The sequence below is a fragment of the Cavia porcellus genome, unplaced genomic scaffold (genome assembly GCF_034190915.1).
Source record: "Cavia porcellus strain 051 isolate PalLab524CR breed Dunkin Hartley unplaced genomic scaffold, mCavPor4.1 scaffold_24, whole genome shotgun sequence".
Lineage (NCBI taxonomy): Eukaryota > Metazoa > Chordata > Mammalia > Rodentia > Caviidae > Cavia > Cavia porcellus.
Genome location: NW_026947507.1, coordinates 25,202,262 through 25,274,350, shown reverse-complemented (window position 1 = coordinate 25,274,350; position 72,089 = coordinate 25,202,262). Strand labels below are relative to the sequence as shown.

General features: G+C 37.9%; 1 protein-coding gene across 1 annotated transcript; it reads right to left on the bottom strand.

Annotated features, from left to right (window-relative positions):
* Positions 1 to 29,956: 29,956 nt before the first annotated feature.
* Positions 29,957 to 54,826, bottom strand: LOC100727941 (kynurenine/alpha-aminoadipate aminotransferase, mitochondrial). The gene is made up of 13 exons (XM_003469132.5): positions 54,639 to 54,826; positions 53,441 to 53,609; positions 52,368 to 52,500; positions 45,410 to 45,484; positions 44,056 to 44,265; positions 42,115 to 42,180; positions 40,903 to 40,985; positions 40,218 to 40,314; positions 38,677 to 38,738; positions 37,396 to 37,460; positions 35,997 to 36,100; positions 33,557 to 33,658; positions 29,957 to 32,037 (listed from the first exon to the last, which is right to left on the bottom strand). The coding sequence occupies exons 1-13, from the start codon at positions 54,703 to 54,705 to the stop codon at positions 31,996 to 31,998; spliced, it is 1,275 nt and encodes a 424-aa protein (XP_003469180.1). The 5' UTR covers positions 54,706 to 54,826; the 3' UTR covers positions 29,957 to 31,995.
* Between the last annotated feature and the right edge of the window lie 17,263 nt (positions 54,827 to 72,089).

Sequence of the window (72,089 nt, the reverse complement as noted above, 5' to 3'; positions counted from 1 at the left end):
GGGAGATATGCCCTGCCGACCCAGGAATCAACTAGGCTGAGAGAAACCAAGTGGAAACACAATCCCGGTGCTATAACAGGAACAGATATGATCTCAATGCAGAAGCTGGAGCCCACACCACTGGAAGCCGTGATTTGAATTTCCTGCAGCCGCTGCTGTGTCCCAATCAGCACGGCAAGGAGAGAGGTGCAAAAGCTCCGAGAGGGGGAAATGGTGAATGGAGTTGAGAACAGGACTGGCCGGGGGCCCTGCATCGACCTGCAGTGAGTGAGTGGATCGGGGACCCTTCCATAGAGTAGGAGGCTTCAGCAAAGGACATCCTGGGACTGGGGAGACTAACTGGAACAGGATGCTGCAGTGTCCCTAGCCACATATTCCCCTCTCAAGCAGGATTGGTGGGGAGTGTCTGGCCTGGGTGTTGCCACTGACTTAAGACCCAGTAGGCTTGCCCAAACCAGGTCCCAGTGCCTGCCGGTGTACCCTAGCAGTGAAGCCTTCGGTAGGTTGACCTGGAGGATCAGGCCAAGCATAGGCTGCCCAGGACTGTGTCTCCCTAGTACACTGTGGCAGGGGGAACACCTAGCCAGCACAATTTAAACAAACTGTAACGGACAAAGAAAGAAACTGGGCCTCCTGTATATGCTTGTATGGAAGGAACAAAAAATATGGGAAAAGGGAGCAACAAGAAAGGGTCCTCGGCCCCCAATCCTGAGAAACATGCAATATCAGACATGGCACCAATAGACATAAAGCAATATCTCCAGAGCCTCATAGACCAGTTCAAAAATGAAGTTATTAATGACCTAAAGCAAGATATAAGTAGAATAGTTAGAGAAATGCTAAGCACCACCCAAGAAAAAACAGATGGTGGAATGGAAGAACAGAAAAAAAGGGGAGGATTGTTTGATGGAGAAAATAGAGAAAACATAGAATACATGAAGCAGATTCAAAGAGATTACCAGGAAACTAAAAACTCTATTGAAAACTGGCATAACAGCTTGAAAGAAACTAAGGATAGATTATCAGAACTGGAGGATAGATTTGTAATGTGGGAGCACGAAATGAAAAACGTCTTAAAAATAACAAGAAAACAATAATACAAAGGCTAGAAGATGATAAGAGGATCTATAACTTAAGAATTAAGAACATGAAAGAAGAAGTAGGGGCACAAACAAATGGACTACAAAAGCTATTCACAGAAATAATCCAAGAGAATTGCCCTAATTTAGCAAAAGGTAAAGATACTCAGATGTATGAGGCATACAGGACCCCAGCCACCTACAACCCAAACAGAGCTACACCCAAGCATATAATAATCAAAATTCCAGAAATCCAATATAAGAACAGAATATTAAAAGCCGTCAGAGACAAGAAACAGATCACTTACAAAGGAACACCCATCAGAATTACAGCAGACTTCGTGGCACAAACCATCAAATCACGAAGACTGTGGGGGGAAATAATTCAAGCTTTGAAAGATAATAACCTCCAACCAAGACTGATATATCCTGCACAATGGTCTCTGAAAATTGATGGAAAAACAAAGTGCTTCCAGGATAAAGAGGAACTAGGTGAATTTGCAACCACCAATTCAACTCTTCAGAGAATACTGCAGGATATTCTAAAAAAGGAAAAATACCAAGATTCCAGAAAGAGTGGCAGAGAGGCCACAATGAATGGAGCAGAAATAGAAATGAAGAAGACAAACTGACAACAAACAGAAAACGAGCTCAACAGAAATGAGGCAGAGAAGATTGGATGGTAGGAACAGCTATTTTGGAGAAAACAAGACATCATAATAGCTAGTGCTGATTTAGTATCATCTTGTTTTGAAGTCCCATCAAGCTTTTATTCTTCTGTCTCCATTGGTCTTAACAGGTTGTATCTTATTGGATTTTATTATATGTGATAATATAAGCAAAAACTTTTATAGACAAAGAGATTATACAGAAACCATTGTTCATTTTCTGTTAGTTGGCTGTAAATAACCTGTAATAATGTCATTCTCTTGAATGGTTTTACATTGTCTGGATATGTTTGGTGCTACAGTATACGAAGTTATACTCAAAAGATTTCAAGGAAAGAGACACTGTGGTAACTACTATTATGTCAGGATATCTTGTGGTGAAACACTATTTTGCTTAAATGGTTACGTTTTGACGTGCACTGTTTTGATGTTATGCCCTCTTTTATCTCAATCTCCTTTTTAAAAAAACTTTTATTTAAAAGGAAAAAGAGAAAAACACAAAACAAAACAAAATGGTGTAAGGGTACAAGTAATACAGAGCTACAAAAAAAAACAGTAAGAAATCAGTTAATAGATTACATATTATCATCTTAGAAATAGTTGCTCAAATCACAGTATCAAAGAATATAAAGTGGACATTCAAACAGTGAGACCGCAAGCAGTTGTGTTCAATGATCCAACCAAAAACATTAATATGGTCAGCTATTTAACACCCCTAAACACACTTGCTGTTGTATCCTTTAGAGCTCTTTTCTTTCCCTCTCTTTTTTACAACAAAATTTACACATTTTGGGTTTTATTACTCCTTAGTTCTTATTACTTTTTGGGGGGAGAGAATAAAGTCAAATATGGCAAAACTCAATCTCCTTTTTAAATTATTTTTTAGTTTTACCTTTTTAATTAAGGGAAAAGTAAAAAATAGCAGGATACATTATAGTAACCTACTTTGATTTTCTATTAACATGATTTGAAACCCTGTATAGCCCTCACCATCTTGTTTTGACTGATTTTCCCCTATTCTGCTTAGCTTGATAGTACCAAGTTAGAAAGTATAGGCAAAACTGTGAAGACAATAAGATTCATTATGACGCCCATTCTGGTTGACTATTATCTTCTTTTAAAGTCCTGTAATGTCTCCAATGTTTTGGTTTTATTCTTTGCTGTTTTGTTCAATTTTATTGTAACTGATGATATAAGCAATTTTTCTTAAAATAGCAAGAGGCAGTATAGTAACCATTGTTGATCACCTGGTATTTTGTTTTTACATTATCTATTATGTCCATCCTTTTGATTTGACTGACTCTGTTCTGATATGTTGCATTTGGTTTTACTTTCTTCAAAAAAAGTAATAAGAACTGTGGGAGAAATAAAACCCAAAATGTGTAATTGTCATTGTACAAAAGAAAAGAAAAGAAAGTGCTCTAAAGTTTATAACTGCATATATGTTTAAATGTATAAGATAGATAACCATATTACTGAGGTTTGGATCATTGAACAGAACTGTTTGCAGTCTCACTGTTTGAAAGTCCACTTTATATGCTTTAATTTTGTAACTTGAACAACTATTTCTAAGATAAGAATATGTAGTCTACTAACTAGTGATTTCTTACTGTTTATTTTTTAAATTTTGTATTACTTGTACCCCTTTTCTGTTTTTTTTCTTTTTCTCCTTAAATAAAATTTAAAAAAACAATGGGATATGACAGGAAAGTCAAAAACATAGAACTCATGTGATTCCCTAATATCTAGTGTTTGGACTACTATTGAAAACAGCTTTTTGTACATGCGAATGCTATTTACAGAATGCATCGATCTGTGAAGAAACTGTGGTCAGAAAACAGTACTTCTGATTTCAAAGAGACTGTGTTACACAGTGAACCCTTGAAGTTTATGGGGTTTGTGTTCCTAGAGCACTCAGGCATTGTGAAAAACCACAAATTTCAGATATGGTCAGAAAATGCCTATAAATACCTATTTTTATAGTTTAAAGCCTACAGCTATTTAATAAAGTACTGTACTAATAAAGCCTTAGAAAGTGCAGGGGTTTTTAGTGGCATCTTAGGGATCTTAGGGCTTTAAGAAAAACAAAACCGAGAACACTGAAGATAGCTACACTGGTACTGCAAGCTGTTAAGATGGAGCAAAGCTGGTGCCTCTGCCTGGATGGCTACAGGGCAGCAGCCAATCAGCACCAAGGAGAACCAAATCATGCCCTGAAATTTTACTTGCAACTGCCCTTTCCCCCCCAAAAAAGCCAGAACAAAAACAAATAAACAGGCAAAACAACTGAAAGGACATTTACCTTTCAGTGAGCAATTATTAGTTAGGTTCTAAGGAAAAATCCCTGAACTCTGCACTGAAACTTTATGGGCGTATTCTGTAGTCTCCCTTTTGAGGCATCCCTCGCCCACCCTGCTGGTTTTCTCTAATGTGACACCCTGGCTCCAGCAGGGTGTCACGTCCTCTAGGAGATGGCAGTGGTCCAAGTGTCCCTTTCTGTAGGCAGGGTCTACAGACCAGAGGCTGCAGCTAAAATGCTCTCTCTGCCCTCTCATCACCCAGCCTTCACATGCACGGGTTGAAGACCCACCCGCTAGTTTCTAGTACTGAGGCATGGACACACACCCCTAGTCCTATTCAGATCCTTTGGGTCCTGTGGATGACCCCTAGGGATGGCATCTGAGTTCCTCGAAGTCCCACCAGCCTTTCAGAGTGGCAGCTCTGTCTGGAAGTGTTCTTCTTGCAGGAGCGATGACTTCCATGAGAATGGCTCAGGATGGGAGCATGAAAAGGCAGGAAACAGGAGTCTGAGAAAGGGGAATACAGCCAAGGTGATTAGCGAAATGGTGAATTATTAGGCCACATTGCCATTAAGTCCCCTAAAAATACTCCCTCTTGCTTGAAACACACTGTCCCCCATCATTTTTTCCTCTTTCTGACGCAGCTCTGAAAGTTCATTTTCATAAAGATCAGTAGTTACACTGTTGTGGCTGTCTTGATGTCTTGATCTAGTCAAACATTTACTTTCTGTGGTCATTTTGACTTCGGGGAAGAGCCAAAGATTCAGTGAGTAAGGTTGGTGAGGACACACCGCAGTGCTCCTGCCAGCCTGCCCTTCCCACTGGATGGCACTTGGTGGCAGCATTCACTGTATATATACTTTTCCCTGTCACGTCTCAAAAAGACACTCCAAAAACAAGAGTTGCAGACTTGCTGCAGAAAGTGGCAAGAATGATGGGACGTGTGTGTTCAAAGTAAGGGGAGTGTTTCTTGGGAGGGGAATTAATGGCAATGTGTCTTGTAGTCTAATACATTTTTAAAATTTAAACTCTCCCTGTGTATTCTTATCAGCCCTTACAGATCTTCATTTCAAGCTCTTATCATTGGAGTCAATTTTTTAATGGCATCATTATCTTTGATATGTATAAATGCACATCGATAGTTTGAGGAGAGAACATTTTCTCATTTGTTGCATTAACTGTCAGACCAAACATGAGAATGAGTAGAGATGATCATGCCTATCATCTCTAGTGGCAAATTGAGCAATAGTATGTGAACTTTACATATTAGTATCACACTTAATTAGCCATATAATTCATGAATTTCAGAATGGATTAGATACAAGATTTGGGCCAGTGAAACTAATCTTATCAATAAGTAGAAAGATCAAGCTTAGTACATACCTGTTAATTTGTTATAAAATAAATGTATCAGATTTGCCTAACAGTTTAGAAACACTGCGTAATGTATAATGACAGTTCATTTATAAAAGAACTAGCACGTCTTTTTTAAAAGCCATAAAACAAATTGGAAAATGATTCTTATCCCATGATTTATTTATGCTAAAAGGTTAATAAAAATATTAAGCATGATGAATAAATTTTCAAAGACAGGATTGCAGCTAGGAAAAACACCAGTGACCATAAAAATGAAGTGAATTTTACATCCTTAATCCATGTAAGAATTTTGCTAAACAGCAAATTGAATGATTTATTTGGTATCTGTTTTAATCTGTATAACATTAAAATTTGTTACACAGGTTATACTTACCATAATTGTCCGCTTTCCTCACCTAGGGTTAAAGCCCCTTGAAGACAGAGGTGATGTCTATTTGTAACCAGAAGGAGGTACTGGATAATGACCACTGATGACTACGCACTTGCTAGTGATTTACACAGTTTTCCAATAAAATAATCTAGATCAGGAAAAGAATAATATGAAAAAGTCAGTGACTTCATTTTGAATAGCTTTTCATCTAGAAAAAGTAGAGTAATTATTTGGTTAGTGGGTTGCTATTTAGGGAAGAGCCTTCTCATGTAGTTATAAGGGTAAAAATCTAGACAATCTCTTAAATTGAGTACAAAATGTTACATACCTGTTAAGTGTATAATTCGTAAGGTAATTTTTCTGCATATGAAAATTTCCAAAGCGGGGAAGGAAAGATGTCAGAGTGGCAGTCAGCTCCTTCTCCTTTGAAAGTGCCTACCAGATTCTTAGGTGAACAGAGGCCAGGGAGGAATCCCAGGGCATTGTGTGTACGTAGGAGTCACGCCTGTCTTAATAGTAAGCGTCACAACTTAATATATCTCCCTATGAGGACTCAGCATGACGAGGAGTCACATTTTCTGTGTTTAGTAGAAAAGGGTAAGTTGCTGCTAAGTTTCAAAAAAGAAAAGATTTTGCCATTCATAGCACACATCTCTAATTCCAGCACGAGTGAGGCCAAGGCAGGAGGATTGCATTCAAGGCCGGCTGGACAATTTGTCCCAAAAGAAACAAAAAATAAAAAAATTCTGAAGTAATTAATGGAAAGTAATTTTCCAGAATGATTAAACTGTTTCAGGGTTTCTATGGCTCTGTACTTTCTCAGAGAGGTTTTGATCCAGTAAAGAATTTCTGTATGAAGTCTGTTCAGTTGATTTTTGCTCTTGGATCAAAGTACACTCTTGGATGACCGTAAGACCAAGATATCCTTTCTGTTTAAAATTAATTTCAGTTTATTCTGAGTCTTAGGAAGGCTCTCTAACCATCTGAAGACCGCTAAAAGGATATTATATAAGACACAGTGTACTAGCACAATAATTATAATAAAAAACATGCAAAATCTAATGGACAGTCTGAAGTTATTTTTGTATCGGAAATTCATTCATCCTTAACAGTATTTTTGCACAAACAGTGTTTTTCTTCCATTGGTATGAATGTAGTCTGTATTTCTCAACCTTCTTTTTAATACAGTAATTACTACTTAACTGCTAAAACACGTACGGTATGTAACCTATATGAGGAATCTTGATAGCCTAAGCATGTACACAACTTATCTTGAAGCCACTTAATGGTTTACATGTCAGGAATGCTGACCTGAGCTTACACTACAAATACCAGTGGCTATAATGGCCAAAGGATTCATTACTCAAAATCCTATATAGGGTGTCAGGTTCAGTTTTTTTTGCAAGTTACAGGAGCACTGATGGTTGTCATACTGCTGAGCAAAAATGCAATGACCCATAGCATAGACATGAAGTTTTGTACTCTTTTCATTTAATTAGTTAACTATCACATTGGTCAATTTCCCTTTATTGGATCTGCATAAAGGGCAATGTCTTGGCAGACCAAAGCATTTGGGGCCTTGAAGGCACATGCTGTTCTAATCGCACAGACCCTTGCACATTTCCTTTGATGTCTGAGTAGACCTTATACTACCATAAAAGCAGACTTGATTGAAGGTGTAGCTACTCTTTTCATTTCAAATCCTTTTGGAAAATAGAGTTGTAAAGTAAATTAGTGAACGAAATCAACAAGGAGATGAAAATACTTTTCTTTTTCTAAAAGCAGGACAGTCCTCTGCTGAAGGAGAATCCTAAGTTTGACGATCAGGCTCAGGAGCATTTGGATCATCTTTCTGGTTGGCAATCGGCGCTGAAGGCTCAATCCCACCACACAGTGGTAGATGTGCCATTGTTTGATTGAGAACAAAAGTGACTCAAGGAACGCCAGTGTGAGTGCCCCGAGTGGGGATGCTTTCTAAGCAAGCTGATGATTTATAGAGCTGCTGCTGCCAGCCTTCTGTACGGTGTGGGACCAGAGCCCTTCAGACCTCTGCTATTTTTCCATTGGCTTCTACTGCCAGCAACACATAATTTTAAATTGGCAAAAGAGGATTTACAGAGCCTTTGAATTTGTACAGTTCCTTCATAAAACGATTTTCAATTTGTAATTCTACTTTGACTGTATCTAAACATGTGTATTGGATTTCTCTCAATCTGTTAATACATACAAAATACTGAGCAAAAGCTAGTACGTTTTGGTTGATGTATGTGTTAGTTTGTTAGGGTTGTTGTAAGAAGGCTCACCGTAAACTCCAGCATGAACTCGTCCTGACCCATTACAGCTGTGGCATACATTACTAAATAAGATGGGATTGTGGTAGCTCAATATCTGAATGGGTGGGCATAGTTCACCTGATAATAGTGTGATTGGCTTGAAGATGAACTATGGTGGCTCAGCACCAGTTAGGTCTTGGAAGATCACTGAGTGTAACTCTTGTTTTGCATGTAAGATCTCTATAAAGAAGATGTTATTTTTAAAGGTAAGAAAGGATCCTCCGTATTTCCGGAAGGAAATGTTTATTTAGCTCAGTTTGTGGAGGTTCCAGTCCATAACGGCAGGCTCCAAGGCAAGGTGGCGGAGCACGGGCCAACACTTAAAGGTGCAGAAGACAGCAAAAGTAACAAGAGCAGAAGTGGGTGGGGGAAAGTAAACCTCTTTCCCTCCCTTATATTGTAAGCAGGCTGTCACACCCTAAGCCAGGTGTAGCACTCATAACACCTCTGTGCAGAGGCTGAAGATGTTTACAAAGAGAGGACCCTGGCACCCTGCTGAGTCCCTTAGTCAAACTTCTAAACTTCTCAAATTGACACAATGTATCAAGCAGTACAGTTTCTTTTATGTTTTATTCAGGGCTGGCCTCCAACTCACATGGCCCCTGTCTCCTCTCTTCTCTTTCTGAATTTTCTCTATCACCCCAACTTCAGCATATGCTCCCTACCAGAGTCTGCCCAACTCTGCATTTATAATCTTAATTTGCAATGGGGCCCATTCTGTCTACTAACTTTTTTTCTAGTTGACATTTGACATGAATAAGCCACATTATGTTACCTGTCATGTCATGCATTTATTACACTCCTGACACTTTAAAAATTTGGAGTTCAGGCAGTCATAGGACTTCAGGTAATTTGGTACAGGAAATACTTCTTAGATACGAGAAATCTCCCTACCTTTAATCATCCTACTCTTGAAGAGTACTTGTGTGAATGCATGGGTCGGGTTGTGAAGAGAGACCTCAGTAATCGAAGTAATGAGTACCCAGCATTCACTTGCCCAAGTCTCAGACAATCTCCATTTTCTGCTTGGATAGTGGAAGCACAGAGTTGGGAATGTACATGCAATCATGTACATAGGAATTTTAGAAAGTTGTCAGGGAGAGAAGACATCATTGGATCTGCCTTTGTAAAAGATACCATATTCCTTGGAGACAAGAATAGTTTCCTCTACGTCTTAGTATGAACATAATCATGGAGCAGAAGCATGCCAGTTTATTACATTGGATAGTAAGGATACAGATTTGCTTATTGCAAATAAGATCAATAAGAAAATTGTGTTAGGGCCAGGGATTTAGCTCAGCGGTTCAAGCACTTTTTTCTTAAGTGCAAGATTGTGAGTTTGATTCCTGGTACCAAAAAAAAAAGTGTTACTTCTTTTAATAGATTTAAATATCTTGAGAGTAACTATAAATATAAATTTAACATTGCCAACTGGAGTTTGTCATTTTAACTTAGAATGGTATATGAAATATGCTTTAAAAAAAGCTACAGCTATATATTAACTTATCTAAAAAGTTAAAATCATTTTAAATATTTCTCTAGAATGAAGGTAAACATTTAAAAATCAATGAGACTTCAAGAGTATGTAATATAATAGTATATGGGTCTCAGGAATGCAAATTATACTAAATACCTTAATTAAAAAATTAATATTTAAATATATACCTCTTCCTATCATGACTTAGACATTATGCTTCTTTATTTAGTGTGTAGAAGTATGTCTTGATAAATTTTCTTTATACTTTAAATACATTGTCTTGCATTGTTATAATTAATCGAATGACAGGTTTAGTTAAAATTAGGCATAAAACTCTAGGTCATAATATGAATAAGTAGCACTTGTAATTCACTGAAAATATGAGTTATATATGTTGTATTTGGATTTCTTTTTTTTTTTTAAATTTTTATTTAAGGAGAAAAGAAAAGAAAGAAAAAAAAAACAGTGAAGGGGTACAAGTTATACAGATTTACAGAATAAAAAAATGCGCAGTAGGAAATCACTAGTTAATGGATTACATATTGCCATCTTAGAAATAATTGTTCAAGTCACAAAATTAAAGCTTGTAGAGTGGACATTCCACCAATGATACTGCAAACAGTTCTGTTCAATGATCCAATAAAACTCTGTGATATCATTTTCTATCTTATACTTTTAAATATACATGCAGTTATATAGTTTAGAGCACTTTCTTTTCCTCTCTTTTGTACAGTGACTATTACACATTTTGGGTTTCATTGCTCCCACGGTTCTTGTTGCTTTTTTGGAAGAGAGTAAAACCAAATGTGACATAATAGAACAGAATCGGTCAAGTCAAAAGGGTGGACATAATAGATAATATAAAAACATAATACAAGGTGATCAACAATGGTTACCCTAATGCCTCCCGCTATTTCTAATAGAATTGCCTATATCATTAGTTGTAATACAATTGAACAAAACCGTAAAGAATAAAACCGACAAAACCAAAACATTGGAGACATTGTAGGTCTTCAAAAGTAGATAAAAGTTAACGAGAATGGGCGTTGTAATGAGTCTCATTATCTTCTCAGCTGATGCCTAAACTTTCGAACCTGATACTATCCAGCAAAACATCCTATTGGATTTCTGTAATATCAGAATAGTTTACTCTTCTGCTTGCGTGTAAGGAATTCATTATGAGACAAGGCTGTCATCTAGTGGTAAAAATTAGTTACTGCATCATATAGTTCCAATGCTGCACTGCGTTTTTCACTTACTACAGCACTCGCGTTGAAAGACAATTTGAGCAACCTTACGTACTATATAGTTTTGAGATTTCCTAGGTTGTCACACAATATTGAAGCTTGAAATTATAATACTTGTTATAAGTTATAATACTTGTCATTCTCACAAGCCTTTCATTTTTACTCTTCCTTCTTGATGATGGTTAGTAACAAATCTTTGGCTTCATATTTGTGTTTATGATAGTTCCATTTAGATTCCTTGCTACTGAGCCCTTGTGAGCCAAACAGTGTCTATATGTGAGAAATCCCTAAATGTTGCCAAACCTGCTGCTTAGTTCTGCTTCTGCTTTTTCCTTTTCTGATCCCTATATAAACATTTAGGTAATGCTACTTTATGCCTTTTTGGGAGCTCAGCCTGAGGCTACCTCCTATTTTTTTTTTTTTTTTGCTGGCCCTAGTCCAACTTGGAGTCATTGAAAGGAAAAAACTGTGCAAGGGAAATTGATCTTCTTAAAGCCTAGCTCTGTAACTGCTTCATGGCTTTGTAATTACTTTCTTGACCACTGTAACCATAAGAGCATCACTAAACATACAAAATGCCTGATTGTACCACTGTACCAAGCTTCGTGAATTGATGATCAATAATCTACCTTGTAACCGATCATCTCACCCTGCTAGCTAATCAGAATACCTGCCAGGCTGTTCTGTCTCACCTTTGTATCTCCTGCTTGTGTATCCTAGCTCACCGGATATCAGGGCATGATGTTTTGGGAGCAATCCTGATCAGGGCCTGTTGACATTAAGTAAATCTGCCTCCAAATCCTACGGGGTCCTTTTGGTGTTTCTGTTTGCTCTTGCGTCATCCATCACTCACACGTTCACAATTCGTTCTTGATGTGACACAGATTTGCGTCATGATTATAGAGACTCTTCTGACCTGAGTTTGAAAGCCTGCTTTATGCCTGACTACCTCCAAATCTTTTTGCTCATTTGTAAAATGAGGCTAATGATTGAGCTTCCATTATGAGTTGCATATGAAATTAGTTAGTTAGCTAGAGACCTCCTGGACACACCTGTCTGAAAGAAACCAGAAACATGACAAGAGACAGAAATAAAAAAAAATCCTCCAGCCACTGATCTAGGAAAAATAAGCCCAGGAGAGATAAATACTGAAGAAAACCAGTGCAGTAATCATGCAATAATAGACACAGCATCAGTGGACATAAAGAAATACCCTCATGACTACATAGATGAATTTAAAACTGTACTTCTGATCCAAGTGAGGCAAGATATAAAAAGATTAATTAAAGAAATGATAAGCCCCTCCCAAGAGAACACAGATGGAAGAATGGAGGAAATCAGAAAAGAAAGAGAAACCTTTGATGAAGAATATAAACAAAATCTAGAATACATGAAACAGATCCAAAGAGATTATCAGTAAACTAAAAACTCCATTGAAAGCTGGCAAAATGCCTTGACAGAAACTAAAGTTAGCCTTTCAAAACTCAAAGATTTATAATGTGTGATCATTAAAGAAAAGATCTCTTAAAAATAACAAGGAACCAGGAAGAAACAATTCAAAGGCTAGAAGACGACAAGAGAATTTATAACTTAAGAATGAAAAACATGAGTGAAGAAGCAGGAGTAACCACAAGTGAACTACAAAGAATATTTACAGATATAATTAAGGAAAACTTCCCAAGCATAGGAAAAAATGGTATCCAGATCAATGAGGCATACAACACTCCAGCCACCTGCAACCAAAACAGATCTACACCCAGACATATAATAATAAGAACAGAATATTAAAAGCAGCCAGAGAAAAGAAGCAGATTACCTACAATGGAAAAATTATCAAAACAATGACAGACTTATCAACACAAACTCTCAAATTGAGAAGAGCCTGGGGGGACATAGTCCAAGCCCTGAAAGAAAATAACCTCCATCCAAGACTGATGTACCCGGCTAACCTCTCTGAAAATTAATGGAGAAACAAGATGTTTCCAAGACAAGGAGGAACTGTGGGAGTTCATGGCCACCAACCCAACCCTACAAAAATACTGAAGGACATGAGAGAGAGAGAGAGAGAGAGAGAGAGAGAGAGAGAGAGAGAGAGAAAGAGAGAGAGAGGAAAAAATACCAGGATTCTAGCAACAGTGACAGAGAGGCCTCAGTGAATGGGGCAGATGGTGGAATGAAGGAGTAAAGTGGACAAATAATAGCAGAAGAATAAAATAGCAGAAATGAGGCAGAGACAGTAAGCTTTAATCTTTAAAATAGCTCTGATACACTAAAAAAAAAAAAAAAAAAAAAAAAAAAAAAAAAAAAAAAAAGAAACACGGGCAGAGTAGATTAGGAGGCAGGATCCATCAAGATGCTCCGAATAGGATACACTCAACCTGAAAGAGGGTTAATAAACTAAGAGTCAAAAATGAGAAAACAATGCTGTATGTGACAGGAAACCAGGCAGAAATAGGGACAACTCATCCAGCAGCAGCAGATAGATTAGAAAGCTATGACACTTTTGGACAATGTAGAACTACACAGCTGGAAGGAAGGAAAACCTTGTGACTTTAGTAAGTAAAGGAGTATGGCTCAGGATCAAGCTCAGGGGTAGAAAGATTTAGCAACACTCAGATAGATAACAAGTTGGCCCCCTAATCTAAAAACTAAAAGAACTAGTGGGACCCAAAATATAAAAAGCACCCTGAGAAAGGGAAAGGGGAGGAACTGTCTAAAAAAGGAAGGCAGAGGACATTGTTAATAGTGTATCAGGATTTAAAAATCATAGTAGTCTTATCGCTCTGTTTAGTTTGATTGTATTTTGTTCCAGTCTGTCTACTTACATTAGATTTGAGGGCACAGACATCTAACCCCAAAACAGCAGGTTATACCACGGCAACTATCCTTAATTTCCTATTAACTTACACTGAAACCCTGTATTACTTACCTTGTCTTACTATGACTGATCTTATTTGAAGCTGGTTTGTTAGACCACTGTTTAGCCTCAACTGATTTTATTCAAATTTGGTATGCTTGATAGTATCAAGTCTAAGAGCAGAGGCAACTACTCTTAAGATAACAAGATGTAAAAGATATCCATTCTGATTTTGATTATTAACTGCTTTCAAGTCATACAATGTCTTCAAAGTTGTGTTTTTATTAAAATAGCTATGTGATGATATGTTCAGTTACATTATGCCTGATGATGTGGACAATTCTATTGAAAATAGCAAGAGAAAGCATAGTAATTACTGTGGATCACCTAATATTGTGGTCCTATATGTCTTTTTCATTTGATGTTTTTCTAGGAATTTATTTTGTTGTCTTGTTTTGATCTGTTTTTCCCTATAATACAGAAAGGATAGATATACATGTAGAGATTCACACATGGGAAGAATTTCTAAACTATTTATGGGAACAGATTACATAATACATAATGTAATACACCGATATTGTGAAGAAGAGACACTAAGAAACCCAATGCTAATTCTGTAGCATTATGATATAAAATCTAGCAATACTATCATTCACTGTTCAGAGTGATATTAGTCTAGCCTCTTATGTTCAGTTTCAGCATACGTAAAGATAAAGACAGCAACGACGAAGAGACTGAGAAACATTATAGTAGTCATTATTGACTTCCCCAAAATCAGGTCTTGAAGCCCTAAAAAGCCTTCATCATTCTGTAATTATTTGATTAGTTATATAATGTTCAGTATATATTCAATGTGTGTGAAGATGGGGACAACTATTTGGAAGAAAACTAGAGACAATAAGATAGACAGTGAAGATCTTCAGTGGACTTACTTTGAAATCTGTGTTTCTTTAAATTGTTTCCTTATGAACTGTTTTGTTCTGCTTTTGATATGTTTAATCTTACTCTCTTTAAGATAAAAAAACAAGTGTATAGGAATGATAACCATATTACTAAGTTCTTGTTGGATCATTGGGCAGAACTGTTTGCAGTGTCATTATTTGAATATCACTTTGTATGCTTTAATTTGGTAACTCGAGCAACTATTTCTAAGATGATGGTAACTTATCGACTGGTGATTTCTTACTGTTTATTTTTCTGAAATTCTGTATTGTTTCTAGCCCTTTTTCTTTCTTTTTAAATAAAAAAGAAGTGAAAGATCTATATAGAGAAAATTATAATACACTGAAAAAAGAAATTGAAGAGGATCTCAGAAAATAGAAAGATACCCCTTGTTCATGGATAGGAAGAATAACTATTGTGAAAATGGCCATTATCCCAAAACTATTATACAGATTCAATGCAATCCCAATAAAAATGCCATCAATATACCTCATAGATCTAGAGAAATCACTCCTAAAATTCATCTGGAACCAGGAGAGACCTAGAATAGCAAAGACAATTCTAAGCAGCAAAAGCAAGACAGGAGGCATCACAATCACTGACTTGAAGTTATACTACAAAGCAACTGTAGTAAAATCAACATGGTACTGGAATTAAAACAGAGCTGAAGATCAGTGGAATAGATTAGAAGATACAGCCACAACTACCAACACCTTCAACCACCATGTCTTTGATAAAGGGGCCAAACATGTTCACTGGAAGAAGGACAGTCTCTTTAATAAATGGTATTGGAAAAACTGGCTCTCCATATGCCAAAAACTAAGACTAGACCTATGCCTATCACCATGTACTAAATTAAAATCTAAATGGATCAAAGATCTGAATATTAAAACAGAAACAATCAATCTATTAGAAGACAAATTGGGTAAAAGCCTTGAAGACATAGAAGTAGGTAGGGAATTCATGATCAGGAATCAAATTGCATGGGAAATACTTCCCAGAATCAACAACTGGGATCATGTCTTATTAAAAAGTTTCTGCACATCAAAAGAAATCTCCAGCATAATGAAAAGAAAACCTACAAACTAGGAAACAATCTTAGTGAACTGTCCCTCAGACAAAGGACTTCTGTCTAAAACATATAAAGAATTAAAAAAAATCAGACCCCCAAAATTCAAGGATCCAAGCCAAAAATGGGCATCTGAGATGAATACATAATTCTCAGATGAAGAGATACAAATGGCAAATAAATACATGAAAAAATGTTCATCATCATTGGTCATTAGAGAAATGGAAATTAAAACCACCCTGAGATTCCATCTCCTGAAATAATGGCCAGGATCAAGAAAACTACCAACAACAAATACTGGAGAGGCTGTGGGAAAAACGAACTCTCCTGCACTGTTGGTGGGAGTGTAGACTGGTGCAGTCATTGTGGAGGTCAGTTTGGAGATTTGTCAGAAAGCTGGGATTGGAAGTCCCATTTGTTCCAGCTATTCCACTTCTAGGCATATTCCCAGAAGAAATGAAGACTTCATACCACAGTGATATATGTACACCCATGTTTATAGCAGCACAATTTGTAATAGCTAGATCTTGGAAACAACCTAAGTGTGCATCAGCTGAGGAATGGATAAAAAAGTAGTGGTATTTTTATACAATGGAGTACTACTCAGCTATAAAGAATGATCACATTGAGATATTTATAAATAAATGGATGCAGCTTGAGACCATACTCACAAGCAAAATAAATCAAACTCACATGTATATATACTGAATAGTTTCCCTAGTGTAAGAAATGGTAAGAATACATAAAAGTATGTGGAAATCACGTTTCCCCATTATATTGCTTTGAAACCTTACAATGTTTTCATTCATTAATTGGAATGGTTTTATTCTCCGTTGTTTGATTTTATTGTCTGTGATGGTATGAACAGCTATTTTGAAGAAAACAATACATTATAATAGCTAGTGATGATTTAATATTATCTTGATTTGAAGTCCCACCAAGCTTTTGTTCTTCTGTCTCCATGTTTTATCACGTTGTATCTTATTGGATTTTATTATATGTGATAATATAAACAAAATATTTTATAGACAAGGAGATAATATAGTAACCTTTGTTCATTTTCTGTTAGTTGGTTCTGAATACCCTGTAATACTTTCATTCTATTGAGTGGTTTTACCTTGTCTTTTTCCTGTTTGATATTATAGTATACAAAGGTATACTCAAATATTTCAAGGAAAGAGATACTATGGTAACTACTGTTATGTCAGGTTGTCTTGTGGTGAAACACTATGTTGCTTAAATTGTTCTGTTCTGATCTATTTTGTTATGTTCTCTTTTATCTTAATCTTTTTTTTTTAAAAAGAATTTTCAATTCTTGGAGAGTTTGTATGTACACATTTTCCGTGAACCAGTACAGCTCTTGAAGTTCCTGAGGGAAGGATAGCAAGATGATGGGAAAATAAAGAAAAGAGATGAAAGCTGAAGTCAGGTGGAACCTCTTTTCTGGATGTGAGGAAAGGAACTGCTCAACCACTGTACTGCATTTATTTAAGCATTAGAGGCAACTTAGTGTCATGTGACACCCTGTTGCCTAGTAATCTACATCCATGGCAACCTAAGAGCTTTGTGTTCTTGGGACTGGAACACCTGTTTACCTGGGGCACTTATCGTTCTCCTACTGGGTTTGCTTTACCCCTGTATGTGTGATCAGTCTGCAACTCCAGCAGTTCCCTACAACCACTGACATGACAGAAGTCATCTAGAGCATGAGAAGAAGCCCTCTACCTCAGGGTCCTCAGAACACTAAAACCTTTTCCAGCTTTGATTAAATGTTACTTAATCTTTGCTCATTAAAGATGACTTTGTATTTGTTAGGAAGAGGATAATGAGATCAGCTCAATAAATAAGAGCAAGTGTTGCAACTAACTTAATAAACAGTAATTAAGTCCTAAGTATATGCAACTACTGTGAGAGGTGCTAGGAATACAAGATCAAAAAGTGTCCAAAAATATAAAACTTCTTTTCACTGTTTTTATCCCAATAAGGAGGTAACTTTTCATACTGGACATAATGGTACACACCTGTAATCCCAGGACATGGGAGGCTGAGTTGGGAGGATTGCCAGAAGTTCTAGGCCCGTCTGGGCTACACAGTAAGCTCAAAGCTACCCTGGACTACACAGCTAGACCTGTCTCAAAAAAAGGTTTTTTTCAACAGTGGCCCTGCTGGCCAGGGAGAAACAGGAAAGAAGTCATGCCTTCTACTTGTGCCATGAACTAGCCAGCACATAAGCTGGGAGAGAAGAACCACTATCATCCCCATAAACAACTGGCTGATTCAGAGGAACACAGGCTGAGATGATAACAAATGAAGCAAAAAAACCCCACAATCACACTTGTATTGTTTGATTGACTTTACAAGCCTAAAGCTGGTAGTCTGAGCAGCTATTTAGAGGATAATAATATGCAATATAGTAATGATTGTAGATTTCTTACTGTCTTATCACTGTTTTGTTTCATTTTATCATTGTTTTATTCCCTTTTTTAAAAAAGTAATTTCCTAGGCATTATATAATGTCACTTTTGGATTTCTCAAAGTTTGTTTGGTTTACTTTACTGTTCTTCCAAATTTCAAAGGATTGGTATTTCTTGATTTGCTTTCTTCCTTAGGAGAGTTGAATGAGAATTTATGGGTCTTTAGTTGCCTCAAATAAATAGTACTCCCAGTGTACACTAAACTTTCAGAAAAGCATGTCCATCCTTTCGAACACAGTGTTTAGCAAGTTTTTGCTATGTGGAAAATGTTCTATAAATACTTGTTTTATTATTGAAGATGATTTTGAAGTTGTCAGAGTACCATGCAATTTCAACATATTGGGTAATTTAAGTTTGGGTACTGTAGACAGAATGTGCATAATTTTGTTTTTCTTGGGAATAAGGAGAAGACAGAGCAATGTCTGGGAACCAAGACTTACACCCAAGGACTTCATCCGTGCTTCCTTTCCCCTGGACTGCAGCCCCTTGGAACTAGGTATAAGTCTCAGGTCTGAGCAGAAAGAAGTCACAGCATTTAGTGAAAGCTATTGATAATAAGATTTATTTATTACTTATAGAAGAAGTGTATGTTCATTTCAGTCAGTTGTTTAAAAGACACAGGCAACAAAACCATTTTCATATGTATCACCAAACTTTTTACTACAAATATAGCTGTGTGCAATTATTTTCTTTTGAATCTCTGTTAAAATCACTGCAATTGGTTTTTCAAATCCCATCTACTCCATGGAACTGCTTTAATAACTTTCTCAATTTCTCATCAATAACTTTCTCATTACATAATCCAGCAATCCATTTTCCACCCTCAGTTAACATTAATGATGGGAAATTCTTGGAACAGTGTGTCATTTTTTCTTATTTGCTACTGTTTATTACCTGCTTCCAGAGTGCCACACTCTCCTGAGATTTTCTAGCTCACTGGTTCATCCTTGATCTGCTCGGTTTCTTTCCTATGACGTGTTCCTAGTGACTTAGAACTGAAGTTGGCAGTAAGGGTGCTGCAGATTTAACAAGCTGAGGTTACACTGGCATAAGGTGGGTCCTCAATCCAATGACTGATGTCCTAATGAAAGAAAAAGTAGTCACAGATGTGCTGTTGGGGAGGGTGCCTTATAAAGATGGGATTATGCCACTGTAGCCAAGGGACTATCAGAAACCAGGAAAGATGCTTGAAAAAGATCTTTTACTGCATCTTCAGAGGGACCATGGCTTTGCTGACACCTTGAACTCAGACTTCTAGATTCAGAACTGTGAGACAATATGCTTCTGACATTAGAGTCACTCTGTTTGTGGCACTTTGTTACAACAACCACTGGCCTTTGTTTACCCTCGAGCAACTCTGGATCCTTATAGTTCTTCAGCAGGGTAAGGGCAGTCCTCCTCCTGGTTTTTGTAGTCCAAGCTCACTCTGCTGAGAGTGCTTTGTGCAGATATCTCATGGTTTGCACCCTTGCCCGGCTCTTAGCTCTGCCTGAATGTCACTTAGTCTTGAACGGGTGTGTGTGGGGGGATTCTCTGAGTCCTCTTTCAGGACTAACACCCCATCATATTATTTTCTGTCTTTTTACTTTGCATTACTTTTGTCTTAGTTACTTAGTTACTTTTGTCTTAGTTACTCAAAATACCTGATGCCCAAAGTTGGGAAAGGAAAGGTTTATTTCGTACAGTTTTTGGAGATTTCAGTCCATTCTCAGTTGGCTCCAAGGCAAGGTGGCATGGTGGGGCTGCACTTCATGGTGGCTGCAAACAGCAAGGCAGAAACCAGCAAAAGAGACACACACCTTCTTCCCGTCATTACATAACATCCTGGCTCCACCTATAGGTTGGTGTAGTTCTGACACCATTAATCCAAGCTCTAAACAATGAACCAATCACAAATGCATAATGCAAATGCATGAGGCTTGGGGGTCACCATCAACATAACCATGACAACTTTATTTGTAGCATTTGTAAGTATAAATTTTTAAAATTGATTTCTTTATTTTCTGTCTTCCCCCATGACTTGCTCCAAATGTTAAACTCCACATGGCCAAGACTTTCTGTAGTTCACTCCCTGCTGCATGTTGAATGCCTACAGGAATAAGCATTCATTGACTATTTGTTGAATGAATGAAAAAAAAATTTAAACCCTTAACATTGAATTAAGGGTAGCCATGAAAGCAGGTTAATCAACACATGCTTTAAATATGACACTCTCCCAGGAAAGAAGTTATGGTTCTTAACTTTAGGGAGCTTAATCAGTAGTTAAAACAAAATGTTTAGTCAATATTTAACTTCTGTTAGGACTTTTGATTCTCTAAAATGTTTTTAGTTAAATCTATTTTGACCAAGTTAATGTTTTTCACCAACTGAACATTAAATTAATTATTATCTGAAAAGGAATTTGCAAATATATATTGCTGTATAAGGGTTATATGGGAAGCATCAAAAACTTCCTTACCTAAGAGGAGGAAATCTCTAGTGGACAAAATACTCTAAATTGAATGTTAAAAGAAATTAAAGAAAACTATGCTAAGTGACAACTGTTTCCATATTGAATACCACTGAGACCACATGTTCTGGTGTTTCTGTTCTTTGTGGACCATAAATGGAGAAACCATGACTTCTACATGTAAGTTTTATAGACTAACAACAGGAAATTAAATTTGTATAACTTTTCTCCAGATCCACATTGAGTATGTTTGTAAGGGTATGACTTTTTATTACGTGACAACTGTATCTTTAGTGTCCCTAGGTTATTATTATTATTTTAGTATCACCTTTAGGAATCTCTATTGGAAAGGTATTCCATTACCACTTTTCTTATGGTATTAAAATATATATATTTTTACATTATGAAAATAAAGGACCATGTTGCAGGATATTTTGAAAATAAAGAAAAATATTGTCCAAATATTCCACTTTTGTAATCTCTCAATTTTTATATAGTTGTAAATAGACTATACCTATACTTTTTGTCCTGATTTTTCATCCCATATTATTATTTTACCATATTGGTTTGTCTTAGTCTCTGGCTGATGTAAGAAAATACCACATTAGGTAATTTGTAAATAAGAGAAGTCTATTTGGTTACGGTTTCAGAGCCTGAGAAATCAAAGAACATGGCCCTGGCATCTCAGGAGCGCCCTTGGGTTTTGTCCTCCCATGATGGAAGGTAAATAGGCAATAGAGCAAGAGCGATGAACATGATGAGGCAGAATTTGCAATGGAACCCACTCTGGTGATGGTTAGCCCACTTCCACAACAATCCAGTTAATCCACTCACAAGGGCAGAGTCCCTATGACCTTATTTTCTCAGAGAACTTTTACCTCCCAGCATTGTTACATTGGGGATTAAGTTTCCAATATGGGTATTTTGGGGGACACATTCACACCGTGGCATGCTTCATAAAATCATACTGCTTCATAATGTTGTTTCAATAGAGGCCTAAAATTTTGATAAATGGATGAATTACTGGCAGTGAAATGATTGACACTAATTTTCTTATGCTGATACCTTTAGTCACAAAACCTCCCCTTTCCCCAAACTTTTTGCTATCTTAAATTATAATTATTATTTTTACTATATTTTTACTATTTTTAGTTTCTTTCCTATGTTGGATAATTCTTTACAATTAATGTCTCTAAGTGGGATTCTTGGAAGATGGGAAGGTGTTAACTGAATAGATCTGGATTACTCAAACACATTCCCAAGACAGGGCTGCTTTCGTGATTTGTCATGGCTGGTTCCTAGAAAGTGAATTCTGGGAAAGTTCTGACTGATACAAGTGTGTTGCATGGCTAAGAGCTGAGTTGTACTGCATCAGGTTTTTTGGGTAGTTTTATACCAATAGTGTGATCTGTGATGAATAACTTTGCACATTGGAGTGTCAGGTATGTATGCAGGCACAGTATGAACATGTGACTGGTCTCCAAGAAAAACCATGGACAACCAGGCTCAGGGAGCTTCCCTGGCCGATAAAACATTTGAATGTGTTGTTTCACATCATTGCCAAGGAAATGAAATCCTGTGTAACTTCACTAGGAGAAAATTCCAGACTTAGTTTTATGCATCTTTGCCCTTTGACGTTTTACTCTATCCTTTGCTATGCTAGACTACAACTGTGAGTACAACTCCTTGGTCTTCAGAATCCTTTTAGTGAATTATCAAGCCTAAGGGTGATCTGGGAGAACCCTGTCACATCTAATTGTATTGGTTGGCATGAAGTTGCAGATAATGTAAGCTACCCTACCTGATTTAAGAAAAAAGTATTTATTATCTCGTATTCTGTGGCTTCTAAAATTGTTGAAATGATGAAAAATTAGGTAGAGCTTTAAGACCCCTTTTTACCCTCACAGTATAATACTTTTAGCCAGAATCAGAAAGCCACCAAACCAAGAAACTGCTTGTTGTAAAAATCATACTGCCCTAGCTATGATCGCTTCCAGCAAAAGCTGTGCCTTGCATCCTGACTTCCTTTCTGAACTCAGACAACTAAATGAGAGAACCTAACCACATCTGGAATTACCATACAGGGGCATCAGAAAATGCAGTAATTTGTTTTTCCAGTGTCCAAAGATACAAAAAAGAAATGAGAGTTTGTGTCCAATGATCCAGTTCATAATACCTAATGGGTTGAGTTAAAGTGTCAAATTTAAATTAAAGTTAAATTTAACCTAAGATGCTTCTGTAGTACACTGTAATCTAAATCACTATGTAGACCACCTATGAGGAGGCTAAGGCAAGAGCTAGTGGGTTTGAGGCCAGTCTAGACAACACAGTGAGAACTTTTCTCTCAAAATAACAACAAACTCCTACAATTCAGCTAAAAGACTTGTAATAAGTACTCAAGTCTTGGCCAATCAGAGTAGCTAAGTTTTTAGTCAATCACAGGTTATAAACTTTCACAGACATGCTCCTACCAATCAGGCTACGTCTTGATGGCACTTCTGTTTTCTGGATATAAATAAATATTCTTTACTGGCATAGTAGGGCCAAAGCTCTCTGAGCTGCTTTTAGTCTTGAGTTCTACCTGATTCATGAATCTTTTTTCCCTCCTTTGATTAAACTACTCTTAAATTTAACCTGTGTGAGATTTTTCTTCTTAATAGATAGGCCCCAGAGATAGGAGCCATCATCTTTAGGAACCCTGCTGGGGCCCACTGTGCCCAGTGATCTTTGTAGCAGTTAAAACTCGGGGATGACTTGACTTAAATAGTTTGTGTTGTTAGTCTTGGAGTGTTTTTATTTTGTTTTGAGATTTTTTAGACTGGAATGGTTCCAGGATTAGATTAGATCCAATAACTAACTTGATTGGACATAGTCAGAGGCCTTATTGATAAAGGCTTGTTGCAATACAAGGAGCCTAGGATATATTTTTCCCTTGGTTTGCGGAGACAGGGTCCTTACGTAGTTCAGGTTGGCCTTAACTCACTATGTAGTCTTGGTTACCCTCCACCTCATGGTAATCCTCTGTCTCAGCCTCCTGGATGCTAAGATTACAGATTTATGCCACTATACCCAGCCATGGAGTGTAGGACTTTACACTGTAAGATTCCAGCTCATTTTGTATATGAGAATCAAGGACCCAGAATTTGTGAATTTTCAGAAAAAATGGGTTAACTTTGCTAGAGATAACTTAGAATTAAAATAGCCACAAAGGGGATGTTTTAATTTAAATAAGAGTGTTTACTTGTAGGGAACACTAGAAAAGAGGGCTAACAATCCAACTGATCAGTGGGATACTTTTTGTTATGAAGGCAAATGAAAAGCTTAGGGAACAAACTGCAGATGTTACAAAAATTGAGTCTACCTTAATTGAATTAACCCTGAATTTTTCTCTCTGTTTATCCTTATCTAAATATTCTGAGCCCAATAATCTTTTTGACCAATTAGTTTTTCACCCTGAAGATAATGAAACAGGAAAAGCTGGGCAAATCCTTAGAAAGTGAGATACACCAATCAGTCAGACCTGGTATAACTGCTCTTACTTCATGCTGTAATGATCTTTGTGTCAGAGTAAGAAAAATCCTCAAACATTTTCCAAGGAACTTAGAGACTTTATAGAAGCTTGTAATATAGGACTCACTGACCTTTTCCAATTTATTTACAAATATTGACTTCTGGTAAAAGACCCTCTCTGAACTTCCTCATGAGAAAGGCTGAAGGAATTTAGAATTCATGAAAATCTTTTAAATTCAATCCTCCAGGGTTTTCCACACACACACACACACACACACACACACACACACACACACCAATGGGTCAATTACACAATTTTTCAGAACTCCCCCCCCACCACCAAGATGTTCTGATTTCAAGCTCAGAATACAGAGTGTTCAGAAACAGTATTTGTAGCTGGATATGATGACACACATCTGTAGCCAAAGCTACTTGGAAGGCTGAGACAGGAGGACACCATGAGTGCAAGACTCACCTAACCAGCACAGTAAGACACCTTCTCAGAAAGCAGACAAATGAACAAACAAAAACACCAGTGTTTTTGAAACAGTCTGGGCTCAATTACATAAAGGGAGGACTGAAATAGCATTAACTGCTGAATTTGTAATTGGATCCCCCTGAACTTAGTAGCTTGATCCAAAAACTGAAGGGGAGACGGGACACTACAAAAAGTATTGAATTGGTGACTTTTTTTTCTTTAAGCAAAACAGAAAAAAGTGTAGAAATGATACAGAATTTAAAAAAAAATAACATTAAGAAATAATCCCTAGTTGATATACTACATATTGCTATCTTAGAAGTAGTTGTTCAAGTTACAAAATCAAAGCATTTTGAGAGGATTCTAGAGCAAGTAAAACCCAAAGCCCAAGAAACATATTTCTGCTCAAGTACAAAAATTATTGGGACCAAGACTAAAAGAGAATGTCTCATCCTTATTTTAATCCATAACCAAAAAGTTCTAGAATAAGAAATTCTTTCCCTGAAGGCATCTGTCTTCATGGCACCAGGACACTGGTAGACAGATTGGCCACTCGGATGTTAGACTGTGAATAAGCCTCCTCCGTTTAACTGGACGGTATCCTCACTAATAAGAGCCTGCAAAATAATAATCGGCATTGATATTGCTCTAGAGATTCTCTGGTGATTTATTTCCTACAGTACCTTTAAAAAATAAACATGAAGAAACAAGAGTTAAGATGAGTGGGCAACATTGCACAAATCTGATGGCTACTTTGGCCACTTTACTTCTGTAAACCTCACTTTGGTATGCCAACAAATCCCTCAGAATAAAAACGTCTTCCTTCTGTTGGGGTTTTGAATTAGTTAAGAGTTTCCTGTTATTTGAATTCATTCAAGTGATGCTAGGACCACTTTCAGAAAAACGTATTTTTTACTGTGTGATATTTATTGCTCCAGTAAACTTGTAAGACTTATAAGGTAAAAGGACATAGGAAATTTGCTTCAGAGGAATAGCTAATCTTAGGGTTTGCTAACTCCTCTGAGCCAGAACTGGTGTATTTTCTCCATGTTGAAATTGTTTAAAGCAAAACTCATGCCTGTGATTTTCCTGATCGTTCTAAAATATTTGGTTGTTTATGAGCCTCTTCCTCTATTTATATAGGAAAGGTTAAAAGTGTGGAAGTTAAAACTTCCAAACAGGTCATTCTGAAACTGCCTAAATGACCCCACTTTCTATTGAAGCCTGAAGCAATTTGAGGACTTTGAGGACTCTCCTCAATTTTAGAGAATTTAATTAAACAACTCATAATTTTGTGTACCCATTTTTATTACAGTCCAGTTTTACCAAATAAAAAACCAAACAGACAAATTTAGAAATTTGTTAGATGTACAAATAATTAATTAAATTATAATTACTGGTTTCCTGCAGTTCTAGACCCTAATACCTTATTCTATATGTTCAAATTGACATGCACAAATTGAACTATAGTTTTTCTGAAAGTAACATGAGAACATGATTAGCTAATCACTGCATGGTACATTCACACTTGTGCAGTAACTGATAAAGGAGAAAGGCTCATCTGGAGAAAACAGACAGAATGATATCCCCTAATACTTAATCTTAAAGTGCTCACATGTGGGACAGGCCTGATTCTTTTTGAGTTCTCTTTTCCAGTAGATAACAAAAAGGATGAACATTCAAATAGCAGCCGGAACAGGTGGATTTTCTGCTCAACCTATTCAAGGCTGTTCAGGACTAGCAGATTGTATGGTGCAGTACAGCAGAAACAGGCCATCTCAAATACTCCCCTCCCTTGACCACATTTTCTCCTTGTTCCTCTTTCTCCTCTCATACTCCTCCACCTTGCTCTGAGAACAAGATAAAATTAAATAAAGACATTTAGTTATGGGTACATATGTGTATACGCATGTGTGTACACATGTACAAGTAGTGTAAAAGCAGAATAACATTAGAGAAAACTGTGAGGGGAGCCCAAGGCTCTTTTACTTCAGAACTATATCATGTTTGGAGTTTTTAAAACTGGATAACATCGAGGAAAAAACAATGTTTAGTAAGTACTTCCACAAAACAATTGCTACCCTCGTATCTAAAAGAACTATGAATATCCTGACAGAACAATCACATTTTCTTCTATTCATTCTTTAATTTATGTATTCATTTAGTCATTCATTTTTTGGTGGTATTGGGGTATTCATGCATCATTTGGTGTCACTGGGGACTGTACCCAGGGCCTTTGCACTGATTTGTATCTCTAGTCTTTTTTAAGATAGGGTCTCACTAAAGTTGTTAAATCACCTAGGCTGGACTTGAACTTGCCATCCTCCTGTCTGAGGCTGTCATAGTGCTGGGATTAGAGGCCTTCACCAACAGCCTGCTAGAACAATTGTTTATTTGTTGCTCATTAATCTAAAAATTAGCCCCATGCCTGAAGAACTAATTAATAAAGAATATTTAAAAATCTAAGAACTGAAACTTACAAAGCTATTGCTGATGCTCAGCAATTGAATACATACATGCACACACATGCACACAATACGTGTGCCCACACACACACACAGATATGAACACATCCGTCAGAGGAAGCAGAATCCATCATGAGAGAGTCCGAATAATGAAAAATTACTCTGTGTCTACTGAGGTACCTTCTGAGGTTATGCCAAGATATTTCCAATGTCTGTTTTATAAACAACTAATTTTTTTTGAATATCAACATCTGTATCATGATCTGTGGTTTAATCACAGAAATGTAAATCATAACTATTATAAGATTGTTTGAATTTGATGTTCATACTGTTTTTCTGCAGACTCATTTGTAGCAGCTGTATTGGTATTAAGTAATAAAAAGCCAAATATAAAACACACACAAAACCAAAAAGCTGAAAGGTTGCACAGTAATAGACCTTTGCTCAGCTTTCTTTAATTTCTGTTGAGACAGCGAATCAGTGCTTGTTTGTACTTGGAAATGTCAACAGTCCACCTGAGGTGCAGTGCCAGAGGTGCCTTGTGTTTTGTAGCCTTTGCATCAGGACTGAACAACTCTGCAGTTTCTTTGAAATTCTGCTCTCATTTGTGACACAAATGATCAAAATAATACTCTCCCAGTAAATATTTCTCTGAAATGGACTCAACTTGCCTTTTCCAGCAAGTTGCACATTAAGGTCATAAGGTTTCCACAGGAAATCTTCAGTTTGCAAGGGAAGACTTTCATTATTTAGGACATGACCTGAATGTGGAAGAAATTTCCTTGCCACTTGAGAGAATAAAAACTATTCAGTTTTCCCTGGCCTGCAACCAAAAGACAATTAAGATGTTTTCTTGGATTTGTAGGACACTGCAGATCCTGGGTCCCCCACTTTTTCCCAATGGCCTCACTATTACATGAGCTTGCTAGAAGTGCCATTTCAGAGCCATGACCTTGCGAAGACAGTCATCAGCAAGCTTTTGCTAAAAGAAACCTGTCTTAGAACAGTGCTCGGCACTGGGAATTTCAAATTACACTAAATCTTTTACCTTGTTTGTTCTTGAGTGTAACAATCAGGCATTCAGCATTCTTACCCAAGAACTTTGGGAAAACATAGGGCCACAGCAAATTATAGCCTGCAATTAGACCCTGAAGCTGAGGCCTAAATGTTTAAAAGCAGTAGCAGCAGCAGACAGGTGGGTAGAGGTTTCAGCTGAGATGGTTTAAAGAAAGTAACTTTGTTTGGAAGCCCTACATGCTGTGGAAAGTTTGTTAAATCTCTGTCAAACTTAACATTTCTCAGCAAGTAGCCTAATACACATTAGTGAAATTCTCTTTTCTCTCTAATATCTATATAAAGTGTTGTAACTTACTTAACATATTCTACTCTTTGACCTGAAGAAAACCACAATCATATGAGTTTAGGATCAGATATAGTAGCTTACTTATGTTGATTTGTGAGAGGCTCCACTGGAGCTTACTTACGTTGATTGTTGATGGGGCTTATGCCAAAAAGTTAGAAGGATACAAGTAAGGTCTACTACTGATAGAAAAGGCAACCTTTCCTCTAGTCAAGTCAGCTCAACTTTCAGAGCTGGTTGCCACTCAAGCCTGTCATTTACCTAATCAGCAAAAATTTATGCAGACAGTATACATAGTTTGGGAATAGTCAATAATTTTGTTATGGAAACCAAGTGTTTCATACTCCTAACTGGGCCCCATAAAAAGATTCACTCCATCAAGATTAATTTGGCTATCACAAATGGTCAATATAGACTGAAGCCCTACCTGTAAAACTGATCCTAAGTATAAAGGAAATTTCCTGGCAAATGTTAATGTTAGGTTATTTCATCTGGTGCTAAAATTGTTTGAACAGGCAACTTGAATGAGCCCCATAGCATGGATACAAGTTAGCACTCCTAAATGACTTATATAATAATCAGTGCAATGCACTTGACTTGGAAAAACAAAACTGGCATCTGACAGGAAGTAAATTCAGTGCCAAGTATGACTCATAGAGATCAATAACCACTTGGTCTTTCTCAAGTCCCTGAAGCTTCCTTTGTTAAAGGTTCTGTATTCTATAACTTGTCACTGTAGAGACAAGATGATCTAAATTGCTGCGATGACTACTCTAAAATGATACCATGTTTTATAATGAGTATTTGATTTGTCAAACTGACAATCCTAGGAGAATGATGGAGAACTTTTCAGAGATGGAGTGTTCAAACCGCAACCCCAAACCCACTTATCACAAAATGTCAAAACTTTAATTAAATACAAACATTGAGGGTTTAGTTTAGAAAAAACAACTGTTATCCATGCTGGGCTTATGGGACAAGTGGGCTCTCATGGCCACGGAGAGAGCTCTGCATGCCTACTGTGGCACATAGGTTTGTCATCACTGACATTGGAAGACAATCAAAATGTCAGGTGGTGTATTTTGCCTGACATTTTCAGCTGGTTTAAGAAGTTAATTTTTTTTCACATTTTGATCATTTGTAAATAGACTACACTCAATTGTTACTCTAAGTTGGGTATTGGTTTGTTCCTTCAATAATCTGATGATTATCTGGTTGTAAAGAAGTTTTCCCAATGCAGGAAATGGAAGCTAAGGAGCTGTAATGGCAGCTAAGAACTTATTAAGAAATGTGCTTCTTTTATAAGGCATTCCTAGAGAAACCTCAGACAACAAAGCAGCCCATTAACTCGACAAATTGTCAAGCACTTCAATGATATGTTACCTTATGATGGCATGATTGTCTCTCCTATTGACTCCAGTCTTTTGGAAAGGTTGAAAGGACAAATGGCATTTTAAAAAGGAAAACTGGAATAGTTAATTGAATCAATTGGACACCCATCTCCGAAGGTATAATCATTAACTTTAATAGCAACCAGATCCACTCCCACTGGAAAACACAGATTGACCCTTTTGAAATATTTACTACAAGAATCATGCTTCTAATAATACTACACATGTTAGCAACTATTGGGGACCTCAAATTCACAATGGCTAATTTTGCCTACTTCCCTAAGGGATAAATGGAGATGTTATGGATTAAAAACTGGTGGTCAACTTAACACCAGCTGAATTAAATCAGCATGGTGCTGAGCATAGATGTTCTACCTGAGGAAAGTTGCCAGTATAAATAGAGATGTGGAGAAGATGAGTGAGGAGTTGTGGGTTTCTCTAAGTGTTGCTGTTTGAGCCATTGGTTCTCTTGGAAGAGCTCATCATGAATAGATTCCACCAACTTTGAATGTTCATACTACCCAATAAATATTGGCTGCTTTGGAGAATCACTCTCTTGGTCCATCCATAGGCATCGACTTCCCAGTTACTAATCATGTGTTACTAAATTTGTTTCTTTCTTATCTTATCCTCTTGCTGTACCCTTGATACAGGCAATGGGGGATCTTGGTCAGGTCCCAAAAAGATAACTAGGGAAGTTTGTGCCTAGTAGCTATGGAAGGAATTTTAGATGTGAATGATTTTCTCAAGATCATAGATCAAGACATCACTGCCACTATAAAAGCTTTTTTCTTTCCTCTTCCCCCCATTTCCTGCTATTTTAAAGCCTTTCCTTTCATTAAAAGGAAAATCCATAGTACTATTCTCTTTACTTTGAATAAACAAGGAATTATGCTGTAGTAAGAAAGCAGAGTAATTGTTGGATTTACTGCGTGGGGATAATGCCTCCAAATCAGCAAACAATTGATATGTATAATGGAGATGTTCACTTACACAAGGGATGGAATAAATAACAATGACATAATTGTCCTACTTCCTCAAAGGAACTTGAAAAATTACAATGAGTGGACCTTGAAACACTGGTAATCCATTAAATGAAGATAGAAACCAAGTAAATGGTATGTATGGTCCACTGCTACAATGAGCTCCTGTCCTGTTACACAGGACATGTGTATGCATCTAAAATAACTTACAGGAAGAATGACAGATGCTGACAGCAGCTATGAGTGGAGAAGAGGTAGCAAGTTTCTTTTGCTCTTTGCCTTACGCTTTCGGCATTGTTTGCAAATTTGGATAAGCATACATTATTTTAATAATCAGATGGGAAAATAAAGACTTTAAAAATGAGGAAAAAACTGGTGTGGTGGCTCACGCCTATAATCCCAGCACTCGGGAGGCCGAGGCAGGAGTATCCTTGTGACTTCCAGATCAGCCTAGGCTACAAAGTGAGCTCAAGGCCAAAAAGAAGACAAAATCATTAACAAAGTATGTCTTAATACCTCAAAGGGTTGTAGTAGATTTCAATAACATAGCTGATAAGAATGCACTTTTGATAAATTATATAGTATTATGAAAATACAATGTAGTAAACTTTCCTAAACCCATGATTCCTCCTTCTAATTTAGAAATAATGTATGATGCTTTTAGATATGTTTATTTTCAGAAATTTTATTTGAAACAGATTTCTATATTTTAACATTAATATCTCTGGTATGTTTACTAAAAACTCATTTATACTGGCCAAATTGTAACAATTTTGTAATAAGCTCTCATTTAAATTTCCCTAGAAACAGAAAAAGTACACCTCATATACTGTTTTGAATTTAATTATTTTCTTAAAATAATATAGTGTAAAATGTTAGTTTCAGAAAATTTATAGGACCTTTTAAGGCAGCTACAGAGTTCTTTACGGTAAAATCTAAGATAAAAATAATTGTTTGCAGATTAAAAAATGAAAAGCCTAAATGGCTTCCAAATATATTTTTGCAATCTGATAGATTTAAAGGCATTTAAAAAGTTGTCCGGTTACAGATACACATGTACGATGTTTGGTATCACTTCTTACGACTAACACCAATAATTGTTCCCTCCAGAGAAAATGTAGAAATAATGTGAAAAATCCATGAGTACTGTGATTAGTTGAATTTCTTCACAAAGATTCTTTTATAATTTGAGCTAATCTCTGGAAGGCCTAAAATAGAAAAGAGATAAGAATTATTCATGAAATTAGAATGTCATTTTGGCAAGTTAATCAAGACTTTAAAAATTCAGTCAGTATTCATCTGAGTTTGAGATAAGGCAAGGAGATGTTGAGTTGGATATCAACTGGGCAGAATGCTCCTGAAATATGGAGATACAGCCACATAAAACTATCGGGAATTTTTTGGTGCTTATAACCCTCATGATCATCATTTTGTATTTTATCCACAACACATATTATTTTATATCTTCATGTACTATCCCACCTGAAAATGCATTCTGTATTCTATATAGTCTAATATGCTTCATACATAAAATCAGAGAGAATTTTTAGAAAGCATATTTAAGGATACAAGCAAACAAGTAAAGAATGAAGACACCAATATAGAAAGTCTCCCCAAACAAGATTACCCTCCTCTAACGGTAAATAGTACTACTTAATTTATAATTCTGCCTTTTGGATTTCCAGATGCGTCATCTATGGTTCTTGTCCCTTTTTGTCTTAGTTACTTTTCTCATTGCTGAGACAAAATATCCTATTCCCAAAGTTAAAAGGAGAAACGTTTATTTAGCTCACAGTTTGCAGATATTTCAGTCAATAACTGGCTGGTTCCAAGGCAGGATGGCACATGGCACAGGGCAACCATTCATGGCAGTGGAAGGTAGCAAAAACAAGCCAGGGAAGAGCGAGACGAGACAAGCCTCTGTCTGTCCCTTATATTGCACCCAGTCTCCCAGATTAGGGTAGTGCCAATCCAGTCAGTGGACTGATCCAGCAACTGCTCACCTTAATCCCAGCACCTTTAACGCCAACATTGCACTACCAATCAATCACATACTTTAGATTCAGCCACCTCTGAAAAAATCCCACTCCCCATGAATGAATGAGGCTTTGGTGGGATAGCTAGGCACAAAGCATAGCACTTTGCTCCTTATTATTTTGGTGAAAGCTGGACTGTGAATAAGAACATTAGTGCTTCTGAGTGCAATGGTTAAACTGAACTGACGGGCGTGGGAGCTGCCCAGAGGATTAATACAGCACACTGCTGGGAGTGTCTGGGTGGTCACTGAGGTGGGACCCTGGGGGCTACCTGTGCTCCCTGGTCCCTCCCTCTGTGGTGCTGTCCTTGCCCAATAGGAAGTGAGCACCTTCGTCTACCATGATGTCAGCTGACTACCTGCTGAATCTCCTGAAACTGTGAGCAGAAATAGAGCTTTTATTCAGAGAAGGAAGGAAAGAGGTTTCCCCTATAAAATGTTGGCAGTGTCTGGCACTATTCTGTAGAGCTATTCACAAAAGAGTCAAACTTTACTTGGTTCAGTCTCTTTATCTACAGAAGTCAAATAGTAAAGTAAAAGGGGATTCTTCATGGTAATTCACAATGGCCTAGAAATATCTGGGTTTTTGAAACACAAGAAGACAGTAAGCAATTTTTTAGCTTCGAAGGTAGCACATGCACCCACACCTGGAACAGAGCCTGGGGCTGCTCTGAAGAGAACGCCATACTCACCATGTCCATCTCTTCTGCAGAAACGAGGGAGAAGCACGCTCTGAAGTAGGGACTGGGAGCTGAGCTATCAATGTAGAAAGCCTTCCCTGGAACCAGTAAAACCTGAGAGGTTGTGAAAGGTAAGTGATGCTGCCACTGAAGAATGGTTAAAACATAGACAAACCTAATCTCAGAGTGAGAGGAGCGTCCAAGCTTAAAAGCAGTTGAATTCACAAAAGAAAAAACTGGTTTATATAAAAATTGTGTGTCACTCAACAAAGAAGACTAAATGGATAGAAACTATTGCTTCTTTACTTTTAAAGACTGGACAGGAACTGAAAAGAAACAATAAAATGTACAATAGATAGCTTGCTAACAGAACAGAAATAAATATAAAAAATCTAACTGGCAAAATAAATGGGAGATCATTACAGTTAACAAATTTGACAGTTATTTTTAAGCTGGACTATTTAAGATATGAAGGTGCTGGCCTAGCAAAAAGCAGAAAAAACTATTTTAGAAAGATGAAAAAGGGCATGTGACGAGAACAAAATGGTATATTAAAAAGACAATAGGAGGTAAAAATAGCACATAAAATGAAAGATTAAAAATGTATGCTCACTAAGTATGTTAAGATGGAGCCGGAGAATAATAGTTCTTCCTGATGCTTGTGTGTCACTGGTTCCCTTTTTCTCCTTCTCCCCTTCCCTCCTCGCTCTACTCCTAACCTTTCTTTCTTTCTTTCTGTCTGGCAATTCAACGCCGGACCTCATGCACGTGTAATAAGCACACAGAGACACTAGCTACACGCACAGCATTCCTACCCCCTTTTTAGTTATGTGTAGCCACACTAACCAGTCTTCTCTAAATATAGTAGAAAAGTTTAGGGATGAGCTAGAAACAATAACCATTAGTCAGAGAGAGTAAGGAAACCAAAATCCATGTGAAAGCAGTATTGATAAAGCTTGGGACTTTATAAAAGTTAAAGGAACATCCAAGAGAATTATGGAATAAACAAAGAGAGTAAAAAAAAGTACAGTAGAATACCATAGGCATCCTTTGAAATTAGCTCAGAATTACATACAAATAAGTCACTTATGGAGGGTTTTAATGAAAATGGATTTGATAGGAAAGCAAAGAAAATATCCAGTTCATTTATTACATTACAATACATTCATTTGAAATATGTCAGTATATATTAAATGCCTACTACGTGGTTCTGCTAAGATTAGAAAGTTATTATTATTATTTTTTGGTACTGGGAAACTCAGGTTTGCCAGGCAGGTGCTGTGCCATTGAGCTACATCCCCAGCCCCTCTCCTAAGATTAGAACAATGAGAAAGCACAAGTCTTGTTGTCAAGTAAGATAGCCAGAAAAGATAATGACTTTGCTCTGTAGTTTGTCTCTAGATTTAACCTCTAGAGTGGCTTGTCTCATGCTTCTGTGTGGTATCTTGTATAACCAACCCAATCTCTTTTATTCTACTTATTGCTTCAAGACAACAGTGATTCTAGAAATAATTTCAGTGTTTACAACACTGACTGACAAATATGATAATGAAATTAATTAATGGAAAAAGGCAACATAATAGGTACATTAGATAGCTAAACAGAAAAATTTCAGTTAGAATTTTGAATTTAACGCCCAGAAATGAAATTTAAGTAGACTCATGAGTTAAGTACAGAAGAAACAGATACACAGACAGACAAACCTATTAGAACTAATTTTAAGTGGAAAAATCATAACACAATCCATTCAATGTAATATTAACTTTGCAAAATAGCTGCACAACCAAAAACCATGTAATACACAAAAGCTCTTTAATAAAATACACAATAAATCATTGAAAAACTGGCATAATGAAATGATGGGTTCTTAAAATTTTCATAGTGTTCTTCTGCACTTTCCTAATTTCCTACCATGAGTACAGTTGACTTAAATCATTAGGAAACATTTTTTCCATTTGAAATACTAATTGAGCTAATACCAATAGGTTAATACTTAGGAGCCCTTATTATGTGCCAGGTATTAGTCTAAATGCTTTGCAAATATAATTCATTTAATCATAATAGCAACCCTATCAGGGAGGGATTCTTTCTGTCTCTACTTTACAGGTGAAGCACAGGCAGGGCCTCCTGCCTGGAGACGTGTGTCCAGTAGTGGGCAGAGCTGGATTCAAACCCACAGAGTATGGCTGCACAGCAATCTCTTAGTCACTGTGCTAACCACTGGCTGAGATGCGTTTCCTTTAATTTAGACTTGTGGAATAATTATGTAATCTTCACCTTTGTTACCATTTTAATAATCAGATATTATACCTAATATCAGAATACTCTGAGTTGGAGGTTGGCAATATAAAGCACCTCTTTTAATTTCTAGTCAAGTAAAAAAAAAAAATCACTGTAAGCAAGAAAGTAACTTTGCTTTAGATTTCCCCTTCCACCGACCTCCCAGTTTTACCTCTTTCTTAGTGGCGTCTTCAATCAGTTGCCGTGAATCAGAAATGCCTTTAATTTTAATCCATAGAAACATACCAGCAACAGGAACATGCCATTCTGCCAGACCTACACACAAAAGGAATATGCATCAAATAGTTCTTTGATGTGATTCAGTAATTAAAAACTAACACTTCCAAAAAAATTCCTTTAGTGGCAACATTTTTAACAATGTAATTTTATAAGCCCTGAAAATTGACATTTTAGGTTTATTTCAAGGAGTCAGTGTATGGGTCACAGGAAGAGACTGAGTAGCTACTATGTGAACAATTATAACTATAGTCCCTTTAGTGGGGAACAAGAAATACAATGCCTCTCTCTCCTCAAATAATTAGAACCATACCTAAGCCAAGCGTGGTTGCTTCAGTTTTAAAAGATGATTCTTCAGCTTTTCTGGGACTGTTTTGTGTTTCAATTAATCCTATCACTTATGCAATGGTTTAGCAGTTCAGTGTATTAGTTTTTACCAGAATGTAATTAATTATGAAAAGAAATACTTAAAATTCAAGTATTCCATATGCCTTTGTGAGTATTGTGTTCTACTGAATATTAAGATAGAAAAATAAAAAAGAAATATTTACATTGATTTAAATTATAATTTTAAAGAAGTTCTTCTGTAGTTACACTTTTTCTTCATCGTTACTATGCAAAATTATGAAATTATGCAAAATTATTATCAAATAGATAATAATTCAATTTTTATTCAGATTTTATAGGGAATTAGATGTAACAGATAATGAACTGGCATTTATGGTTTATTATTGTTTATGTAACAGGCGTTTTTTTTTGCAGCAGGCATTTGAAATGATACAGTTAAAGCCATACAATTCTTATGTTTTCCATAATAGAAAGTAATTCAAACATGTCCTGAAATCTAATTATCAACAGCTAATATTAGACTGATAAATGCGGTTAATGACTAGAATAGAATCAGTTTATAATAAGGCATCTACTTTAGACTGCACTATTTGTCTTTATACAGTTTAGTTAGAAACAGATCATATGTGTTTAGGGACAAAAGTTTGAAAGAAATAAAAAGTTTGAAGATGGATGTTATTTAGCTTTAAGTAAGCTACTACTGCTAAACTTGAGTTTTAAAAATATTTTTAGTATATATGCTACTGATTGAGCACTTGATTATTTTTTAAGATCCCCAAATCTTTGCAACGGAGAGTAGAAACAGGTAGAACTGCACTGGGGTTCGTAGAATGTTACTTGTCAAATCCTTTGTAGAGAAAATTTCTTTTTCAGGAACACTTCAAGGTTGGTGTTTTTCACTAGCATTGTCAATAATATCCAGTATCTATCACTCACTCTTACAGGTGTTCTCGTTTCTCCTGAGGACAGATGTACATTTCACTCACCACTTAACCACTTCTCTGCAGCTGCCAGGATGGCGTCCCTCTGACTCCTGTAGAAATCAATAATCCTGGGAGAAGAGAATAATGACAAAGGTAAGTTCAGTACATTGACTGCACAAACAAAATTTGCTAAGAAATAAAATAATTTGTTTTCTCCCTTAATTAAAACGTTGAATACCTGAGAAGAGGCAAGAGAGTGTTTGTGTTGACTTGTCTAGTGATCAACTTTAACCATTGTTACTCATGGGGGGACCAGATTAAACGATTGAGGTCTGTTTGCCTCTTCTGTGAGCACTTAAGGAGAAAGGCAACATGCAAGCATGAAGACATACTGCGGGTTCCAGGGAAAAGTTAGTATGGTTAAGATACTGTTGTTTACCCAAGTATATACCCTGGAGGTGGGAGGCATACAAATTCTGTGTTACTACAATTGTTTCTGTGGCTGAGTGAATAGAGGCTGGGTGAGCCAGTCACTCTGGGCTCTTTGTTGAAAGGAGACAAGACTCCCCTGAACCTCATATTTAAGTACGATTATTTATCTCTTTGATTTTCATTCTTGTCATCCTTTGGTCAGGTATAAAGCTCCTAGCCTAGTTCCTACATTTGCTAGTGTTTGGATCTTTATTGTGGATTATTAAAAATAAAAATTAATAGAGCAAAAAAGTACATTACTAGGTAAGACACAGAACTTAGAAACAGGAGGATTGATCTTTGTTTAGTTGTTTCAAGTAATGGTTGCCATTTCTAAGTTAGGAAAGACCTTAGTATCACAGACAATATATTGGAATTTTGGATCTGTGATCTGGGAATGAGGGCACCTCCTTTCTCCTTATTTCTACATCTATCACCCACTCTTACAGGTATTAGGGGGCACCATACTTACATAACCCAGCACCTCATAACTTGCACCATTTCTTGACTATTTGGGTAAATTTTATTCTTACTAATCAGAATGTGAGTCAATTCCTATGTCATGTATCCCTCACAGTAAATGAATTATTAAATAGAATGCTTGTGTGTATGCATTCTAACCTGGAGGAAATTTCATGTTACCTTGGGGCTGTATTGACACTGCTCTCAGGAGATACCTTGGGTACTCCTGGGAAGACGTTCTAGGGGACACAAAAGCTACTAAAATGGACAGGCTTTTGACCTTTAATAAACTGTTCCTATCATTTAGCTTAGGATATTTAGGAAGGATACCAAAGAAACACTGTGTTGCTGTGTGCTTGGTTCGTGGGGCTCCTATTTTGCTCATAAATGTCTTAATAAATGATTAAATACCTGTTCACATGAGCCAGAAAACCTTCTTCTCCCCACTGCTGTAGAAGCTGTAATACCATGATCTAAACGAGAGAACAGGAAATCTGTCATGGTTCAGTCCCTAAAAGTGTCTGTGTTTGCCAAGTGCAGAAACAAATTACTCCAGACTACCATTATAAAAAGAGAAAATATGCTGAATGGCACATAGCAGTCAGTGATTTATGACAAATGTTCATAAGCATGATAACAACAGTCGTAAAGACAACAAATATTTCCATGCTCCTCATGATTTACCAGGCACTATGGAAACATATTACCAGGTTCTGGCAATCTATTCTTTCTATAACTTAACTATTATCAGCTTATTGCTATTTTATTAATAAGGAAGTTAAGGCACACGTATTAATTTTTTGCTGTCCAACAGCTAGTTACAGAGTTCAGATGTGAAGTAAGCACTACATTAAAGGTATTTGTTGCAAGACTATACTGAGCCTAAACATAAAAGAATATGGAGTATTCTTTTTGTCTCCTGCCTTTCTGGGCAGTGTGAGAATCAAACCCATTGCTTTGTCTTTGCTAAGCAGATGCTGTATCACGGAGATATATTCTCAGTCTAAAATAGAAATGGTATATCTAAAGTTCTATATTATATCTGGAGATTTTCTACTTAAAATAGAAGCTATTATAGGTATAAATGGATACTGGACCACTGCAGATGACAGATATTAAAAATATAGAAAAATCCTCTAATTAGGTAAAACATTGAGACAGCTAAACTTTATGGAATGTACAATCTGAGAGGTCCGAAGAGGGCAAAGTTTTTAATTCACTTTTAGTTCTTATGTAGCAGTTATATCCTTCCAATTCAATTTCCAAGATTATAAAAATTTCCAAATACAATAATTTCTCAAAACACTTGAGGAAATTTATACAGTATTGGAGGTTAATTTTACTTTATTCCCAGGTTCTATGACGATAAGACCTACATGGAGACACAAATTACATCATGGTTTCAGAAGAGGCATCTCTGAGAATGAATCCTATGACATCTTTTGCAGTAAAATCAAAGCTCATTTCAGTGGATGTCTTTTCTACAATCATGCTAGAATCTGTTTTCCAGGTAGGTCTTATTTTCAGGGAAACATGGTTATAATGTGTTGCAACTCCTATCTGTAGGTGTGGCTAGCACATGTGCAGTGACAGTCACAGTTCAGATTTCCTGTTGTCTTTCTAGGGCCCAAGATAATAAATCAAAGTTAGTACTGCTTCACCAAATTCAGCTCAGTTCCACAGAGTAACACTCTGGTGTTCTCACAGGGGCGCAAAAATGAGTATAATATCTAGATGCTCCAGGAGTTTGGGTCATACTGCAGAAGAACACCAGGCTAATACATACAGCTCATTTGTGTTTCACAGTACATGTCTGTGGGATCTGGTCTGCATCAGAACTGGAGATCCAGCACTGGTGAGTTTTCTTTTTTGCCACCTTAACGTAATTTTACTTGTCACCACCCACTTTCTATACTGATTTTTAAAAATATCATTGAATAAATGAGGCTTACCTGTACAAAACTGGAGGCATGTATTGATGAAACTTGTGTGTGTAAAACAATTCTCTCTACTAATGGTTTTGGGCCAGTTACAAACCCTAATCTCAACCTAGACAAAAAGAGAGAAGGCTCAAATTCAATCCATATCAACGTATCTCTTAACTGACTTCATTACTAGGTACAGTTTGACCTGGGAAAAGTGGATCTAGAAAAACAAACATTCTAATAAAACCCAGTACTTATTTTAGATACAAATGTAAGAGTACAGTTATAGAATGCAAATGGAATTATTTCCAAATTTGTTCTTTCATTATGATACTAAAATTCTGACCCATGGCAGTAAACTATCTTTGATTACTGGAGATTAATAAAGGGAGAAAAGGATCATTAGTTGTTAATAATCAGTAAGCTGTTTTAAGATGAAATTCAAGTTTTTTTTTAGCAGTGGGGCTCGAACCATGCCTTTGCACTGAGGTACATCCCCATCCCTTTTTAAATGTTTAATTTTAAAACAGGGTCCCATTCAGTGGCTAAATCACCTAGGTTGAGCTCCGACTTGTGATTCTCCTGCCTCAGCCTGTCAGAGTGCTGGGAATACAAGCATGCACCACCCTGCCCAGCTTCATGCTTCTTAAATGAGAGCTGTTTGGAATAAAAGATACTGAGACTAGCATCAAGTTAGAGACATGGACCTTACCCAGAGGAGAGGATTTTTGAAAAGGAATCAGCTCTGATGACACGCCCATCCACATCCATGGAGAGAAATGTTGGTGCCCAGGGCTTAAAATGGGAAGAAAATTATACTGGTTTGTGAACATTGCTGAAGGGCTGTTTTTAGACAGCAGAGAAGGCATGGATTTAGACTACAATAACCCAGCTATCTCTTATCTTTGTCTCAACCCCTTTCCATGGAGTAAAAACCTGATATGTGTGTTCTTTTACCAGCATCTGCTTGTGTTCATGGGGTTCTTGTCAATCACAAGGCCTCCCTTATTTGCTGAAGACACCACCACTGTGCATTTAGGAAAACCTCTTTGTCTCAGGGGTTGAAGTTCAGAGGAAGGATTCAAGCAAAGCTAGTTTGGACAGGATCAAAATGAAGAGAACTAGAAGCATTTAGTTGTTGAAAGAATGTGGATCAAGATGTGCAGAATTTTGTTCAGTCAAACAATACAGAGAAATCAAGAATGTTTGTTTCTTTTTGGTGACTTAAGTGGGTGACAGAATCCAATTGCATGTTCTCTGGGAGCAAATAAAGTGTTAGATTTTGATGAACCAGTCATTGGTAGTCTGCACTGCCTCTTCTTTCCACTGGGATTCAGTAATCATGTCAGGTAGCACACGTACAAAGTGAGGGTGAACCTAAGAGTCCATGATTCTTAAGTAAGATCCAGGCATGAAGGACACGGCTGGTGTGTGGGTAATGCTTTCGTCTGTGTCCACAAATGAGCAGCACTAACTGGGCACAGCTCTACTTCAGCCTGAGCAGAGTTTCTCAGTCCTTATTAGACAACTTGGTCAGCCAGCAAAACAAGCTTGAAGTGGACACTCATGGTAAAACCTGCTTCAATATCCCACAGATGATGTTAAAGGAGCTGTGAGCTAGGATTTGCAGTTCAAGACCATCAGCCTGACTTACTCTTTTTGCCTGTACTCACGGTTTAGGTCGAGTTACTATTCTGAAGTTGAATAATTTGTAAAAAGAGTGGCTATATCAAAAATAAAAAGTACTAATTCCATGATAAAACTGGAAGACTGTAATATTAAAGTGATAGTAAATTAATAATAAATAGTTCACTTAATTACAAGTTAATAATGGATTCACCAGTCTGGCTAATCTCAAATAGAGTATAACAATTTACAACAACATTTATCTCCTAATAGTGAAGTAAGGCACATCATCACTCACCTTGTTGAACTGGAGAAAATAATAAGGATCATCTTCTATTATGAGGAAATCATATTTGCTTGCAAGCTAAAAAGGTAAAATAATATATTTGATAACTACTATCTAAAATTAAAATCACTTAGAATGATAATTCTTTGTACTCCTTCTCTCATCATTCAAGAATCTGTTGATCTGTTATCCCTGACAGGGAGGAGGAAGATGAGGGAGGCACTAAGGATTCTGTTCTCATGGAACTTAAATCCTAGGGGGAAAGACAGAATGTGCACGAGCCTGTGGATAATGGACTGAAAAACATTATATGGGGCAGGAGTTAACTTCCAACCAGAGGGTCACACAAGATCTGCTTTAGAAAGATTAGCAGCCTGTTTATTCACATAGATTCGCTGAGGAGCTCTTCCGACAAGATAGTGCTACAGTGCGGGATGAAAGGAAGAAGTGGTGAAAATATCAGGGAAAAAAAAATTCTAGTCTGAAGGATGAGTGAGAGTAAAGATTCTTGGGGTGAGCAAAATACTTGGCATGTTTAAGGACCAGACAGGCAGTGTGGCATGCAGCAAGTGGTCCACACGGATGATGAGAGAGAAGTCCTCAGGATAGAAAGGACTGTACCTCACGGTCTGCAGAGCTAGATAGAGAACCTGGATCTTCACAGCAAGGGGAAGTCAGGCAGAACTGTGAACAGCAGAACTCTGAGCCTGAATTTTTAATTTACCATGTGGTGGGAACCAGATCTCTCTCTCATGCAAATAATGAGGGGTTAGAGACCAACAGTGGAACACAGCCAGGGTGAGTGACCAGGTCATCCATCTAGCAAGGGCAGGTGGTGACTTAGAAGGGGCGGCTATAAATCGTAGTGGAGAAAAAAGACTGGATTTGGATAATCCTGGTGGTGGAGTAGGGAAGGGAGAGCAGGGAAAGTGAGAAATGAAGAGTGACTGTTTCTGCAGTTTAAGGTCATTCACAGAGATGGAGTGTGCAGAGGGGTTTGCGTTCGGTTTTGCGTTTGGTTTTGGGGAGTGCTGGGGAAACACGGCATTCTGTTAAGGCCAGGCTGAGTCTGAAATGCTGTTAGTCATCCTTGTGGTGACATCAGGCATAAAGTTATACAGAGAAGACTGGTGTCAGGGAAGAAGTGGTGATGGACAATGTGGAATGGGATATTTCCAGGGAAAGAGATGACGCTGTCTCAAGAGAACCCTAAACAGAGCAGAGAGCTGAGGAGAGCACCCAGGAGAGTATAAAAAACAGGAAAAGACATATGAACTTTATTCAAAGTACAAAGAACTGGCTGACAGATGACATGTTGCTTATGATCCACTGCACATGATTCAATTTTATATAGTTTAACATGAATTTGCAACTTGTTTTAAAAAAGATATTTGTAGGAAAAGGTTATCGATCATAGTTCAGGTATAGAAAAGAGCTTTTATAAAAGGCATATTTCACTTTACAAAGACTTTGGTATTGCTCAATATGCATTTGCTACTTTGAGAAAATGCTTACAGTGAAAAGCCAGGCTTTATTGATATCTAAAAGGGATTTTAGAGATAAAGAACACAGTTTTATTTTTCAGGAATTCTTTGAACTGTGAAATGAAAAGGAATAGCAAGAAGAGACAAACAAAAAAACATGAATGTAATGAAAATCAAAATTGAGGTTAAATATTAATAATCTCATAAAGGTTAACATCGTAGCAAGAATGCTATTTCATTTGCAGTAGAATATCACTTAAGGGAAAAGAAAAAAATCTCAGAAATGAAAGTAGTACTAATTTACTACATAGAAATTTATTAGTGTCCTTAGCATAGATGAGCTTTTTATTCTTTATTAAAAATATCTTTCTTGAAAGCAAGAAGGTAATAAGAAAGGAACTTGATCGGACTCATCTAAAATGACAAAAGGAGAAATAAAAACACCACCAGGTAACACTCTTTGAAATACCTTGTAGATCTCCTTCTTGCGGTCACCTGTCAGTGAGTTTCCAGCAGGGTTGTTGCCATTGGGGATAGTGTAGAGAAATTTGGGGGTGTTTTTGGTAGGGTCCTTGGAATCTTCTGGTTTCCATTTGGAAAGGATTTCTTTGAGGGCATCGGGAATCATCCCAAACTCATCACTGGGGACATTAATAATGTTGCAGCCCAGGGGGAGCAGCTGAGGAGCACCAAAAAGCAAAAAGCAAAACAAAATCAAACCCAAAACAACAATAACAGTAACAACCATTGTTACAATAACAAAAAGTTCAGAAGTCAGAAAGACACACAAAACGTAAGTGTAACTTAAGGAAATACTAACTAGCAATGTTACTATTTCTATCATCAGAGACATAAATCTGCCCTGAGTTGAGCTCCAGAAGTTGACACTGGAGTAGATTCAGTGGAAACTACTGAGGGTTTTTGTTTGTTTGTTTGTTTGCTCCAGGAATTGAACCCAAGGTCTTTGCACTGAGCTGTACTCCCAACTCCTTTTTCTCTTTTTATCTTTTATTTTTCCACAGGGTATCACTAAGGTTCCCATATAGTATTTGAATTTGGTATCCTTAAGACTCAGCCTCCTAGAGTGCTGGGTTTGCAAGTATGCATAGCCATGCCTGGGAATGGATTATATTCTCTTTGCTCTATTTATGTCTGGTTTGGCCATATTTTTGCTTTGGCAAATAAACTGAGCAAAAGGGACATTTGTTCCTTCAAGAAGCTTTAAAAATCTCGCAGGAGTTTTCTAGGTTTGTTTCTCCTTTGCTCTGAAATTGGCCATGTTCTGTACAGAGGCTGCTTCTGTCACCTTGGGGCTTGGAATGAAGATGCCCAGAACTGAGCAGCAGTGTCCTTGTGGAATAAAGTGATACTGGCATAAGCCACTGAGATACGACAGTCCTGCATCACACAGTGTCCTGCAGCCTCTTTTAACTGAGCTATTCACATAGTTAGAATTAGAACTGGAGGTAACTTTGGGGACCTGAAGCCACGAGCAATGCTTCGCCTCCTGAGCAGTCAGGTGGGTGAGGCTGATGGTTAGCGAGTTTTTCTGAGTTGTGATTACTTTTCCACCCCACATTTCTACCAACCCAAGGACATGCAACAATGAATTTAATTTTTCTGTTACATGGCTTCTGTTAAATTTTAAAAGAGAAAAATGTATGAAACAGAGGGTACATTTAACATACTGCATATATCACTTTTAAGATTTTCTCCTTTCTAGATGAAAGCTGCTTTATTATTCAGTGGACTGATAACTCTAAAAATGTAGTGTTTTTAAAATAATATAAGAAAGTTGGTATTTCCCAAAAATGTATACTTACAGCTTGGAGTGTTCCTGGATAAACTGGTTCATTTAGGAGGACAGTATCTCCAGGATTAATTATCATTTCAAATGCCTAGCGAAAGAAACATACATTACCTTGCATAGTATTGTTTCATTCTTAGAACCCCATTAGTTTGAGCTCACATGACCCTATAGTATGGGTTGATAAATTTTTTTATAAAAGGCCCAACAATAACTGTTATGTGGGTTTTGTATCTTTGTTTCACTACTTACCTCTGCTTCTAGGGTGAGAAAGTAGCCACAACCAATATAAAAGTAAATGGGAGTGGCTGAGTTCAGTAACACTGTATCTACAGATGGGAATTTCAATGAGACTCTTAAGCATCAACCTATTTTCTAGGGAAATAAAAACGAACATGACTGGCTTGGCTCCTAAAATTCATTTATTCATTTTCTTGCTTCTTTGAGAACATATTAAATGCCTACTACCAGTCATGCCACTGTGAAGTACTAGAGCTCAAAGACGGACAAACTCACATGGTCCTTGTTGTCTTAGAGTTACAGGTCTCCTGGAAAAGTTACACAAGAACTCACCAACTACCCATATACCTATATATGTAATGATAGTGAACACAATATCACATACAGCCTGTTGCAGCACTTTGACATTCAGGGAATTCAGGTAAGTTTTCTGAGGGGTGAAGAGTTGGTGCTGTGGTGACAATAAGGACATTTTCAGAAACTGAAAGAATTCTGAGGCCTGAGGCTTATGAAGAGGAGTATAGAGAGAGACCAGGCTGTAGTAGGTAGGAATTCAGGTGAAGAGTGTTATTATGATTGAAATCAAGAATCTTCTGCAAAACTCTCATAGTCTCAGAGGAAGGGATTTCAGAAGGTGATGGATCATGGGCTACTGTTACTAATCAGTGGATTCCAGCACTAATGTGTTCAGTGGCTGCGTGTGCTGTTAGGTAGGTAGGGCAGGATGGAATGGGCAGGTCAGTGGGATCATGACCTGGAAAGGTATATCCTCCTGTCTAGCTCCTTCCTTTCTATTTCCTTGTTGCCTTGACATGAACAGCTTTCTTCTCTCAGACCCTTCCATGATGTCATTTCTGCTTTAAAGCGGCCAACCATGGAGTTAACTGTGAGCCAAAATCAACTGCTCCTCATTTAAACGGTGGCTGTCATGTATTGAGTCCTAGTGATGAGAAAGTGAATTGGACAGAAGGTATAAGAATTTTAAGAAGGGAATGGGGAGGAGTCACACAATCAGTATATAGTTTTGAAAAATTCCCCAGGTTGAAGTATGAAAGAATAAGAGCAGGAAAAGAATAGGTGTGAAATATTTGGAAAGTATGTAGGCTTGTTTGGAAGTTGCTGATGCAGCTCTGGGGACAGATAAGGACTTCTGAAAAGTGGGGTGCAGTCATGGGAAACTGATAGGTAGTTAGGAAATGAAAACCAGCTCTTTCCAGGAAGATGTGGAACAAAAAACAGCAGCAAATCATCCTGTGAGATTCAAGTCCAAACACTAGAACATAACAACTTGGGGAAACAAAGGAGAGAGGTGGCTCCTCAGAAAGCGGCAAGAATCTAAAAGGTGAACTGGAGCCCATAGGGAAAGTGAAGAGACTTCAGGGAAGAAAAAGGGGGTGCAAAACTAATCTTTTTCCTGATTCCTGGATCTCAGCATGAGAGGAGGTTGGAATCTGGGGAGACGGAGTGTAGGTGAATCCAGGGGCCTCCATGGAGGGTAACTCCAAGAAGACTTCACAGAGAGATGAACCAGTGGATGCTGTGAAATTAAATAACATCCTCCCAAAAAATCAATTGTTCACACATGAAATTAATGAAGAAACTATATCTACACTTTAAATGGTAACACCAGTACAACATACTGGGACTTATGAAATGCAATGAAAGGAGTCCTGTGAGGGAAATTTGTAGCTATGAATTTCCACATCAGGAAAACTGAATGAGGCCAAATAAATAACATAATGTTGAACCTCATGCTTCTAGAGAGATGAGTAAGTGAAGCCCGAAGCACATATGAGGGATTACAAAGAGCAGAGCAGAAATTAATGCAATTGAGACTAAGCAAATGACACAGAAAATCAATAAATTGAAGAACTGGTTCTCTGCATGACTAACATAGACAAACTTTTAGTCAATCTTATCAAAAAAAAAGACTCATATCCATGCAATCAGGAATAAAAAGGATCACAATGGATTCTGCAGAAATCCAGAAGATCATAAATAAATACCTACTTTGAGAACTTTTATTCTAGTAAGATGGATAACAGAAGAAATGAACAGATTTCTAGATACATGTAAATTACAAAAGATGAATCAAGAAGATATAAAAATAAATAAACCAATTTCAGTTAATGAAATTGAAGAAATAATTAAAAACCTATCAACAAAGAAAAGCCCAGGTCCTGATGGATTCAATGCTAAAACTGTACATAACATTTGGAGAAGTTCTAACACCACTACTCCTCAAACTAGTTAATGAAATTGAAAGGGAAGCAATACTCACAAAATCATTCCTGGAAGTAAGTATTACAGAGATACCATGATGAAAGAAAGATCTAAACAAAAAAGAGAACTGCAGGGCAATCTTCTTAATGAACATGGATGTAAATATACTCAGAAAGATTCTGGTAAACAGAATGCAGCAAGTCATCTAGAAGATTATACCATTAGCAAGTAGAATTCATCCCAGAGATATAGGAATGGTTCAACATACTCAAATTGTTAAATTTAATACACTACATTCACGCGACCAAGCACAAGAGCCACATGATCATCTCAATAGATGTCCCTCCAAAATACGACAAAGTGTAAACCTCATTCATAATGAAAATCCCACAGAAATTGAGAATAGATAGTATCTATCTCAATTTGATAAAAGTTATCAACATACCAATTGTATATCTCACAGAACCAGAGAACACAACTGTAAAACCCATTTAGAGCCAAAAGACCTATAATAACAAAAGCAATTCTGGGCAACAGAGGCAAGGCAAGGGGCATCACAATCCCTGACTTGAAATTGTACTGCAAAGCAATTGAGATAAAAACAGCATTGTAATGGCAAAAAACAAAAACAAATAAAACAGACCTGAGGACCACTGAGCTGAATACAAGATGCAGAAAAAAACTCCAAACACATTGAGTCACCTTAACCTTGACAAAGTGGCCAAGCACCTTCACTGGCAGAAAGGGAGCCTCTTTCACAAATGGTGTTGGGAAAACTGGCTTTCCACATGCCAAAGATTAAAACTAGACCCATATCTCTCATCACACAACAAACTAAAATAAAAATGGGTCAAGGATCTAAGTATTAAAAAAGAACAACTTAATGAGCAGGTAAAACTTTTGAAGAGTGATATATAGTCAAAACTTTATGAACAAAACCTTAATATCACAGCTAATATTACAAAGAATCAACAACAGATCTCATCATATTAAAAGCTTTTGCACATCAAAAGAAACCACCAACAGAATGAAGAAACAGTCACAGAATGGGAAAATTTTTTAAGCAGCTGTTCCTCAGAGCATTAATGTCTAGAATATATGAAGAACTCAAAAAAATTAGATGTCAAAATTAAAAAAAAATAAAAAATGGATATCTGACATGAAAAGACACTTCTTAGACGAAGAAGTACAAGTAGCAAATAAACATCTGAAAAAATGCTCAATGTCATTGGCCAATTGATGCAAATGAAAACAATACTGAGATTAGATTTCACTCCAGAAAGAATGATTATTATCAAGAAATCAACCAAGATCAAATGCTGGTGTGCCTGTGGGAACAAAGGAACCCTTCTCCATTGCTGGTAGGAATATGAACTGGTATAACCATTATGGAAATCAGTATGGAGATTCCTCAGAAAACTAAAACTAGAGGTTGCATTTAACCCAGCAGTTTCCCTCCTTGGTATCTCCCTAAAAGAATTAAAGCCATTATATCACAGCAATACATTCACATTCAGGTATATAGTGGCACAATTTGTAACAGCTAAATCTTGGAAACAGCCAGAGGCCCAGCATTGGATAAATGGGTAAAGAAATGTGCTTTTTATATACAGTGTAGCATTACTCTGTCATAAAGAAGAATAAACGAGATATTTTTAGGTAAATTGATGGGCCTTGAGACCATACTTTTAAGTGAAACAAGATACACATTTCAATATCACACTGTTTCTCTTGTGTAAGATACCAAAAGCCTAAATAAGGATGAAAATGGATGATACATATTGGGAATTATGAAGAAAATGTTTAAATGGAAGGGGAACAAGGAAGGTTGGAGGGGGAACGAAAATGAATAAAAAGACAAGAAAAAATCAAACAGGAGGGGAAGAAGCAGAGAGGAGGGGAAGGGGGTAGGGAAAAGAAGAAAAATCAACATACATTCTGTACAGATTCAAATCCCCTATGGCGAATGTGATCATTATGTATATGAGAGGTGTACCAATAATATTAATTAAAGAAATGAAAACCAACAGGATACAATTATGAACTGCAGAGGGGTGACAAACAGCTTTCAAGAAGAACTCCTAGACATCTGGCTATCAAAGTAGACAGATGAGAAGGTGTCATTTGCTGAAGCACAGAACCAAAAAGTCACCCACATCTGAGAGATGTTCCATAATCTTGGCTCCAAGTGTTGCTTCCTATCATGTTAACAATCTACATTTCAAAATTAAAAATAAGGCAATTTTCACTTGAGATAGAAGTTTTGACTTGTTCTACTTGGCATTTGAAGTTCAATTTATCTTTCTCTTCTGGAGCTTTTGACATTTTATGCAATACAGTACCTTTCTCCACCAAGTTTCAAATTGATTCAGGTTTGCAGGACGTTACAATAAAAAAAAAAAAAACACTTGGGTGGCAGGAAAGTTACCAATATGTCAAATAATTCTGATAATGTACATTTCCATGTCAATTAGGGAGCATGCAAACATAAAATACTGTAAGTTTAAAGGGAGAGCGTCTCATCAAAAAGATTCAGCCAAACATAGGAACCTAAAGTAACATCTGTCTTGGGAAAGAAACTGGATGAGATGGTAATACATTCCTGCTAAGGCCCTTATAAGAAGCTTGTTTATAGCAGTTTACTAGTGATTTATCTGACCACAAATTCTGTCTTCCTTCCTTTGATATGACAGAGACAGAAGAAATGGTGTTTGGCATTTTTTCCCCCCAGTGGGAAAAAGTTCACAGAATCCTGTCCTAAGAAAACAATTTTACTGAATGACACTTTTAAAATGTTAATCCATAGAATCACAAACATTTCTCTTCAGGCAAACACTCAGACAGTAGCTAATCTTTTTACGTTTCCTAATTAAATTCCAAAAATAGGAAGAAAAATAGTTTTTATTCATAAAGATCTTTAAAGAACATTTTACTATAATTCCTTATTCTATAATAATTTAATTAAAACTCGTTAAAGTAAATCTGATCACACTTTTTACAAAATGAAAAAGAAAGTTACTCTGATTTGAGATAAATGGAGATGAGTCATTGTAATTCAGATGTGAAGACTGAATTCACTGACTCTTTTTCCAGTACTAATTATTCATCGAAAAAAAGGAAATGGATCAAACTGACCAGCAGTACATTCTTTTATTTTGAGGTCTACTCAGTGGTTGTTACCTCTGTGGAGGTTCAAGGAGCTCAGGGTGGGGAGGAAGAATAGAGAAAGTGAGAAAAGAAACTGACCCCAGAAGTTAGAAATAGACACATTCAGTGGTCCCTGACTTACAATGGTTTGACTTACAATGTTTTCACTTAACACTGGTGTGAAAGTTACGTGCGTTTAGTGGAAGCTGTACTTTGATTTTTGAATATTGATCTGTCACTGAGCTGGCAATATGCAGTCTGACACTCTCATAAAATGCTGGCCAGAAGCAGCTCCAGGTTGGGCATGCAATCTTGAACAACATATAGTCTACACAGTGTATTGCACCACGAAGATATTATTTTCAGTATGTTAGGTCTATTAAATAAACTTTGGACCTACCATATTTTCAATTTAGGAAGGGCTTATCAAGAAATAATTCAATCGAAAGTCAGGTAATATCAGTATATGAATCTAGAGAAATACAACCAAGGAGAAGACAAAATAGAAGCCAGGGTAAGCAGAGACTCTATCAACAGGCATGCAAAGGAATCAAGTGTGCATGCCAGGAGCATTAGGGTATGCCTTTTAAAGAATCTAAAAATCATTTAGAAGTTTCACAAAAACATAGAACTAGAAATCATTGGCTGACCTGGATCCTTGAGGCAGATGAAATTAAGCAGTGTACAAAGCTTTTCAGAGAATTTCAATGTTCTCATGGCAAAAAATCTTAGTTTAATGGCTCACAATTCCAGGGTATTTGTCAAAGTTATGTGTTCAAGAAAAAACAGGTTCTACTAGTCTCTCTTAGTTCATCAAAAAGAACAGTTTGTGATGTTATTGTTTGATTGATCACTTTTGTATCTCGATTTTGTAACCTGAATAACTAGTTCTGAGATAACAAGGTGCAATACATTAACTAGTATTAATTCCCTACTTTTTTCTTTTTTGAAATTCTGTATCATTTCCATCCTTTTTTTTCTGTTTTACTTTTTTTAAATAAAAAATTAAAATTCAAAAATAAAAGAAAAGAAAAAACAGGTTGCTGAATGTCACTATGTACAGATAACATTTTAAAGTCTTAATTTTCACAAGAGAATCTAGAAGGCACTATTAACAGATTAACCTAAAGTATTTCCGCTTGATGTTTATGTGATGTTAAAGCTCCCACCTGTATGCCTTGCCTATTTTACCCCTTTCTGTCCTATGCTTTGTCTCTAAGTTTCCTGCTTATCATTTTATGTGAGAATAAGAAAGATGATCAGTAATTTTCAAAACATGATCCTTCTATGATTAAGTGATAGATGACTGCATTTAGTAACATATTTGATTCAGCATCTTGGCTACCTTTTTCTTTCAATCTTACCTTACAAAGACCATCCTGGGTGCCTGATGTGACACAGAGATCCATTTGTCCTTGATTAGGTGCATAATGGAGGGTAGGAGGATTATGCAATTTTATTTGAAACTGTTTTAGCCAGGATATAAGCTCTGGAATTCTATAACCACAAGATGTATTTTTAAATTGATAGTAATAATACTCATTTTAACAGTAGACAGAAAGTAAATGGTATCAAATTCATTATCTATTCAATTTAAAACTATCAAATTCTTTTTGGCAATATCAATATTCCCATTTAAAAGCTAAGCCAACAGACTTAGAGGTTAGGAAATTCATATAAATTCAATTATGTGGAAATTAACCCAAAATCATTCATTAATCAGTGAACTGAGATTTGAATCTAAATCCTCCTTGTTTCAAAGCCTGAATTTCTAATTTCTGTCCTTTACACTGGAGCATTCATTGTAAATACATTCCTTACTTTCCTTAGGGAGATTCCCATAGGATGCCTAGAAGTTCGGGCTGAATATGTGCTATGTGTCTTGGAAAAAAAAGTCTATTTGTAATTCCTGTATGTTACATTTCAATGTGCTCTTCAATCACATAACAAAAGTTGTAATAAAGTATAATATGTAGACCTCATAAAGTATCCCTTGTCACTTCAAGGCCAGATAAAGAGAGTTTTAAGGTATGTTTCTGCTTGCCTGTCAGAGATTAGACATTTGAACCTGTGAAATGCATTTGCATAGTTGCTTGCTTAAAAGGGGGCATAGATACAGTATTAGAAAATTACCCCAATTTAAAATGTCACTAGAAATCCCTATATCACTGATTTCCTCCTTTCTTTCAATATTTCTTCACCCAGCATCTTTTCCGTTTTCATTCACACTTACCTCAAATGGCATTTCTAGAACATTATCTCGCTTTCCTAATCACTTAAGTTTGAAAAGTCATCACTGAGAAGTACTAAATATTTCATATTTGTATGGAACCTTTTCTTCAGCCTCCCTAACCATCAAACACTTTTTCAAAAAGACACAAGTCAAATGGGACATGAAAATGAACCTGTAAGATTATATTATGCATTGAAAACTCACCCGTAAGTTGAAGAATATTGAAGCGCTTTCTTCATGGTCTCTCCTCGAATTTGGATGGTATTTCCATTTTCTAAAGTGATAACAGCACTCTTAAAGGGGAAGGTGTCCGGGTTTGGAAATCCAGGAGCCAAGGAGATGAGAGATTTTGGTGCCTTGTTCAGGACATCAGCTATGATAAACATGGGAAAGAACATGTACTTTTATTGAAGACTTAGAGACAGTCCTGTATGCACTACGGTCAGCTGGAAGTTTGATAATTTCTAGTACAGAAAGTGCTATCATGTGAAGATTAGTGACCCCTTTTCATAGGCTGGACCCTAACAGCCCATGTGACAGTAAGAGGAGATGGAGTCTTCAAGACATGACAGAACACAAGTGCTCCACCCTCATGAGTGAGATAAGTGATTTTTAGAAAGACGCCAGAGGGATGCCCTTCTCCTCTTCCCGAGTGAGGTCACATGTTCCCCTCTCCCACCATGTGACCACACAGGCACAAGGAGCCATCCACGTGAATGGCCCTCACCTCAACATGGAATGGTCCTCACCCCGACATGGAATGGGCCGGCACCTTGATGTTGGATTTTCCAACGTTCAGAATTGTGACAATTTCCTGTTGTTTCTAAATTATCAGTTTATGGTGCTTTGGTTTAGCAGCCCACATGGTCTAAGATAGAACGCTAGTCTAAAACAAGTACAGAAGAACTTTTTCCGCGCCTCCTCACTAGTGGGAGGACAGAAGAAAGAGGATGTCCAGAGAAAGGGCAGAGGAGCCAGGAATAAACAAAGGCCCACAGTAACAGAAAACCCTCCTGCAGTTACCCGGGCTTGCTGTGGATTCCTGGCTCAGCCCTGCTCTCCTGTACACCAGTCCACTCCACCCGCAGGCTTCTGCACACTGCGCCTGCCCGCTCTGTCCTGCCAGAAGGGCCTCTGTCCACGGCCTCCCTTCCACGATGCGCCCCAAGGGCAGGACAGGCAGGCTGCGCCTCTGGGCTGCTACCTCTCCACACTGTTGCAAACGCTCTGTGCCTGGCCTTCCCTTCCAGCTGCCTTCTCTGAGAACAAAGGCTCTGCCCACCCCGGGAGCTGCTCATAGAGCTTGGTGCCCAGTGAGCTCCCCCTGTGCCCAAGGGGACACAGCCCAGGGTGGCCGGGAAGGCTCCACCCGGGCAGGAGAGGCGCTGGCCCTGCATCTCACCCATGGTTCGGATGGGAGAAGGTTTTCTGGCTGCGCTGGTCGCAGTAATGAACCGTGCGTAATTCATGCCTCTGAGATGGTCCAGCACCAAGCTCTTTCTTCGGGACTAGGGAAAAAGCAAAGCAAAACAAAACAACCAAAACCCCTCCAGAAAACCCAGAAACCGGACAGCTTCGTCAAGCACAGCCTCACAAATCCTCGCTCGCAACGCCAGCGGTGGGCGTCCCCGCGCGGTGCCCAGGTGCGGGCTGCTCGTCGTCCCGTGTCCCGAGCGTCCCGGGAGGGCGGTGGGGACAAAGTCCACTCGCGAAGGGAGAGGCGGTGAGCGCAGGCCGGCAGTTCTGCCTCGAGTGCCGCTTGCTCGCCTGCCCCGCCTCCCGACCTAAGGTCCAGGCTCGAGGAATTTTCAGGCCCCTGCCAGCGCCCGAATCCGATCAAAGCTCGCAGGACTACTGACTTCCAGGCGGGGTGTCTACAGCTCTGCTTGCTGCTGGCCAAGACTCCAGCCTTGGAGCATGCTGGAAGGCCCCCAAAGTTCTTCCAGGGTTCCTAACCCTCGAGTACCATCTGGTGGTCGTTTAGGTCCATTGCAGCTGGCTCTGTGAGCGGGGGCCCAGCCTGGAGCTGCACCTGGCCGGCTCTGTGTCTCTGGCTGAGGACTGAGCATTTTGCCTTCTCTTCATTATTCTGCTAAATTCTCACTTTTCTTAGTAAATCAAGGGGCGCTATCCCGGCAAGTCACCATGGCGCCCACAAGAGTCCCCAAAATACATTCTTTAAGATCTGAGCTTATTAGAAGAAAGGTGAAGTGTTAAATTTTTCGAGAAACCACTCAGAGCAGCTCAGTTTTAGGGTCTCCTCTCCCTGTTAGTGTTTATGTAAGCATTAGCTTGGAACTGCATTGCAAAGGATGGAAACAACAAAATGATGGCAGTGAGAGTCACCTTTCCATACACGAAATGTTTCTTAAGTTCACAGAGTTTGGAGGGGAAAGAATCCTGTGAATAAATCTCATAGCTTACTTGATAGACGAGGTCCATCACCCATACAGTGAGGAGCCTCATTCAAGTGCAGTTGTTTGATTACGATGAAACCTAACTCTGGGGGGAAAAACATTCAATTAAGTTTGAATTGTAGCTTTATACAATGAATCGCCAGAACTGAGATCAGCAACTACATGCAAGGGTCCTGGGTGCTAGAGGGCCCTGCAGGCGTCACTGGGTGGCTTTGGAGATTACCTGGCTCCAAGACTAAGTGGGAGTAGCCTGTTATATGCAAACCAAGATAGTTAAATGGGAAAGAGCTTCCTACTCAATTAGAAGCTGCCAAGTTGAAAACTGATTGCCAGAGAGGCTGATTTTGGATTTGTCAGGAGCAGCAGGAGTGTTCTCTTGAAGGAGTGAGATGCATGAGTAAGCCTCACAGCTCAGTGCTGCCTCCTTTTAAAGACTGCCTGGGTAGGGACCGCCATAGGACAGAACTAGAGGGGCAGGTCTTTTCTCCAAACATGCGCTGAATCCTTACTCTGTGCTGGGAGCTGTACTGATACCTGAGACAAGTTACTGCTCTGAAAAGCCGCAGTTTCATACGAAGCAGTTGCACAGAGGTAGATGCAAGCTACTCGGGCCAGCAGAGGGAGGTATTGGTTATTTTTAATGCATGGAAGTACTCAGTCATATCAGAAATAAGTTTCTTTTCCTCTCATCTTTCTCTAAGAATTTTGTTTATCGTCACAGTCTAAAATAGAACAGGGTCACCCACCCACAGTATAGTCATCATGTTCTACTACTTTCTCTTAAGGAAGACCCATGGGGAGACTTGTTCCTCATTTGATAGACTTATCTCTGTGCATTTTCCATAATCGGAGGGAATCAAACATAGAGTTTGTTCAGAGAAATTTTACTTAATTTCTTAATTTGCAAATTTTGGGGCTAAACATTTGAGGTAATTTTGGGTGCTGAATGGAGATGGAAAGATGTGTGTTTTTACTGGAAAAATGGAGTGAGGAAGTATATGACATATTATTATGTGACAGAATAGTCTCAAATCTAGCCACTGAATGAGTCTGCTAGGTAATTCATGGTGAAATACTGTAGAATCATATACCATAGTCATTTATCTTCCCACCAGTCCAAAATGAAGGTGTTGACAGGCTTGCTTTCTCCTGAAGCTTGGGAAAGGCTATCTTTTGTGTGTTCACCAGGTGTCTTCCCTAAATACCTGCATCCCCGGTGTCTCTTGCTTTACATTTAAGGACAACAGTTATATCACATTAAACTACCACACCTTCAACCTCAGTTAACCAGGTTTGCCTCTTTAAAGTCCTTACTTCCAAATACTGTTATGTTGGGGATTTAAGGCTTAATAAAGTTTTTGATACCAAATTGAAATTGTGTTTGTCTGGCTCAGATAAAATTAGAGTCAAGAGTTAAGAGGGAAAACTCATGCCTACTTGTGTGAGTTAGTACTGTCTCAAGGGCTTTCTACAATCCCAAGGAGTTAGTTGGGTGTGGTGGTGCACGCCTGTAATCCCAGCACATGAGAGCCTGAGGCTGGAGGATTTTTGGGAGTTGGAGACCAGCCTGGACTACAAAATGAGTTCAAGGCCAGCCCAAACTGCATAGCAAGACCCTGTCTCAAAAAAGACAAAATAAAATAAAACAAATTACAAGAAGTTCTTTGTTTTATACACCTATCTACACATAAATTTTTGTAACAAAGTTTGTATTTAACAAAGTTTACCTTTAACATGCTTGAGCTTGCACCATTTCAAGTAAAGTGTCAGGACAGAACACACTTGTCCAGCAATGCAATTGCACCCTGAAGCAACGCCAGTTCTTTTCTTTTTCTTTCTTTCTTTTTTTTTTGGGGGGGTACTGGGAATTGAAATCACAACCTTGTGCTTTTGTTGTGCAAAAATCCTGGACTAATAAGAAAATGCTCTGCACTGGTGACTTTGGAAGGTAATTTGTTTCTTAATTCCTGTGGACTGGAGAACTCAATCTGAGTGCAAATCATCAGCCCAGAGTCAGTTTAGAGATCAGTTTAAATACATTTAGCAATCAGGAAATACAAAGCTGTTCAGAGGTGATTACAAGATTTTTTACATGTATCAAGTCATATGTTGTCAACCAGATTTGTTTTAAGCAGATTTACTTATAAGGAATTGTTTATCATATGGCAGGGACATCCTGGGAGGGAGGGAGTGGGGTTTGAACAGAGCAAGTAGAGTTAAAGACATCCTTGACTGGACCAATCTGTCCCAGACATGAAGTCCTTGAAGCGAGATGGAAAAACTGTATATATTTTTCTAGGTAGGAAAACACAGACATTAAAGATGGTCACAGCAAAGTTGACTTAGTGTGTTATCTGGGAGAAGTGACTGGATGTAGACAGTCAAGGCTGAGTTTAACAATCAAATTACATGACAGGTAGCATGAGCACAGACCACTAACCGATTTTTAACTTCTGCTGTAAAATATTTATAAGTTTGCTATTCAATAATTTTGCCTTTACATTCCCTCATTTTTATAATTGGGAAGATTCTTCTCCCTCAGTACTAAGGAGCTGGTAAGGGGAAGTAGCTTTTAAAAGGAGTTGGTGGTATATAGTTTCAAAGTATTTAGTCAAGAAGCATGTCAGAATATGGATCACATGAGAGCCTAGAAGAACAGCCAAGAGGGCTATTAAAGGTCCCAGCAAAGCTCCTGTCCATGAGAGTGTTACAGGCAGCTGAGCTAGTTAGACATATTATAGGCTGGAGGAAGCCGGCAGAGAGGACCAAATGTCTGATGCCCTTGGAGGAAACACACACATCTTGCTGTGGGTCAGATTTCGGGACAGAAGGCAAAACAAATGCAGCCACACTCTTAAGTATAATCCTGAGGGATTAAGTCTGGGTCACCTTGAGAAGCCAAGAGTCACCATCCCAACCCTCTATAGGAAGAGTCACTGACATGACTCATTTCCCCATTTGTCCTTGATTTGGTCAATTTTACCTAAACAATTAAACTTACTGGTTGACCATAGCTCTGTCCCATCTCATGCCCATCTGCTTTTCGAGTTCCCAATTTTCCCTAACTTTAGACCTGCCTTATGTCATGATTTTACTTTATAAAAGTCCCAAGAAAATACAGAATCTTTGGCAACCCACTCAGGACCCCTTCTGTCTCTCTCTCAGACAGAAGCTTTATTTCTCTCAATAAATATTTTTGCTCTTAACCTCTGTCATTCCTAAAATTCATTCTTTGATTTTAGAGAACACAAACTAGTTCTGGACATATAGTAGGTCAGGAGTTTCATTCCCCTATATCACCAGGAAGCATGAAGAGTTTCCCCATACTATTGTAGGATAGAGCTGAAGTAAGTAATCAGGAATATTAGTTGAATTGAGTTTAGAATTATTTTGGTGAGCCCTAGACTCAATAGGAAAGGACTGAAAGGGGAACACAGGGCCAACAGTCTGCCTAATTCTGGAGGACCTGATGAGTGCCATTGACCAGACGTAGGAGATCAGGAGTCGGAGGTCCTGTGATTTACAGTGTGTGCAGGGGCCAATGGAAACATTGGTGGTCTTGGGGAAGGAATCCTAATGCAGGATGGGAGGTGGGTGATGGAAGTGAACAGGTCTTTATGAGTTTTAACATAAGCCATGGGTCTTATCCTTGTCCATCTGTCTGTAAAAAAAATCAGATATTTAGGATTTGATTTAGAAAAGGGCTCTGACATTTAAGCCCAGAAAGAAAGTAATTTTCTACATTCCATGGCCTGACTGCAAAAGGAAACTCAGAGTGTTTCTAGAGCCAGCTGGTTTCTGCTGAATTTGGATACGTTGGTATGCTGAAGAAAACAGGCCATTTTATGACAGACTGAAAAAACCCAGAACCAAACGAGATGTAATAAGTTTGCAAAAAACTGGGGCATTGAAGCAAACAAAGGCCCCCTGGCCTCAGCTCCAGCTTTAGGTATCCCAGATGGAAATTGTCCCTTCAATCTGTTTGTGGGTGAGAGACAGCGTGTTGCCACCAGAGTTCTAACCCTGGGATTCCGGGAAAGACCAGTCACCTACCTGTCTAAGACTTAGACTCAGTACCCAAAGACGGCCTCCTTGTTTGTGGGCACTTGCAGCAACTGTCTTCTTGACTAAGGAGGCACATAAATTGACTTTGGGACAAAACCTGGCCATCCAGGTGCCACATGCTGTTCTTAAACACCTAAACAGTTGGGTACATCATTGGTTTTCAAACCGCTGCATTACCCAGTAGCAAGGACTGCTCTTCAGAAATCCCCAACTCATTTCCCAGCCAAGTAAATCTCTGAATCCATTCCATGATGAAATATTTTAGACCTGTAAAAAGTCTCCTTGTCTCATCTTTACCTATAAATGGCTTTACTGAAACTTAGCTCTCCACAAAGATATTAGTTTCCCTGTAGCTTTCTCCTGATATTCTTCTTAGGTTCAATCTCAAATCCTCTTTCTATGATTTTGGCTTCTCTTACTTCACATGTCTCTTATTGTATCCACATGCAAAATCCCTAATCATGGGTGTACAAATTATCCTTCTTTGTTTCTCTGCCCTCAAAATGTTAGTAAATACAAATATGCTCTTGCTCTCAAAGTAAACAATCTATGAGCTAAGATGACATAATACATAAGCACCTGCAATGAAGCTCTAGAAAAAGCACAGAGCAACGTGAGTGGAAACCAGCTTCCTGAGCATGTAAGCAGACGGGAAAAATTGAATGCAGAGGCTGGAAGGGCTGGTGAACAGGTTTCTTGCCTGCAGACTTTGAGAAAGAGAATGTACATCAGTTCTACTTAGAGTAGCCTCTAAACACAGTGAGGATGCCAGTGATCAGTGTTATACTAAGATGCTGAAAAATTAAAATAATTGATTAAAAGATAATTAGCAAAAATAGTTAGTTAAAAGGATAGTTATTAGCAGTATTGTCATTCTGTACTGAGCTCGTTACCCTAGTAACCAAGCACCAACCACATAGTTATAGATTAACTGACCGCATCATCATGCTGTTCTGTATGCCTCATCCACCAAGTAACCTGTTTGCTATGTCAACCTTTTGTTTCCCTTGTAAGAGACAAATGATGCTGTGTCAACCATTGTTCCCTTTATGAGAGACAAATGTTCCCGGAATTGGCAGACCAAGGGCTATGAATTGGCTAACCACCCACTGTGAAATGCCTCTGACTTCAAGTAAAGGGAAACAAAGGCCCACCTTGTTTCTGTTTCTCATCACTATGTACTTAATGATCAATGAGTTAATCAGAAATGAACTATAAAAATCAGTCAAAATTCTAACTCAGTTGCACAGCTTTGCAAATTCCATCTGCACTGTGTCGCTGGGCCAGCTAAAATAAAAGCACTTCTCCTTAAAACGATGTCATTTTTCCCTGTTCTTTTTTTTGTCTCTGGGGTCTTGCCCCATTTTCATCTTGGGAGCCGTTTTGGGGACGTACAACATTTGGGGGCTCTCCAGGATTACACAGGGATCCCTCCCCACATTTTTTCAATGATTGATCAGCTTGAACCATCTGTAAGTGTTTGAGTCTTTCGTTCTTTGTAATTTGAGTGCGCATGTTTGAAGTTGCAGAGGAGCTTGGCGGGCTCCTTCTGCACTGGAGTGGGACGCCCTCTGGGACAGGGCTTCTAGCCCATTTGTGATTTGGGATTTTTTTGTCCATTTGGTTTTGTGCTTTACTGTAGAGCCATTTATTTGTTTGAATCTGTTACCTCAGTACTAACATTAAAATTTCTTTTTTCTCTTAAACTACTGTTGCAGGTTCCATGCGGCTTATTGGACTTAAGGGTCATAATGAAAATTTATGTCCCTTTAGGTCGCTGAACCACGGACAGAAAAACCTTTGTTTGCATCTTTAATGTTGGTCTTATCTTTTGTGGCACCTTGTTTAATGTTTGAGTCCTCAACTGATTATGTACAACCTCGGCATGCCTTTAAAATATTTTTCTTTCTGGTTAAAATGTAAATATATATATCTATTTACACACACACACACACACACACACACACACACACACATATATATACGTTTATGGTTTTTAAAATCATATTGACTTTACCAAGTAAAGCCAGGACATACTGTTATTGAGCCAGTTTAAAAAGTTAGTTTTTAATGTAGCATTTTAAGATGGTAAAAAGACATAAAATGATTTAATATATTTTAGACTACTAAGAAAGTCACTTCAAGGATTTTGTCTAAAAAGCTAAAAAAAGGTAATTGACTGGTAATAAGTAAAAAATAGAGAAAAACAAATGTGTTCAGAATTTGACAGAATTGGATCAGTAAACCTTTACTGCAAAATGCTTCCATTAAAATGAGATTATATTCCAAAAAGGGGAGGACAAACTAGAGCCCTTTGTCATCCCAAGTTTATTTAATGATGAAAAGTCAATGTTGACCATATATAAAATATATTGGCATATGAAAATAAAAATTAAAAGGACCGTAATTCTCAGTCCCATCTGGACTAGGAGTCATCAACGTTCAGAATCACCAGACTCTTCTTCCTCACCCTCCTTTTTCTAAGGATCTTCAGGGTCTTATTTCTCTTTTGGAATCTGTCTTCTCCTTTCATGACCCTACTTGGGATGACTGCCAGCAGATTTTGCAGGTTTTGTTTACAGCAGAAGAGAGAGAGAGAAAAAAAATTCGTACTATGGGATAAAAAGCTGTATGCATTCCAGATGAAAACTTGTCCTCTGATCTTGAATGCCAGAACCGTGTTTTCCCTTTGTCCCACCCTGACTGGACAACCAGAGATAAGAAGGCTCTCCTTCAGTATGGCCAGTTGTCCTCGGAAGCCTTTAAGGGCTGCCAGAAAACCCACCAATTTGTCCAAGGTAGAAGAAATGAGACAACTGGATGATGAGTTTCCCTCGGGGTTTCTGGAAAGATTGCTAAAGGCCTATTGCATTATACACCCATAGAGGAACAGGTCCCTGTGGTATGGCATTTCTTAGAATTTTGCCTCTGTTAAAAATTATTTTCTAACCAAACATGGTGGTGCACATCTGTAATCCCAGCAGTCGGGAGGCTGAGACATGAAGAGTGCTGTGAGTTTGAAACTTGATACAGATTTTAATGCCTGGGCCTTTAGGGGAACACTTAGGACCTGAAGTATAGGAACAGGAGTGAAACACTGGGCCCAAGGGAAAGACACTCTATAAAAGATATGATTTTCAGTAGAGGAATCAATCAAGTGTTGGCTAAAAAAAAAAAAAAAAAAAAAAGAACTGAATGTGGGGCTTGGCCTTAATAATCTATTAGAGAAGAGAAATAATGGTAGAGCTTTGATCAGAGAGTAAATGAATGGTTACAGCACTTGATAGAGAATTAGTATACTTGTATGACTTCCAGCACAATGATATTTCCTCATTGTGAAAAACTATTACTGAAGGGCTATCAAAGTGAAGATAAAGTTATAAAGTGATATTATGATGGTACAAACTAGTTAAAAATAAAAAAGTGGCCAATGTTTATTTCTTGTGTTAGTCTGTTTTCCATCTCTGTAACAAAATACCTGAGGTTGAGTAATTTTATACAGAGATTCATTTGTCACAGTTCAGTCATGTAAGGTCAAGTGAGCATGTCAGCTAATAGCCTTCTCATCACAAAGTTCTGAGTAATGAATTTGGCTCTTGTCTACTCATTTAGAAACTTAAAAAAATTTGTTTTAAAAGAATTTTTAAAAATTTCAGAATGCTGGTTTGCTATTTTCTGTAATCATGATTCTTTCACATATGATGATTCATTCACATCCACTTAGCTTGCATTTTAAAAAGTGGATACTACTGTGTGCATTATTTTAAACTACCAATCAAGCCTAGAGCTTCACATACACTAGGGGAGTGCTTTACCACTGAGATACATCTCCAGTGTTTTTTAAGATCTTAAGAAAAGCCTTTTAAAAAAGTATTTCTTTCACATTCATCTGCCTAAGACTTTCCTTCTACTGAGTTTCTTGTGGTCCATATTCTATGGTATTGTTACTGTCTCTGTGTCTTTGAAAGACTAGGCATTTTCTCTTCTGACATTATCCCTTCCTTTCTGTTAGTTACTACTTCCTCTACAGTCTTGGTTACTTTTCTCTTACTGCTGAGACAAAATATCTGATGCCCAAAATCAAGGAAATAAAGGTTTATTGAGCTCACAGTTTCAGTACATAATCAGCTGGGTCCAAGGCAGGGTGACATGGCACAGGGGCAACAGTTCAAGGCCACAGAAGACAGCAAAAAGCAATAGGAACAAAAGGTAGAGAGCATTGCCTTGTTTGCAGGTAGGCTAACCATCCTCCTCCCCAGCAAGGGTGTAGCCCTCACCATGTTTATGCTCTTCTCCTGCAGAGGGTCAGGATATTTACAAAGTGAGGACTTTGGCCCCCTGTGGAGTTGCTTGATTAAAATTTGACACAATGTATCAACCATTACATTCATCATCCCCAGAAGTAATGAATCAGTTATTCTATAAGAGTTTGTGGCTCTGATCCCACCAGGTATGACAAATGCTTCCCATAGCCCCTGCCTGGCTTGAACACTACTATCTTATTTCTCTCCCACCGGGCAGGTGGCTTCTGTCAGTTTGGGGTCTGGGAAGTGGTCCTGGCTATTTTTAGTCCATCTGCCTGGAAAAGTGGTCTTGTTTACAACCCATTTCCCCACAGTGATCTTGGAGCTGTTCCTCTTCCATGTACTACTTGATTTTCTTGTATTTTCTTGCTAGACTTCAAATACCAGAAGCCACTGCATGTTTCAAGGCTTAGAGCCAGTAAGTCTGCTTTCATACTTGGTTTTTTTCCATTGCATATCTGGTCACATAGAAAATTCTGAATTATTCCTTCATTCAGTTTTGTCTTCTTTTTATATTTCCTATTTTATATTATATTATATTTAATGATCTGTTGTTTTTATTGAAGTGAAGGGTAGCATTCATGGAAGTCTTTGCATAGAATTAAATCTTTAAATTAGATGGTTTTAGTATATTTCTAGATATAGACATTACACATGACTGTATAACTGTGGGTAATTTTACACATCAGTGTTAATTATTTTTCACAGGATATTTAGACCTCTGTTTATGTAGAGTCAAGTTGATATTTGAACCTGAGAGGCAGTGGAGAATTTTGGAAATATTTGAGGCTTTGGAGACAGTGCTGGGTTTAGGTCTGAGATGCAGCCATGCCAACCTAAAGGGCAAGCTGAGGTATGCTGTGTTTCAGAACAAATAGTTTGAATCAAGATGAGAATATTCCCCAAGGGGATGAATTTTAGTCATTCAGAATTAATGTTCCCTCCAAATGGTGTCTGGAGGGTTTTAGTTTTTAATACATAATAGAATAGAATGAAGAAGGTAATCACAGTAAACCTGTGATGAGGGTTGCATTTTTTGGTAATACTGGGGATGGAACTCAGTGTGTTCTGCCACTGAACCACATCTCCAGCCCTTCTTAGTTTTTAAAATTTTGATAAAGGGCTTCTCTAAGTTACTGGACTTGAACTTTTAATCCTTTTGCCTCAGTCTCCTGAGTGCTGGCGTTGAAGGCATATACCACCATACCTGGCTTTGCACTGGTCACCAACACACCAGCACAGCATGTGGACTGGAGGTCTGTCACTTACGTTATACAGTGCAGGTAAGAACTGCCAACAGAAGAATCTTACTGAGATTGCTCTTTGTCTTTCTGCTTTATTGCATGTGTAGAAAACAGCAGTAGGTCAAAATGACCTAAGAGACTGCAGCCTGATGTCTTATGTTTCCTGGGCTACAGAAAACCCAGAATGAAAATTAAGAGCAAAATGAAAGAGGCAACAGAAAGGAGGTAGACTGATGCTTTTCAAGGGAGAAAGAGATCAAAGTTAGAGGGAACCCTGCATGCCTCTAATCGAAGCACTCCGATGCTGAGGCTGCAGTATCACCTTGAGTTCCAGACCAGCCTGAACTACCACGTAGTGATACTGCATCTTGGAGAAAAATGGTAGGAATGGGGAAAAGGTTAGCGATGAGGGATAAAAAGTAGATGAAGAACGTAACTATTATGTGCTCTGAGCATGTACCAAAAAAAAAAAAAAAAAAAAAAAAAAAAGCGAAGGAGATAAGGTGGGTGGAGAGGGGAGAGAGGGAAACAAAAGGGGTGAAAAAGAATTAACGATTGATATGTATGTGTATCACAAAAAGAGTAAACCTTACATATTACACATGTGTACTAATAGAGATGATGTCTATTTCTGTCTCTGTCCATGGGCGGGGGGAGATACAGACAGAAAAGAGAGAAACAGAGAGACAGAGACAGAGACAGAGACAGATAGAGAGAGAGACTGAGAGACAGAGACCGAGAGAGAACACGAACTCAGTTACCCAGGGACATTATTCACATCCTCTGCATTGCAGTCCCTTATAATTTCTCTGTCCTCATAATGACTGAAGGGCAGGGCAGCAGTGGGGATTTGAAGTAATACTCATCATATCTTGAGTCAAGTCCAGTGTTAGTGCAAGACATCGACTGGTTGGTGGATCTTATTCTTGGTTGTCCAGAAAGCAATCTACCTGCGGAAGGGCTTTTAGTTTCAGGCCATCTCATCTGTAATCTACATTTACATGGTGGTAGAGGAGTGTAAAGTTGCTCTAGCAGGCTCCATGAGGGAGCTGAAAGGGCAAGTAGTGGTAAGTTCCCCAGAAAGAGATTCCACAATGAGGTGAGCCCCAGGATTGTAACCCTGCCTGTTGAGGGTGAGAAGAGAGGAAGCTTGTCCTTCATACCTGCATATTTTATCAGTCTTTCATTGTTATATTCCTTCCTGAGGTGGGCCAGTTTGAGAGGACTGTTTTGCTATTGGAAGTGGCCTATAAAGAGAAAAGGCTTCGGGCCAGTGAGGGAAGACATTCTGGACTCCAGTCCTTTGGGCTGTCTTGTCTTGCTCTTTCTCCATCTACTGTTTTCCTTTTAAGCACACTTTTGGTTTTTTCAATTGAATTTTTGTTTTTATTGGTTATATAGATGAGTGAGTTTCATTTTGCAGATCTGTACATGCCCATAACACATTCTGATGATTTTCACCCATTTCCTCCTACTCTTCCCTCCTCGTAGTTTCTTATTTTGGGTTCACTGCATATATTTTGCACACATCTATCTGCCCTATTACTCACCTTTACACTTCTACTCCTTCCTATTTTTTTCTTCTGAACATATTTTCCCTTTACCTATACAAGAATGGGTGGGCTGTAGAATTGAAGCTTTATCTTTTAACACAGAAATTTGCATTTTTATGTGTGCAGAGCCAAATCCACCCACCTGCAGAGTTTGAGGATCATGAGGTCCTGGAGGAAAGCAAGCTCAGACCTTGGGCGGCATCCATTCACTAAAACATTAGGGGTCACTTGTGTACTTGTTTTTAGTGTTAGAAGGCAGTGATAGTATTTTTAGGCTTAGTGTATGCACTTGATTGATGGCTCTGAATGTCCACCATCTTTTGTATTTGTGTCAGGCTCCTGCTAAGCCCACTTTCAGCTTGAACAGCAGCTCCCTGGTTCTGTTCCCAAAACCAAAATTCCTCAATTGTCTTTATTTCACTGATTCTCAGATTCCAAAGTTTTTTGCTCTTCCTTACTGTGAAATGTCCTACAGTGCACCATGGCTAGCCTTCCACCCATAGTTCTGTTAGTTTTCCCGCTGGACCCAAAATATCTTCCATGCAGTCCTTGAGTCCTGCACTAAACACACACGCATGCACACACACACACACACACACACACACACACACACACACACACTGATATTGTGCTTGATATGTAGCAGAGCTTCATCTTTATGTTTCTACATGAATACTCAAGGTTTTGCTCCTGATACATTTAGAAGACTCCTTGGAGTTAAGTGGAAATTCTCAAGGTATAATGAAGGGTCTTTGTTTGTTTTCCTGTCTTTGTTCAGACAGGCAAATGTCTCTAAAATATATTTTCTTTATCTTAGAAAAAGGTAAATGTATTCTGTGTTTCTAATTGTTGGGTAAGAGCACATTACATTCTCTTGTAAGAAAAAGATTGGGTTAGAGGGATAATAAGAGTTTGGGAAGAGCAGAAAGGCACTATTGAGGAGAGGGAAAGTAGACAGAAACAAAGTAGGTAGAAAGATGGGCTTTGCTGACAGTACTTCCATCTCTGCTCCCCAAGTTCTGATAGCTTCCGTTGCCTGGAATGGACAGCTGATTTGTGTATCCAAACTCAGAGAGACCCAGCTGAGCCAGCTGTGCCGGCTAAGCAGTCATTATCATTATTAAATGAAATTATTACAGTGCTTCCTGCAGTCCTCAAGAGGAAAATCAACAGTTAAGCTGTTGGCTGAGTATTTGCAGCCACATCACTGACTACACTAGAGATTTACTGGCCAGTTCCCTCATCATTTTTCATTAAATTTTATTTTTAAGAGAGTAAAACCAAACAAAATAAAACAGAATAAAGTCAATCAAAACAAAACAGTGAAAGCAATACAGAACTTCAAAATAAGGTAATAGGAAATCAACAATGGCTACCATAATATAGTTTATCTTAAAAATAGCTGACTAGGACATCAGACACGCCAAAGTCAAACCAAACCAAACCAAACAAACAAACAAACAAAAAAAACCCAATCAAAACAAAACAATGTAAACAACAGAGAACTTCAAAACAAAATAATAGGGAATTAACAATGGCTAACAACACCTTTCCTTTTTAGATGTTTCCTCCCCTTTCACTTTCATAATATCTATTATACATTTTGGATCCTCCTATCTCATTGGATTTTTTTTTTTTAATTTTAAGAAGCAAAATAACCTGGGCATGGTGGCTCGCACGTGTAATCCCAGGTCTTGGGAGGCTGAGGCAGGAGGATTGTTGCGAGTTCAAAACCATCCTGGGCTTTGTCTTAGTTACTTTTTACTCATTGGTGAGACAAAATACCTGAAGCCCAAAGTTGGAAAGGAAAGGTTTATTTCTTACAGTTTTTGGAGATTTCAGTCCACACTCGGCTCCAAGGCAGGTGGGCATGGCTGGGCCACAGTTCATGGCGGCTGCAAACAACCAGCAGGAACCAGCAAAGAGCAAGACACACCTTCTTCCTGCCATTACATCACATCCTGGCTCCACCCCTATGTGGGTGGAGCACTGACACCATCAATCCAAGCACTAGACAATGAACCAATCACAGATGTACAGTGCAAACACATGAGGCCTGGGAGCCACAGACATAAACCATGACAGGCTTCAAAGTGAACTCAAGGCCAACCTGAACTGCAAAGAGAGATCCTGTTTCAAAAAGGCAAAAATAAAAATAAGCAAAACAAACAAAGACAGAAATGTTACAGAATATCAAAATTTGGTAGGCAATTAATACTAGTTAATATATTGCATATTATTATCTTAGAAGTTATTGCTCAGGTTATGAGATTTAGGCATAAAATGATCAATCAAACAATGAAAGCACAAACCGTTCTTTTTGAGGAACTAATGGAGATTGGTAGTATAGCTATCTATCTTGTATATCTGTATATACACACACATATATATGTATACTTATATACATATAATCTTTTCCTATAGTCTTTTTCTCCTTTTTCTTATCCCAGTCATTCTTTCCTTTTGAGCACTTTCTTTCTCTTTCATTTTCACAATATCTATTGTACATTTGGATCTTATTACTCTTCCAGTTGTTTTACATCAGGGAGACAATACAATGTTTACAAATGTGAGTTTGACTTACTTCACTTATGAGTATGGTCTCAAGTTGCCTCCATTTACTTATAAAAGCCTCAAATTTATCCTTCTTTATAGCTTAATAATACTCCATTGTATAACAATACCATATCTTTTTTATCCATTCCATGATTGATAGGCATCTGGGTTGTTTCCAGGATTTAGCTATTAAAAATTGTGCTGCTATAAACATGGGCAAACACATATTGCTGTAGCATGACATTTTCAATTTTTCTGGGAAAATATCCAGAAGAGCAATAGCTGGATTGAATGGGACTTCCCCAATCCTAGTTTTTTGAGGAATCTCTACACTGATTGCTACAGTAGTTGAACCAGTCTACACTCCTACCAACAGTGGAGAAGTGTGTCTTTTCCCCACAACCCTGCCAACATTTGTTATCAGTTGATTTCTTCATGGCAGCCATTCTTTCTGGATTGAGAAGGATTTTTAATATTGTTTTAATTTGCATTTCTTGAACGACCACTAATGTCAAACATTTATCCACGTGTTTATTTTCCATTTATATTTCTTCATCTGAGAAGTGTGTGTTCTTCTCAGATGCCCATTTTTTGATTGGGTCCTTGAATTTGAGAGACTTAATGTTTTCCAGTTCTTTATATGTTCTAGATATAACTCCTTTGTCTGAGGGACAGCTGGCTAAAATTCTCTTCCATTCTGTGGGTTTTCTTTTCACTCTGTTGATGATTTCTTTTGAAGTACAAAAGCTAGGGAGACAACATGAAGTTCACTACGTGAGTCTGAACCATTTCACCCAAATGCATGATACAAGTTATATCCATTTACCTATGAGAACCTTGTGGTTATTCTTCTTATATCTGAGTAGCTTTCCATTGTATAAAAATGGTATATCTTTCTTCTCCATTCTACAGTTGATAGGCAAGCTACCCCTGCTTCTTTTCTGGTTTCCTATCACATGGAGTGTTGTTTTCTCTCCTTTGATTTAAGTCTATGAATTTCTTTTCAAGTTAATGTTTTTGTTGTATATTGCATATTGATGGATTTTGTTTTTGATCCACCCTGCCTGTGTTTCATTTTATCAGTGAATTGAGGCCTTCTACACTGATGGTTATGGCCAACATGCACTGGTTTATCTCTGCCATGCTTTTTTCCTGCTCTTGGCTCCCTGCTTCTCCTCTCCATTCAACTGTCTGTCCTGCTTGGCAATCCCACTCTGCTGTTGTTCCTGGGACCATGGTCATTTTCATCCTCTCTTAGAATATCCTTTAGTACTCATGTAGATTTGGTTTGGTGGTCATGAATTCCTCAAGTTGTGCTTTGTCATAGAAGTATCTTATTTCTCCATTAATTTTGAAAGATAGTTTCATGGAAAACCTCAATCTGGGTTGGCATTTGTTTTCTTTCAGGACTTGAAATACTTCACTCCAAGCTCCTCTTGCCTTAATAGTTTGTATTGAGAAGTCTGTTGTGATTCTGATGAATTTTCTTTTATAGGTGATCTGTTTCTTTTCTCTAACAGCCTTTAATAATATGTTATTGTGCTGCATTTCTGGGCTCTTGATTATTATATGTCTGGATGTAGATTTATTTTGGTTATGGCTAGTTGGAATTCTATGTGTCTCACTTATTTCTTTGTCAGGTCCCGTACTTGGGAAGTTTTCTGCTGTTACTTCTGTAATTAGTGTTTTTCTGTCATTTGTGTTTACTTCTGCTATTTCACTGACACCTATCATACTTAAATTGTTTTTCTTTATGTTGTCTTGCAGTGATTGAATTGTTATTTCACTGTTCCTTGTTATTTTTAAGAGTTATTTCCTTATATGATTGTTAGCCGCCCTCCTGTCTTCAAGGTCTAAAAGTCTGTCTTCAGTTTCTTTCAAGCAGTTTTGCCAGCTTTCAGTGAAGCTTTTAGTATCATGGGTATCTCTTTGTGTATATTTCATATATTCCTATTCTTTTCTATATTGTTCATTCAAGATATCCCTCATTCTCCTCTTTTTTTTCTAAAAATTATGCCTTCTTTAGATATGCTCAGCAAACCTTTTATTATGTTTGCCATTTCTTGTTTTACCTGAATACTATTTCTGATATGATTTGTTTTATAGCCTCATGAAGTAATTTCTTTACTTCATTAGTTGCCATTATCCAAGAAATTTCAAGTGTGCAGCTTCTACTTTTTTCCATGTCTAAGTCTCCCGGACTTGTTCTGTCTGAGCTGGAGGCCAGAGATTGCCTTTTACTCCTTCATCCTGACATTTTCTGGTTCCTCCAGACTAGCAGTTTGTGGGGTTTCAGGCACTTCCCACATTGGCTACCTGTTCACAGTATAGGGGGATGGGTCAGGCACCTGAGTTTCTCCTAACCCAGGTTCCCCAGGAGACTGTGGGGTGCAAGGCGGGCTTCTCCACACACTCAGTGCTTCTCCAAGGTGTGGCTGACTGGTTTTCCTGGCTCACACGAGCCCCCCACAGGAGAGTGCAGTTGACATCCTGCATTTTTGTGGAGGCTGGGCTGGCTGCTCCTGTTCCCTTATCATTTAAATGCAAAATGAGTGTTCTTCCCCATACCTTGAATGTGACCCATATATTGACCAAGGTACATATGCATTCCTTCCTGCAAAGTCTAAGAAATTGTAAACTTGAGTGACTACACAGATGAGCAGTGGCAGGATCCTGACCTAAGAGGAGAAGATGTAGACTCAGAGCCATAGGCC

Excerpts from the sequence above, each read along its gene's own strand:
- LOC100727941 (XM_003469132.5), bottom strand. The coding sequence starts at position 54,705 with ATGAATTACGCACGGTTCATTACTGCGACCAGCGCAGCCAGAAAACCT. Across the intron at positions 45,485-52,367 it reads CCCAGGATGGTCTTTGTAAG|GCATTTGAAATGATAATTAA; the intron begins GTAAGATTGAAA and ends TTCTTTCGCTAG. Across the intron at positions 38,739-40,217 it reads ATGCCTCCAGTTTTGTACAG|ATCATGGTATTACAGCTTCT; the intron begins GTAAGCCTCATT and ends TCTCTCGTTTAG.